General features: G+C 42.0%; 5 protein-coding genes across 7 annotated transcripts in view; all 5 read right to left on the bottom strand.

The window, feature by feature from the left end:
* Window positions 1-1,645: 1,645 nt before the first annotated feature.
* LOC133452038 (tripartite motif-containing protein 16-like) lies at window positions 1,646-4,730 on the bottom strand. Its single transcript, XM_061731224.1, has 2 exons — window positions 4,641-4,730; window positions 1,646-3,977 (listed from the first exon to the last, which is right to left on the bottom strand). The coding sequence occupies exon 2, from the start codon at window positions 3,827-3,829 to the stop codon at window positions 2,156-2,158; it is 1,674 nt and encodes a 557-aa protein (XP_061587208.1). The 5' UTR covers window positions 3,830-3,977; window positions 4,641-4,730; the 3' UTR covers window positions 1,646-2,155.
* A 2,541-nt stretch (window positions 4,731-7,271) lies between these two features.
* On the bottom strand, window positions 7,272-21,073 carry adhfe1 (alcohol dehydrogenase iron containing 1). Of its 2 annotated transcripts, XM_061732736.1 has the most exons (15): window positions 20,937-21,073; window positions 16,000-16,037; window positions 15,798-15,847; window positions 15,272-15,325; window positions 14,934-15,088; window positions 13,398-13,594; window positions 13,246-13,323; window positions 12,989-13,094; window positions 10,947-11,099; window positions 9,582-9,680; window positions 9,318-9,396; window positions 8,837-8,933; window positions 7,934-8,091; window positions 7,734-7,864; window positions 7,272-7,702 (listed from the first exon to the last, which is right to left on the bottom strand). In XM_061732736.1, exons 1-14 carry the CDS (start codon window positions 20,987-20,989, stop codon window positions 7,781-7,783), a joined length of 1,401 nt encoding a protein of 466 aa, XP_061588720.1. In that variant the 5' UTR covers window positions 20,990-21,073; the 3' UTR covers window positions 7,272-7,702; window positions 7,734-7,780. The 2 variants fall into 2 exon arrangements, with proteins under 2 accessions (XP_061588720.1, XP_061588719.1); XM_061732735.1 differs by having other exon boundaries at window positions 7,272-7,864.
* A 10,461-nt stretch (window positions 21,074-31,534) lies between these two features.
* Window positions 31,535-50,429, bottom strand: LOC133452960 (E3 ubiquitin-protein ligase TRIM63-like). The gene is made up of 9 exons (XM_061732734.1): window positions 50,187-50,429; window positions 44,741-44,913; window positions 38,568-38,742; window positions 36,124-36,219; window positions 34,989-35,222; window positions 34,665-34,687; window positions 34,455-34,579; window positions 32,054-32,325; window positions 31,535-31,925 (listed from the first exon to the last, which is right to left on the bottom strand). The coding sequence occupies exons 1-9, from the start codon at window positions 50,304-50,306 to the stop codon at window positions 31,848-31,850; spliced, it is 1,296 nt and encodes a 431-aa protein (XP_061588718.1). The 5' UTR covers window positions 50,307-50,429; the 3' UTR covers window positions 31,535-31,847.
* A 4,679-nt stretch (window positions 50,430-55,108) lies between these two features.
* On the bottom strand, window positions 55,109-59,887 carry dnajc5b (DnaJ (Hsp40) homolog, subfamily C, member 5 beta). The gene is made up of 4 exons (XM_061731223.1): window positions 59,781-59,887; window positions 59,037-59,250; window positions 58,780-58,954; window positions 55,109-55,206 (listed from the first exon to the last, which is right to left on the bottom strand). The coding sequence occupies exons 1-4, from the start codon at window positions 59,885-59,887 to the stop codon at window positions 55,109-55,111; spliced, it is 594 nt and encodes a 197-aa protein (XP_061587207.1).
* A 9,039-nt stretch (window positions 59,888-68,926) lies between these two features.
* slc4a2a (solute carrier family 4 member 2a) overlaps window positions 68,927-71,299 on the bottom strand; it is a 34,130-nt gene continuing 31,757 nt past the window's right edge. For both annotated transcript variants that reach the window (XM_061732730.1, XM_061732732.1), the window contains 2 exons: window positions 70,372-70,545; window positions 68,927-69,103 (listed from right to left, as the gene is read on the bottom strand). In XM_061732730.1, the coding sequence (XP_061588714.1) occupies window positions 69,023-69,103; window positions 70,372-70,545 (255 nt within the window). In that variant the 3' untranslated portion in view covers window positions 68,927-69,022. The remainder of the gene's footprint in view (window positions 69,104-70,371; window positions 70,546-71,299) is intronic.

Genomic DNA, 71,299 nt, shown 5'->3' with positions numbered 1-71,299 from the left:
TGTGCAAGACCTTAAATAAATGAAGTAATGCTTATCATCATGTATGTCAGTTAAAGCATTTGTGTCGTTATTTTTTAATGATTTCAATAAAAAGACAGGTAGTTAGACAAAGAGGTGATTGGTCAGACGGATAGATAAATAAATGATAGTGCCTTTAATTTGACACGTCTGGATAATCGTTTTTTTCATTGACTTGTGTGACCATAATGAGCTTTATATGATGACGTAGAATATGTACGCTGCCTCATCCACAGGCATTAATGCACCCCATACCGTCAGAGATCAGTGGTCTCACGGACCACTGATAAAAACTCATGTGGCGCCGCTCTTCTTAAGTTCAACGAACACAGTGTCTATGTTTCACCCCCAAAAAAAACATTTAAATTTCCATTTCTCATCAGTTTGTCACTTTATCCCAGCTTTGGCCCTGAGCATCCACCCATCCTGCTGCATCAGGTTTCATTGTGGCTTCAAGAGTTTGAACCTGCAGCCGTGGATGGTTTACAGCAAATGTATTTACTGGTGGTTTCTGCAAGTTTTCCTGGGCCCATGTATTGCTTTCATGTTACTGGACCATGTTTGTTTTTAATACACCCGAGGACCTGGAAATCGTGACCGTCCAGAAGTGAGGGCCAGCCTTGTCCTGGGTACACAGAGATTTCTTCAGATTGTGGAACATTGATAGACTGAATATTAGCCGTATTAGCTGACAGATGTTCCTCTAGATGTTTCCTTTTATCTCTTATTTTTCCTGTCTTTTTGTTTATACAATGAAAATGGTGCAGCTAGATGTTATTTAGATGTTATTTAACTAAGCACAAACTGAGCTCGGCATGTGATGTGGTGGAGGATGGGCTGTTGTATAACTTTAACATTGTTATTTCTGGTAGGTTTGTTTTTATGGTCAGTCTACAGGGCACATTTTATAACAGAACAAAAGGCTTGTGTTGTTGGTTGTAATATATGACGACCCGAGCTGACTTTACATCCCCAGAGGTCCAGGTGAGCTTCTGTCTCCATCATAATTCATTTTTATTGCTGCTTCTGTTCACCTGCACATTGAAAGTTTACTTGACCCTTGCTCTCAGGCTTCACAGCCCAATTAAAGTCAAACATTTACTCCATCTAGTGTCACAACGTGCACTCAGTTGTTAACACGCTGATGGTAAAGTGACCCATCTTGGGAGGTTTCCTGAGCCACGTTCCCAGACCTCCACCCTGCAGAGTGAAGCTGAACTCTGGTACCGGCCAGCAGCATCTTCCAAGCAGAACATATTCCTGCAGCGGCTCCTGCACCCAAAACGGGTCCATTTAACTGAGATTCAAAAGTTCACTGTTTTAATTCACTTATTTCATCTTTATTTAACAGGAAAAGAGGATTGTGGAGATTTAAAGCCTCTTTTGAGTGAAGTCCGGCCAGAACTGGAGCAGTAAAATCAGTAAAGACACATTTAAATCCAGAAATATGATCTGTTGTGAACATGAACTCTGTACTTTGGGATGTTTGAGGAGGAAAACTGCCTCAGTTTTACTTGAATATTAGATTCATGTTTTCTCCCTCAGATCTGAGTCAAATCCTGGAATGAAGACTGAAGAAAACACTTTGTTAGAACATCAGAAGTTTTATTTCTTACTAATATCCAGATTGTTAAACATGAAACATCCTCAACAGATTTAGACAACAACATGTGATCTGCAGATCTAGTCTGGTCCTGCAGCTGCAGCGATGACTACCGGCCCCAACACACTAGTTTACACCAACTGAAGGCTTGACTGAACTGTTTGCTGTGTTGCTGCTGGTCACTAACATTTCTGAAATCATTTACTTTGTGCTCGAGTCTAGAAAATATTTTTATCTTTAGAAAAACAAGAACATTTAGTTTGCTAATCAATGAGGAAACAAGTGTGAATGCAGACATGACATCAGATATGAAGAAGGTCTGGTGGGTTGTCTGTTGGAGTCCATGAAGTGGAAGAAAAGAGTTTTGATGTGTTTCTATATTGTAACATTCTAACAGTTAACAACAATTACAATACAGGCTTATTTCTGTTTTTATACTGAAATAGAAGATGTTAATATTTCCCAGGTGAAACTACAAAAGAACGACTTTCATATCCAAAAGAAGCACGTTCATCTCTGACAAGAAGAGAAAAATCAATAAAGACATGAAGAACTACCGGGTTTAACGAACTCGGCTGTGGTTCCAGGAGTACCATAAACATAAACTCCAGCGTAGAGCGGCTGAGTGAAGGTGGTCTGGACTCTGTACATGAGGTACATGATATCTTCATAGATGTTGTAGAAGGACAGAACTCCTGCTCTGTGATCCAGGTAAACTCCCGTTCTGGGGGAATAAGGAAATGGGATGGGGGTTTCGGTGTCGTTGTGCCAAAGTTCATAAGTCTCTGCTTCACAATCTAGTGACCAAGATTTGTGACTTTCTCCAAATCCCTCCCCGGTTCTGCTGACATTCTTGTATGAAACTGCTACACCAAGTATATCTTCTGTCACCTCCACCTCACAGTAATGACGCCCAGTCAGACCCTCTCTACTCAGGACCTGAGGACGATCAGTGAATCTGTCTGGATGACTTGAATAAGACTGAAGTTGTTTCAGAATTGTCACCTTTCTCTTGTCCTCTGAAAGTAACAGCCGTCCGTTTAGTGTGTTTGGATCCAGAGTGATTTCACATGAATATTTCAAGAATTCAGCTCTGCTCTTTGGTTCTGGTTCTGAAACATCAGTGATGGTCAGTGAAAGGTTTGTCCACGTGTCTGTCAGGATGTCCTGTAGTCGACCTCTGACCTCTGACACAGCGTCTGTCACATCCTCAAAGTATCTGAGAGGATAGATGCTGATGCTGGAGGAGTGTGTGGACTCACTGACTGGTGACAGTACGGGGTAGTTGTGGAGAAACTGGTTGTTGTCCTCGTTGTCTGTGAGCTGCTTCATCTCAGAGTCTCTCCTCTTCAGGTCAGTGATCTCCTGCTGCAGCTTGTCCTCCAGTTCTCTAATGCCCCTCACTTCAGTTTCCTGCTGGGACCAGATCTGCTGCTTCACATCAGAGCTTCTCTTCTGGAGGAGAGAGATCAGCTCAGTGAAGATCTCCTCACTGTCCTTCACTGTTTTATCAGCAGACTGATAGATGGCCTCCACCTCCTGCTGAAGCAGCTTCACATCTTTCTCTCTGTCCTGGATCCCCTGCTGGATTTGTTGTCGACTCACATCCATCTCTCTCTGCCTCTCAGTCCTTTCTGCTGCAGCTGAGACTGTGTCGTGGCCTTTATGTTCATCCAGAGAGCAGAGATAACAGATACACTTCTGATCAGTACGACAGAACATCTTCATCACCTCGTCATGACGGGGGCAGACGTTGTCCTGCAGGTTCTTGGAGGGATCCACCAGCTTGTGTTTCTTGAATGGAGCCACATTATGATGAGGTTGAAGGTGATTCTCACAGTAAGAGGCCAGACAGCATAAACAGGACTTGGTGGCTTTACGTTTTCTTCCAGAGCAGAAATCACAGACCACATCTTCAGCTTCAGCATAGCAGCGATCGGTAGGAGCAGCTTGAAGTCCAATCTTCTTCAGGTCCTCCATTAAATCAGCCAACATGGTGTTTTTCACCAGCACAGGTCTCGGTGTGAAACTCTCTCTACAATGAGGACAGCTGGGTTGTTCCCTCTCCTTTTCTTCATTCCAGTAGGTTTTAATACACTTCATACAGTAACTGTGTCCACAGGGAATAGTCACCGGATCATTTAAAAGATCCAAACAGATCAGACAAGAAAAGGATTCTTTATCCAGCTGAACTCCTTTCTGCGCCATTTCTCCTCTCGATAACTGAGACTGAAGTTGTTACTTCCTCAAACGTGAAACTAGTCTCAGCTCTGATGTAAAAATCTGTGCAGAGTAGGAGGCTTTCAGCTCTCAGTGTTCAGCTCTTGTTGTTCAGACCGGTCTTCAAGCTGCAGATCTGCAGGAGAGGGAACAAGGAAACACTGGTCAGACTGGATCTGAGAGCAGAAAGAAGAGTTCATCAGGATCAGATTCCAGGAAGAACACAAACTCTGGATTTAACCCTTTTATATCAGAAATCAGTTCAGAAGTAAATGTCTTTTTACCCCAACTCGTATTTTCCCAAAAATAATTTAATAAGTGTAATTTAGGTTTCCTTTTAGAGAAATTAGTTATTTTATAATTCTAAATTTCCCATAAACTTAATTTACAGATGAAACCAGGGATGGACATACTGGATTTTAACCCTTTCAAGTTAAATTTCACATGAAAAAGAGACTTCATGCAAGAAAAGGTTTCTTTACCCAACTAAACTCCTTTCTGGGACATTTCAGACCTCCAAATATCGAGCCCATGAGATGATAAACAGCCACAGAGGATTTACAACTTGTGACTCTGAAATGTCTACTTTGCGTATTTTTGTTTGTCCTAGCACCGGATGCTAAAGCTAACAACAAACACGTGGGCGTCAGGAAACCCGGAAGCATTCGGCGTATTCTTTTAACGAAACTTAATTTAAACAAACAGACCGTAAGGTGAACCGCAAAAGAAAGTGATTCCTGCTCCCACCTATGGCGACGACATAATCTTTACGTTATAAAAAAGATTGATTCATGCTTACCTTATAAGTAAAAGTTCGGAGCTCAAAACCCCACAAGAGTCCCGTGATCCAGACCGCAAGACGGTACTACTTCTTCTCTGTTTTATTGGCGGATCGGGCGGTACTACTTTCTTCTGAGCGCAGTAATATTTTCGTCCGCGGGTCGAGGCGCGGTCGTCACGTGATCCCGCTGCACCAATAGGATGCGCGTTCCTAGTAAACACAACGGCATGATGATGTTGCAGTCAATGAACTGCAATATGTCTTCCTACTTACTCTTTGGCTTCAACCTGGAAATTAGTTAGATGGGCTTCTCCTTTTTTTTACACAGTACACTGATTACAAAGCTTCACATTATGCTATTTCAAGTTGAATTATAACATATATAGAGTATAAATGAAATAAAAAACAAAACAAAAAGCAAAACACATTATAACCAGCCAGGGGGGATGATATTATAACAGAAAGCCAAAACATTTACATACATGGTTTTGATTGCTTTTGAATTTGTAGAAAACTTAATAGAGTCCAGATACTGATTAAATTCACAATGAAAAGTAAAAAAAGAGGGTTTTTTGTGTAAGAATTTGGATTTGTGGATGTGGAATTTTGCAAGGATAGTCAACAAATTAATAATAAATGTTTATTTTGGCTTTGTTCTAATCGTTACATGGTCAAAAACACCAAACAACATCCTTCCAAAATAATTTGAAATCAGTTTCAATGCTTTCAGACACAAAATTACACATATCACTCCAAAAAGTATGAACAATGGGGCACAGCCAGAATAAGTGAGTCATTGTTTCCGAATTTGCAGAATAAAAAGTACATTTTGAATCGATATTTCTTTTGAATCTTTTTACAATGTGATCATTTGTAGGATAGAATTCATGAATTAACTTAAATTAAATTTCTTTAACTTTGTTTGTCACCAGGTATTGTTTGGGTGAGAGCCAGACCTTCTTCCAGTTAATATTTTCTACATATTTATTCCAATATGGGATCACGTATGGAACTGAAGAGATATCCCTTTTAAATAAAGTTCTAATTGTTTTATTATTCTTATTAGACGGGTCTGTAGTCATTGAGTCCTGTGGTCCTTGGTTTTTTGGGGACAGGTATGATGGTGGAGGTTTTGAAGCAGGCAGGCACATGGCATGTCTCCAGGGAGGTGTTGAAGATGTCCGTGAACACCAGAGACAGCTGATCGACACAGTGCTGCATGGTGGATGGGGACACAGAGTCCGGTCCTGCTGCTTTGCGGGGGTTTAGTCTTTTAAATATCTTGTTAACGTCCCTCTCCAGGATAGAGAGGGGCGTCGCTGTGGTGTGGAGGGATGAGGATCGGGCCTCTGGGGTGTGAAGTGGTGGAAAAGCTCCAGCCCCTGCTGCAATTGGAGGGATGGAATTGGTGAATGTGAATGCAATCCCGGGGGATGGTATCAGGACTGTCCCTTTGTCTGTCAAAGCGACATTAGAACTCGTTCAGGTCGTTGGCTAGACATCGGTCGTTGATGGAGGGGGGGGCTCTGGGTTTGTAATTGGTTATCTGTCTCAGTCCCTTCCAAACTGAGCTGGCATTGTTTTCTGAGAACTGTTGTTGTAGTTTCTCAGAGTACAGTCGTTTAGCTACTCTCACCTCCTTGCTAAACGTGTACTTTACCTTTTTGAGCCTGTCCTTGTCGCCACTCCTGAACGCTTCTTCCTTCTGCAGCCGCAGCCTTCTGAGCTTTGATGTGAACCAGAATTTGTCATGTTGTAACTAACCCTGGTACGTGATGGTACACAACTGTCCTCACAGAAGCTGATGTAAGATGTCACAGCCTCTGTGCGCTCGTCCAGACTGTTGGTAGAAGTCCTGAAAACATGCCAGTCAGTACAGTCCAAGCATGCCTGAAGATCCTCCATAGCTTTCCTGGTCCACTGCTTTGATGTCTTCACAACAGGTCTGCAGAGCTTTAATTTCTGCTTGTATGCAGGAATCAGGTGTCAATTATGTACACAATAAACGTCAGAAGCATCGCAGCACTGACTAAAGCAGAACAAATTCTGGACCACAAATCACTCCAGTTTTCACCGTTGATTCGTTTAACCATATTTAAGCTACGGTGCAGAGGTTTGAGGCGAAGCAATAAAATCTACACAATCAAAACTAATTACACTGCAGAAAAGCGTGATATGGATAATTCATAAGACAAATTCACTTTTCTTGAAATCAAGATTTTTGGAATTCATTGATCTGGTTGATTTTCAAATAGCACAATTGATGTATAGGGTAGCAACCAACCTACAACAATATTAAAAACAGTTTTTTAGTAGAGATAGAGGACATAAATTGAGAGGAGAGGTAATATTCAAGCATCCTCAAGTGTGTACAACTTTTTAAAGTTTTTGTCTTTGTCTGTGGCGTGAGGCTGTGGAACAGATTAAATGTAGAAATTAAGCAATGTCCAAGTATGAACAGGTTCGAAAAGTGGTACAAACGTATCATTTTCACTGGATATGAGGCTAAAGAAAGCTGTTAACTCCATATAGACGTAAATAAGTACGCAGGTAAAAGGTAATTATACGTGTATTTATGTCTTGTGTGAATGTAAAGTAATGACGAAGTATGAAAGTAATGACGACAAAATAATGACAGAAATGGAGATGCACATGCATGATTTTTTTAATCAAACTTTGTAAAATCATTTTATGACATGAAACAAAGTTCCACACTTTATACTAACAAAAAAACATTGACATTTTGACAGAAACAGAATCAGAATTGATTAAAAACTCAAAGTTAAGGCAACTTGGTTCTGTTAGTGTTTCACAAAACTCTGTCCTTGTTTTCATTATGTTTTTCAGAGATTTAATTTAACGTTTAAACCTTCTAACAATCAGTCAGCTTGAGGACGGATATTCATGTCATTTAAAATGCAAAACCTTTTAGAGCTGCTGAATCAATGCAGCGGGTTGCTTTAATATTTATTAAAAGCTTTTAACCAAAAAGAAATATTTGATTTGAGTCACATAATTGAAGACTGAGGTTTTCATCATGACTTGGCTGAACACAGGAAACACCTGACGACAGACTGATGGATTTAGCTGCCGAGGAGTCTTACTGCAGACAACAGCGGCCTCTGGTGGACGCTGGAGGAAGCGCAGCTGCAGGGGCCTCAGTACAGCTTCATGGAGGCTTCAAAGAGGTGGCTCAGGTCCTCCTCTGTGTGAGCTCTGGGAGACAGTTTGGTGACGCGCTCCTGCAGGGCAGAAGAAGATGTTACTTGAGTACTCGTGCAAGGGAAACATGCCCAGCTGCAGATACTCACCTGAGGAAGAGTTCCCTTCACCAGCGCTGGGATGTCATCCGGGCTGTATCCAACAGCTCCCAGTCCGTCCTCCACGTGCAGATCGTAGAGGAACTCACGCAGCGTGTCGGCAAGAACGGCACCAGCGTCCGCCAGCTTCACCTGTCGAACATCGGCACCTGAACGCACCACAGAGAATCAGTTACTGCAACTGAACGTACAGCATCAGTGACATCAAGTCTCTTAATGCACCTGAATGTGCCACAAAGTCTCTTACTACATCTGAACTCATCATAGAGAACAACTATACAATTTCTTAGTGTACTCGAAGGCATAACAGTCTGTTAATGCACCTGAACACACCACAGTGATTTACTGCACATGAAGGCATCAAAGAACATTGTAGCTTCCGATTGCGCCACAGAGTTACTGCACCTGAATGCAGCCCAGTCCATTTCTGTATCAGGGGGTGACTACTACACCCATATACACTACAGAGTTGCAGCACCTGAACACACCACGGAGTAACTGCACCTGAATGCACCACGAAGAGTCTCTCACTGAACATGAACACATCACAGAGTCTCTTAGTGCACCTGAATGCACCACAGACAGAAACTAATCCTGAACGCAGCAACATACCACAGACTTTGTAACTACACTTAAACGGATCATGAAAAGAAAGACTGCGTCACATGAATGCACCAGAGTAAATACACCTGAATGCTTCAAAAACAGTTTCTGCACAACCATCAGAGATGCTGCATCCAAATGCACCACTGAGAGTTTGCAACAGCACCTGAAATTAAAGTTTTTAAATTGTATGTCAAGTTAATGAAGTTTCTCACTAACATTCAGACCTTCATTTGCATCATTTCATTTATTTGTCATCATATCTGACTCAGAGCGTCTCTTAACTCTTACCGAGGATCTCTGCAGCCTCAAGGTGGCGCTCCGGACACATCGGCGCAGTGAAGTTAAAGACGGCTGGAGACGTGAGCACCACCGAGAGTCCATGAGGCTGAAGACACAGTTCATCATAACCATCATTTCCCTTTGACATTTAAAACTAATGTGAGGAATCTTGAAGTGATCTTGGATTTGTTTCTAGAACGGTTTCCATTCAATCTTTCAATCCTTTAATGTTAACTTTTCATATTCAGTACAGTTTATGCAGCCTGTTGGAGTCCTGTGTTTGTTAATACAAAAATGTTAATACAACCTCTCATTGTTCATCTGGTTTTATATTTGTCTGACACTATGACAAGACCCACTATGATCAGATGATTTTATAATCACTGGATTAAAATAACGGGTGCAGACTTTTGTCAGTGATGGCTTGTTGAACAGATCCCTGAAACTCTGAAGGGTGTTTTCCTGGTCACTGTGTTGCGTCATCTCTCACCACCAGGGGGTGCTCCACACTGTAGCCCTTGGCTGCGTGAGTCTTCACATTTCCTGCGATTGGATATGACATCCCATGACTGCAGTGAGGGAGAGAGAGACAGCAGGAAACTAGTTAAACCAAGTTGTTTCCAGTCCGGGTCTAAAGAAGACATCCTGCAGATAACGAGCTAAAGCAGCTCAGACCCGTTCCTACGCATCAAAGACACAGGTTCATGCTGAAGGAGCTGGCTGAAAGAGAGCCATAGAAATACTAGCTTCTCACCACAGATGAACTCCAGCATTTCCAAAGCCGATTCCAGCAAACACGCTGGCCAGGTGCATGCTGGACCGGGCCTCCAGGTCCTCCTGATCCCGCACGGCTCTGCAATCAATCAATAAATCAATTGATCAGTTGGTTCATACGTTACCTAGAACGGATCCCCGTCAGAACCACCAGAAGAGTTGTTTTCCTTTACAAAATTCTGTCAACAGACAGGCCTAGACTGCTGGGGAACCTCCCATGATGCACTTCTCCTCTACACCAACTCTATTAGTGACATCATTCTCTCCTCTTTCCTGTCCTCTCAACCTCCAACTGGTCCGGGTGGATGGTCGTTCTTCCTGAGTCTGGTTCTGTCTAAAGCTTGAGTTATGGTTCTGCGTCAAAACGACACCGTGCCTACGGCGTGTGGTACGCGTCGACGCAGACCACACGCCGTCACTGACGTCAACTCCCGAAAATTGTAACTACCACACGCAGACCGAGAGGGCTGTGATTGATTCGCTTGGAAGCAACGCATTTCCGGTTTCCGGTTTGAAGCAGTCGTGAACTTTCAGGGCTCTTTTCTTTGTGTATGTGTGATTTTTTTTGTTTTGTTTTTTTGCACAATAGTTGTCCTTATCTCTTTGATTCACTGTGACCAGAAAAAGTCGAATTAGCGCGAATTAGCGGTCAAGGGGGGTACTGCACCGCAACGAAATGGAGTGACGGAGAAGTCCGAAGGGTTCACAACGGCGTCACGGTGACGGCGTGTGCTCTGCGTTGGTTTGACGCAGAACCATAATTCAGCCTTTAGGTTGGTTTTTTTCCGCTAAAAGGTGGTTTTTCATTTCCACAATCGCCTGGTGCTTCAGGATTGTGTGTAAGAAGAGTTTTGATGCAATGTGGTGGGTTTTCTTAGCAAAGCTCAATTGAATAGTTTATCTGTGGCATTAATGTCCACATAACAAATATAAACTCACCTGCTTTAATATCTAATAACAACAAACATGTTGGACTTTTGTATACCGGTATTCATATACTGCAGAACCATTTCTGTTTATACAGAGAGTATACAGCTGAATAACGCCCACATCCCCACGAGCCCCCGGGCAACAAACTCTGTGAGTTTATGAAGTCAGAAGTTCATTACATTTTTTATTATCTCTATTATTCTCTTTTTTTTCACTCAAAAAGTCAAAATATGTCATTAGGTTAGCTCGACTGGCACTAGCTACATGTATGCCAACTAGTTAGCAGGACTTATAATATTTGCAAATTAGCAAACATTATTATCTAAATAACTGGTTCTGGATCAGAAACTGGTTCTAAAAAAACGGTTTTGGTAAAGCAGCTGGTTCTAGATGGGCAGAGGAAGTGTGTGTTTACCTCTTCATGTACTTGGCGACCACATTGAGGGCGTGGCGGGACCAGACGTCACTGATGGGGTTGCTGCCCTGGTAGGCGGGGCGGTTGATGGGGTTGGTGGGGCAGGGGCTCCTCTGCTCGTAGGGCAGGGCGGTGTACGACTCCAGAGCGTGACTGATGGGGGCAGAGAAGACGTCAGCTGTCCTGCCACCAAGAGGCACCAACCACAGACCCCCACCCCTCCCCTGCCCCAATAAAAACAGATGTTTTGGTAGTTTGCTGGTCTGAAACATTAACACAATGCCAAGAGGAAAAGACAACAGCAATGTGGTACAATGTCTTCTAGGGACAAATGTGAGGACATCTGTCTGACAGATAAAGGTTGGCTGAAAACTGAGTCATGTGACAGGAAATGATCCCAAACACAGCAGCAAATCTACATCACGTTTGATAGACAGGTCAGAGCAGCAGCCCGGTCTAGTTTTGATCAGTTCAGGCTCATTAGTAAAGTCCAGCCCCGTCTTCCGCATGATGCCCTTGAGAGGGTTATTCTTGCATTTATCTTTTCTAGACTGGACCACTGCAACTCCCTTCATTTTACTGCTGACTTTTAAGGCCCTAAATAACCTAACCCCTAGTTATTTTAAAGAATGTTTAACCCCCTATCTGCCAGGGCGCTCCCTCAGATCAGCAAGTAGTGGCCGTTCTGATCATTCCCAGGGCCCGGCTTGTGACCAAAGGTGATGGAGCTTTTGCAGTCCGGGCCCCCAAACTTCTGAACTCTTTACCTGCTGAGATCAGGTCCGCTAAACCCCCCACTGCTTTTAAATCTTTACTAAAAACATTCCTTTCTAGAAAAGCTTTTATTGTGGTGTGAATATTGTTATTAATTTTAGACTTGGTTATTGCTGTCTTATGTTTTTGTCCACTATGCACTGTATTTTATCTTGATGTATTTTATTGTTCTTGGGAAGCACTTTGTAACTTTTTTAGGAAAGGTGCTATATAAATAAAGTTTATTATTGTATTATAGTTGGATGGACCAGTCTCTCCTTCGCCGTCTGCAGCTGGTCCAAAATTCAGCTGCCCGGTGCACAACGGTGTGAGCGTATTACTCCAATATTACATTCACTGGTTATCTGTTTCTTTCAGAATAACATTTAAAACGGCTTTCTTGGTTTTTAATGCTTGCATGGTTGGGCACCTCCGTATCTTTCTGAGCTCGTACATTAGCATCGTCCTAGTAGAGCTATGAGACCTGAAGATCAGACGGTCCCAGGACTCGCTCCGTGACCAGGGGAGACGGGGCCTTTTCAGTTGTAGCTGCTGAGCTCAGAATGCTCTCCCCTTTCCCTGAGATATAGACCATAACTGATGAGCCATTTGCAGTTTCACTGTACCTTAATGATTTTTAATTATTTTTTTACACAGGCTTTTAACTCCAGGAAGTGTACATAGTAGACTAGTCCCTGTATTGTCTTTTGCTTTTTACTTTCTATTTCTGGTCTTGTTGTTTTCTGTCTATCTTACCTTATGACTTTGCTTTGTTGTATTTTATTCATCTGTACAGCACTTTGGTCGCCTTACGGTATGTTAAGCACTTTTTAAATAAAGTTTGATTGATTGAAAGTCCAGACCTGAACCTAATGGAAATGTTGTGGTGGAATCAAAATGTTTTTTATTTTTATTAATGTTACATAAAAATATGACCCAGTAAAAAAGTTTTATATTGTTGTTCATTTCAGGTTGAAGGTTATTTGTCTAACAATGACTACAATGAATTAAATAATTATATTATGCTTGTACACAAACAGATTAAGGGACTACAGCTCTACTTTTGTATGAAACAAAGATGGATGGATGGATGGATGGATGGATGATGGATGGATGGATGGATGGATGATGGATGGATGATGGATGGATGGATGGATGGATGGATGGATGGATGGATGGATGATGGATGGATGGATGGATGGATGGATGATGGATGGATGATGGATGATGGATGGATGGATGGATGGATGAGGTGATGGATGGATGGATGGATGGATGGATGGACAGACCAGAGGACGTCAAAGCCACTGTTGGCCGCCACTCTCTCGGGCATGGAGAGAGTGTGCAGCGGGTCCACGATGCCCAGCATGGGTCTGATGGCTCTGCTGGCGATACCTGAGCACACACAACCAATCAGAGCTCAGTCTCATCCTGATGATGTCGTCAGAGCTCCTCCCAGCTGCACATTACACCTAAAAAGCCCTGATGTCCACAGTTTTAACACCAGAACAATCTCTTCATAGCACTAAATGTTCTCTCTGGTCACCTGTTTTGGCCTTCAGAGGCTCGTAGTCAAAGATGGCGACTCCGGTGGTCTCGCTGCCGGTCCCTGCAGTCGTCGGAACTGGAAACAGACGCCCAACAGTCACGACTAAGCTCGCCGAGCCAGTCTGCTGAACAGGTGAACATTTGACATACCTGCAATGAGCGGCTTCACCGCTCCCGTCACCGGCTTCCCTTTGCCGATCGGAGCGTTGACGAAGTCCAGGAAGTCGGCGTCAGGGTGGCTCGCGTACAAGTTGGCGGCTTTACAGGTGTCAATCACTGATCCACCGCCCACCGCCACGTACACATCAAACGAGCCGTTTTTAGCAAAAGAGATGGCTTCTTTGAAGCTAGAGAGACGGAATAGAGTTCAACTGCAAACATCCATCTGGACGCACACGGAGGAGTGGAAACGGAGTCTGGTGATCAGTTTTTACATCAACTTGACAGGATAACGTCTGCTTCCAAGATGCTGACTTGGTATTGGTTGCTTTCGTACTTTCCAACATCTACTGTACATAATACTATTTGTAAGTCCATGAATCCAGAGCAGGTTTCCACTGGGATCTGACTTCAGATGGAGAAACGACAAAGATCAGACTTGTGTTTTTACGATGTGTTCACTTAGCTGCTTGTTGTTGAGAATGTGCTTTACTTAAGCCCTTTAGTTGTTTCATTAGTGTGCTGAATGTGTATATTGTATCATGATGTCATTAAAAACTTGGTTTAACTGAACTCTGCCTCGCCTCCCGCAGATGCTGGAATGAGTTTGTTAGCGTCAGCCTACCAGAAACATTTGAATTTCAGTTTTATTGTTCTTGTTGTTGAGAAAGCTCCACCCGTGTCTTCTTACAGCAACGTCAGATCTGAGTTTGAACACTGAAGTCGTTTTGATTCATGGGGACCATGAAGTCCCGACATTACATCATCAGAGTTCCCACAAAGTCTGAACACACCTGAATACCCTGAGGTCTCCTGATGGAACCAGAATAGGGATGGGTGATATTTTACCGTTCACGATAAATTTGTCATCTCGCGGTAAAAACGATTCCCGTTGATGACGTTTTTGTGTAAAGTTGATTTATGATTCTGCGTTAAGTCCACGCACAACGTACATGAAGGAAGGAAGGCAGGAAGGAAGGAAGGAAGGAAGGAAGGAAGGAAGGAAGGAAGGAAGGAAGGAAGGAAATGAGCCAAAAAGAAAGAAAGAAAGAAAGAAATGAGCCTGAAAGAAAAAAGGAAAGAAAGAAGGAAAGAAAGAAATGAGCCTGAAAGAAAAAAGGAAAGAAAGAAGGAAAGAAAGAAATGAGCCTGAAAGAAAAAAGGAAAGAAAGAAGGAAAGAAAGAAATGAGCCTGAAAGAAAAAAGGAAAGAAAGAAAGAAAGAAAGAAAGAAAGAAAGAAAGAAAGAAAGAAAGAAAGAAAGAAAGAAAGAAAGAAAGAAAGAAAGAAAGAAAGAAAGATAAATTCCTGTTGATGACGTTTTTGTATTGGTATTTTTTTTATCGTTATCGGGATAAATGCCAGAAATGATCGTGATACATTTTTTAGTCCATACCGCCCATCCCTAAACCAGAATGGGTAAGTTACTGTCACTCTGGTCACCTGTTTTGTTCAACTGTGAGTATGTCCTGTCCACACCTGCCAGCCAATCAGAGAGCAGGGCATCACCTGCGAGTCCCCCCCTCACCTGGTGTCGGTGGGCTCCACCCGGACGTTGTCGAACACTTGGTAATTGACTCCGTTCCTAACCAGAGACTCCAGCACGGCCTTCATAGGAGGGAGGTGAGACAAGTTCTTGTCCGTCATCAGACAAACGTTCTGAGCCCCGAGGTTCTGAAGGTCCTGCAGGAGGATCCGGGTCCACAACGACAGAACCACAATCAGTGACTGGAATCAGATCTGTTCATACTGGTTTTATAATCTGGAATCTTCACTCGTTTAACAGGAAGGAGCTCCATATCTGGACCTCAGGTTGAGAGCTAGTTAACAGTGATGATGAGGAGGATGAAGGTGATGTGTGATTACCATGCCGATCTCTCTGCTGACTCCAGGTCCGTACCGGATGTTGGAACTCGCCATCTGACAGGAAATAACAGAATGGTTTGGACCAAGACTATGAAAATGAGCCTTTTTGCACCGCTGAACTGAAGCTGGAAATAACAGGGCCGTCCCCAGCTTTTTGGGGGCCCCTAGTTAGTAATACTCTAAACCCTTTAAGGTGATCTGTGGTGATGCATTCATCTGTTACATGATGACAAGAAAATTTAAGTTCTAATTCAAGCTGAGCCAACTTAATAAACCCACCTTGTTGATGCTAGCATGTGTATTAGCACCGTTTGAGGGAAATAACTTATGTGGACATAGGGAACATTTCCACAAATAAAAGAACAAATTCCCCAAAATTTGAGAGAAAATATGCAAAAAGAAACTGCCAGGGGATGACTGTTTTAGTTATTCTGTGAAAACAAGGTCGTCCTGACCAAAGACCAGCTAGCTTTGATCTGCGAAGCTGCTAAAAAAACTGTCATTTTCTGAGTCGGGTGTGCATCACCTCGAAGGCGTACTCCGTTTTCCTGACGATGCAGTTTGCAGTTCCGACATCTGCAGAAAAAAAATAATTACAACAATTACTCATTTATAACTGACTGATCTGTACTGGTCACTGTTATTAATCAATATTCTTCAGAGCTGCTGATTAATCAATCAATTACTGCATGCACGTGCAGCATTGATGAATGTGAGACGGAGCATACCTCGCTGGAAGGTGTTGGAGTGAGCAGGACACCTGCACCTGTTTGTTCACACACACACACACACACACACACACACACACACACACACACACACACACACACACACACACACACACACACACACACACACACACACACACACACACACACACACACACACACACACACACACACACACACACACACACACACACACACACAGGTTACATCACATGATCACCTCCACCTAAACTTCCACCATTATACCAGTCCCCAAAAGACCAGACACGTCCACCCTCAATGACTTCAGGCCAGTGGCCCTCACATCAGTCACCATGACATGCCTAGAAAAAGGTTCTAACACACTTCAACCACTCAGTCCCAGACGCTGTCAACCCGCTCAGGTTGGCTTATCGACCCCACTGATCAGTGGACTACAAACTGCAACACCTGGAGAAGAGCAGACCGTATGCCAGGATGCTCTTTCTGGACTAGTTGTGCCTTCAACCAGGGTTATAATAGTTTTGAATTTTTCATTTTAGTTTAGTTTTATTTCGTTTTGACTTTTTCTCCTTCAATTCAGTTAGTTTTAATTCGTTTTTAGTGTGGGTTTGCTAGTTTTTATATTTTCAAAAATGCTTAGTTTTAGTTTAGTTTTTATTCGTTTTAGTTGTAGTTCTAGTTTTGACGTCACAGAACGTGAGGCGTTACGGTGCCGTAGCTGCCAGTTGGAGATAAACGGCCAGAGCGGAATAAATTGATCATCCCAAGAGGCTTATATTGACAGGGACGAAAACGGAGGAAATTATATCTATAATTTCAGTTAGTTTTAGTTAGTTTTCTAAACACGCAATATAGTTTCAGTTAGTTATCGTTTTTGTCTTTTAATTTTTGTTTTTATTTAGTTCAGTTAACGAAATTGTTTTTTCAATTTTAGTTTTCGTTATTTTGTTCGTTTTCGTGAACGATAATAACTCTGCCTTCAACACCATCCAGCCCCAAACTCTTCACCCTGTATACCCATGACTGTCTATTCACCCAGAACAACACCATCATCATCAAATACGCTGATGACACCACCATCCTGGGCCTCATCAAAGGGGGCGGGCAGGGTACAGGATCCTGGTGAACAGCATTCTTGTCGCTGAAGAGGAGAATGACCTCATTCTCAACACAGACAAGACCAAAGAAATAATAATGGGCCGAGGTGGAGACAGCTTTATTTCATCAGGCTGCTCTGGAAAGTTGGTCTTAATCACCACCCTCTCATCCAGGCCTACAGCATCACTGTCTGGTGCGGTGACGACACAGGCAGGAAGGAAGGCTCTGCAGAGTCATAAAGACTGCAGAGAGGATCATAGGAACAAACCTTCCTTCCATGGACTCCATGTTTGTCAGAAAAGGGCAGGAATCATCAGAGACTCACTCCAGCCAGCTCAGACACAAACTCTGCAGATACAGCCTGAGACTATTTTAATATCTTCTTCTTTGTCAGATTAATGTCAGAAAACATTACTGATGTGTGTCAATGTGCCATTTTTTTTTTTATTTCGGAAAAATTAGCAATATCCCGACTTAAGGCCCCCACCCAAAAAAAGTGCAATACCCCCATACAGCTCTACTCTCTTTTCACAACACAGAACCGGTCTATTTTTGTACTTGTTATTTAACATTTGCCATCACCTGTTGTTAGTACTTGTATTTAAATTTCCATTTACATAATGAAACCTTTTTTTATATTTCTATTATAGTGTATTTTCTTCTAAACTGATGACTCTGAGAGAGTTCAGCACTAGAAGTCCAATGTGTCTGGATTGTTGGTTTATGCACAAATGGCAAACAAAAAGCCTTGTACTTTGAACCATGAAGGTGTTTTTATTGGTGCTGGGTGAAGAAAATGTGTCACGGGTCAAGGCCGCAGTTTCTCGGTTTCCCTTGAACTCATCACAATTCACGCTCTGTGATTACTGATTGATTTCACCTGAACTCATCAGCTTTTAAACTGCAGCTTCACATCTCTCGGTTGCCAGATCATCACCATTCTAGCCTTTTCGTATCCAGCTGTAGTTTCCCAGTGATTTTTTTTGTCTCTGGTTCTTGGATCTTCTGGTTTCTGGACGTGGACTGGTTAGGATCACCGGATTCTGTTTCCCGGTGGTAGTTCCTGCCATACCCCCTTGGGGGTGTCTCCACGAACCCAACAAAAGCTGACACGTTTTAAAACCATGACCTATTACTAAATGTTCTCAGCACCCTGAGACACAGACCTCTTCAAAGCACTGAAGATAACTGAAGGGAGGAGAGACGTCACTCATGTTGATAAGCAAACCCAGGTCAGAGAAGTCAAATGCTCAAATTTCCATGGATATAAAAAAAACTGCAGTTCCTCTACTGACCAGAGGTGGGTAGTAACGAGTTACATTTACTCCGTTACATTTACTTGAGTGAATTTTGTGAAATTTTGTACTTTTAGGAGTAGTTTTGAATCACTATACTTTTTACTTTTACTTGAGTAGATTTGTGAAAGAAGAAACTGTTACTCTTACTCCGCTACTTTAGGCTACGTTGAGCTTGTTACTTTTCTTTTATCTCTTTCGCGTACGCGTCAATCTCATGACATCACTTAGTGATTCTTTGGGAAAAATGTTTGTTTTTGCATGTTTTGTCACATTTACACAGACTAAAACACACACAGAGTTTCTATGAGTTCATGGGCTTGTTCTAGTTCTGCCTGGTTAAAAAAGAAAAGTACAAAGGCTTGAAATTTTGTGCTACTTGTGTTTAATTAATTTTTTTATTTATTAAAGTACTTGAATTTATTTTAAGCTTATTTTAATTTAAGCTATTTTTTATTTTAATTTTATTATTTTATTGATTTAATTTTCCTGAAGATGATTATTTTGTACTTTTGTCTGTTTGAATGGTTGTGTTAAAAAAAATAAATCAGACGTTACTCAGTACTTGAGTAGTTTTTTCACCAAGTACTTTTTTACTTTTACTCAAGTAATTATTTGGATGACTACTTTTTACTTCTACTTGAGTCATATTATTCTGAAGTAACAGTACTTTTACTTGAGTACAATTTTTGGCTACTCTACCCAGCTCTGCTACTGACCACTAGATCTGAATCCAATAGTGAGTTGGTGTCTGTTGCCCTCCATGTTAACATGTCCAACTTTACAGCAGAGATAAGCACTTGCAACACAACACCACACCTTACAAGGGGAAAGATACTGCAAAAGCACCTTCAACCTGTGGATGACATTGCAGTCCAGTGCTCCTTCTGCATTCTGCAGGGAGATATTTGAGGAACAGCTGGCTGGGGGCTGAAAGAGTGTGCGAACCAGAAGGCCTCAATTCTGACAGACATTTTAAACACCTCACTAAACCAGGCCATTGTACTAGAGGTGTGTGCAATTCATCAATGTGTCGATGCATCGCGATGCGTCACGTGACGATTTGGAATCGATTAATTAAAAAAAAAAATAATATATATTTTTTTTTAAGTTATCCTATCCAGATTCCAGACTGAATAAGCTGCTGAATCATTTCATTTTCAAGAATGCACATTTCTTATTGTTCACTTGAAATATGGCAGATATGTTTACACTAAATAAATTTGATGGAAGTACATATCTTGTTTACTTGAATTAATGAACTCATTAAATCCAGGGCTTGGCCGTTTTCAGTGTTTTCCGCCAATAGAGGGGGCTCTCATGCAAGTGCAGCTTTCCCTGGTCAAAGTTAAGTAAGTCAAAGAGCAAATGTTTACATAGTCATACAATACATTATTTTGTGTCTTTGAAAAATACATGTCAAATGTTCAAAAAACCTTGTCATTTACTTAATGAGTGTTGTTAGAGGAACTGAGTTAATTGATTGGCTATTTATTTACAAATGTAGCCACAGATGAAAAGAAAATCAATCTTGTATGGAAAAAAGCATTAAAAATCACAATAATCGAAGAATCGTGGCACCAATAATCGAATCGAATCGACAATCGTTATAATCGAAGAATCGAAGCTCCAATAATCGAAATCGAATCGAATCGTGAGGTACCCTTGTTTGCACACCCCTACATTGTAGTATCAATCATGTGAACCCCACCAAATAAAACAATATCCTGTGTCATAGCCTTCACTCAGTCTTTGAGAGGCTTATAAAGTTGTCTCTAGATTTGATCTGTACGTTTGCTTACCACAGATGATGCAGCACTTGGAGTGGAAGAACGACCACAGATCTTGATTAAATTTCTTGTGGTCAGTTTAAGAACAGATGTTTTAGAACTTACTGGCATTCATTGTGAAAACCATGTGGCCCCTGGGTTTGGGGTCATGTGGTGTGGAAGCTATTGAACATATCTTCCAAAGACATTGATCCTGAATTCATGTTGGATGAATATCCAAGGTTAAACTAACTTTGGCTACATTAAACTTCAAACATCTGAGAAGGGGTGGAACAGACAGAAAAGTGTGCGACTGAAGGACACCAAGTGTAGAACCTGGTTACAGGTGATTCAGGAGGGAGACTTCAGATGATCTGCTTTACAACAGATCTTAAGAAGGTTTTGATCATCTTGCACATTTTTCTGCATTTTTCTTGCACTTGCATTTTCTCTGTTAATTTATGCTTTCAAAACCACGGAGATCCAGTTTTGGATCTAAATCTGGACTCTGTCAAGTTGTCTCAGATTGGAGTCAACAGGTGACATTTAGAAGAAATGCACCTTTAACTTAATAATAAAACACGTTTCCGTGTGCCAAATATGCGCCGAATTGTTAAACATCCTCCGCTGATGCAGAATCTGCAGAGCTCTCGAGCTCTGGGCCTTCTCAGACCGAGCCTTCGCCTGAATACATTAAAAGGGTCAGTTTTCCCAGCGGAGTTCGGGGGTCCCGCTGCTGCACTCTCGCAGGTGTACCGCGGCTCCGGGGTGAGTGTTGGCGGGTCAGACTTACGCGGCGCGCTCCAGCAGCCGGAGCAGATGCACGACTCGGTCTCGTCCTGCCATGTCCGATTTGACCCACTGAGGAATGAAGACCACCCGAGCAAAAGTACCCGGTTATGGTCCTCTTTTACTGCGCTTCACAATAAAACCGAGACGGAAGTGAGAATTGTCCAAATAAAAGCTCGAAACAGAGGACTTCACGTGTGAAGCCTGAATTATGGTTCCGCGTTAAATCGACGGCGGAGACTACGGCGTAGGGTACGCAGCGACGCGCTCCATACGGTGCGCGTCGTCGCGTACCCCTACGCCGTAAGCTCTGCGTTGCGGTAACGCGGAACCATAAATCAGCCTTGACCTGAATCTGTAATATTAAATGATACGACATAACACTGTGTCTGCTGATAAACTAAACTGGAACCTCAACTAATATAACTTTGGCACACCGAGTTATAAAAACAGCTTGCAGTGATTTATAGATCTCTTAAACCCATATTTTATTTGCAAAACAATACACAAAAATTGAAATGTTTAAACTGCAGAAATCTGCTGTTTTAAAAAGAAAAGGGTTGATTTCTTTTTTAATTTGTTTGCTGAAATGGTCAACAAAAGGCCTCGAAAGTAAGAGTTACTAAAAATAAAAACGTGAGGAACTAAGTAGATTAAATATCCTCATCAGTGACATGGTTGGGTAGAAAAAAGAGCATCTCACTCCATTGTCACCGACTATTGGACCGACTAATCCACTAATCAGATTATGAATCACATAATTATCAAATTACTCCTATTTTGCTATTAACTCTAAATTTAGCACAATATTCCTTTAATTTTGTGCAAATTAATGATAAACACCAGAAAGAAAGATACTTTCTTTATTTTAATCAACTTTTCTGCTGATATTTAGCTGCTACTGATACAAAAAGTGAATAAAAATTAAAAAAATCTGTTCAGATTTTGGTCTATAAAATGAAATTATTGAAATAGTTGGGGGTTAATCAATTAGTCATCGATTATTCAATTACTCATTGCAGCTCTAGTTTGCAGTTGCATCACTCCCACCTATTTTGTCAGGTGGAAGCATTCATTTTAATATTTCAGCCGCATCAGGGTTTCAACTCTATTTTGATGTTATGAATCAAATTCAAAAAAATGAATTCAGGGGAATATAATAAACCTTCAATTCCATTGAAAAACATGACCCAGGATACATACAAAAAACAAGCTACTTAATGAATAAAATAGTTTGGAATCACTAGGTTACATATCGTAACTAACCATGAATATTTCTGCTTGGCTTTTGAGTTTTAGAGGAACAACAGTTTGTTGTACTGTTGACACAAGTTGGACATCATCACATGAACATTCTGCTGGTCAGCGCCTGCCTATTTTTTAAGCTGGGTTATTTTTATTATCACCATTATAAAGCTATATTTTTAAATATGATTAGCTGGACATGCACCATTTGATAGATTATACATACATATATACATAAAACTATTTAGCAGTTGGGTCGGGTTGGAAAGTTGTACATCTTATGTGGTGTGTGTACATTTAGACCCAGGATTCCTGACTTCAGTTTCACCAGTTTATTTTTACATGCTGGCTGAAATGGATAGCCTGGTGGATGCTTTTATCTGAAAACAACAACAAGTACAACAGAACAACAAAGTAAATAACAAATCACGTTAAACCTCTGTATTAACGAATGAACTGAAATCAATACAACAATTATTACTAATGCCTCCACTAAACTGGGTATGGATCATCTTCACAAGAATAGCATTCAACGGAGAGCCTCTTTTGTTCAGCTGGGAGAGGTTTTGGAGGGACAAAGACCTGAAGGGTTGAGCTAAATAACTTAAGTATTGTGGGGTGAGTGAGTTTAAGAACTTTGCTTCAAGGGAGCAAAGTTTCAAAGTTGCAGAAGCACAATAATATATGACATCTCAAATTATGAAATGCATGTTATTTGCTCCCCTTTTTGTTATCCGTAATAATCCGTACTAGTGAAACATGATGAAAGGAAACACACAAGTCCAAAAATTTTATTCAGTAACATTGTATCACTCTTCAATAATATGTAACACTAAATTAAAAGATTTACAAATATACAAAATATTTCTGAACTCAAACAGTGGAATGTTTACACTTTAAAAATTATAAACTACTACTTACTTTCCTCATAAACTAATTTATAAATATTCCATTTTCTTTTTTCAAGAGGCATCCTCTTGCTAATGGGCATGAAGCTTAAGAAATATACTAAATATGTACTGTTTTCGTGTTATTGGTATATGGGTCAAAGACGAGAAAAGACGTGTAAATTTGGTGTCCGAGGGCCATTCATTTAACATAAAAAGATAAATATATATATACATGTAATATTAAATCACTCAACTCTTATCCTTCTTTTGACCCAGAAATATTTGTGTTGCTAACTATTAAATAAAGGAAGTTATTGAGCTCTAAAGTCTCAAAATGTCCTTCAGTGTAACTGTCCGGGTTTAAATTCTAATGACAAAAGTGTTTTTAAAATGTAGAAATTCATCCTAAAAATATAAAAGAACACTCATGGCATAATTGTGTTAGTGTTTGCAACAATATATAGAATAATGGCCATCATACTGTATCTAAAAAATATTTAAAAACTTGAATAACTTTTGTCCGGACTTTTGCCTTTCATCAATGTCATTCAGTATAACAATGGTAAAAAGGCATTTTAAGGCATATCACATGATGGTAATCATGTGACAGTGTGTGACATCACAAAGAAGACCCCTTGAAGACCCTCTGTCAATGTGATGAGGTGAGTAAATCTCTCTGAAATATTTGATGATTTCACCTTTTCTCCCTCTTGTAACCTTTGGAACAAAAAAGTATGTCCTTCAGTACAACACAGAAAACATACTTTTAATGTTATTGTTTTATAAATACCTACATTAAACATGAAAAGTAAGGATAATCTTTACAGGTTAAGAGCATTACATTATATAGGTGGCCAAGGAACTGCCTGTTAAATATGTTTATGTATGAAATCTGTCCTTCAGTGTCGCGCTTTTTGTCCTTCAGCACAACAAAAGTTTCATGTTATACCACAATGTCACCCGTTATGCTGAATGACAGTAGCTTTATTATCCCATGTTTTCACAACATATTATCATGCAATTCATATTTTATTGTTGTATTGATACTGAATAGTATTGTTTTAAACTATTTTTTATGACATTTTAAGGTATTTCAAGACATTATCTTTATACTGTAGATGCCATTGTCTAATCAGGAGAGGGCTGCACGGCACAGACAAAAGATCACTGCAGATCCAGTTGCTAGGGAGGAAAGACTAGCCAGAAGAAGAGCAAGGTATTGTTTTCGTGGTTTTATGGTGTCAGCAACAGAATAGGATATACAGTACTGGGATATAAAGCTGGGTGGATAACACTTAAAATTAAGATTCAGGCACTATTACACTGTAGTTAATATTTTATTGCACTGCAGTTAAGGTATGACTGATGGATTATATCAGTTAATATAATATTACACACACACACACACACACACACACACACACACACACACACACACACACACAATGCTTTGGGTTAGGTTAATTATGAATTATAGATTGCATTTGTGAACTTGCATTGGATAGAAATTTACCAGTACCATTCTACGTTAATTACAACGTTAACTATCGTGCAATAATTGTGTAATAATGCAACTTAATGCAACATAAAGTGTTGCCATAGACCAAATCCTAGTAACGTGATTATTATTGACATTAGCAATGAAATAGTAACAAAAAATGTTTAAGAGAGAATGGAAGAAGGAGTTGATTTAACTTTTAAACTTTTTATCATTTTATAGCCACAACATGAACCTGCACCTTCAGAGCTGGAGCAACCATCTGAGTCTTTGATTCCAGAAGTAGAGCAATCCCTTGAGCCTCAATCTCAAACACTGGAGCAACCACTTTCTTCCTCCACTCCAGAAATTAATTAATTAATGCTTTGTCCTATGAAATCCTGTGAATGAAATTGTTCCTCATGTGTCTGTTAAAATATATTGCATAGTAAAACCCATATCCTTTATGTGTGTGGCGTATGGGTCATTTCTCTCTCTCTCTCTTTCTCTCTCTCTCTGCCTGCACATTTTAAACATCTCATCCTATGTTTTACAAAATGTTATGAAACCAAAAGTAGCTAAAAGAAAAAATAATAATGCTGCTACTAATAATAGTTCATAGGATAATTATTGTTATTGCTGAAGAAATCACATTTAATCAATATTTGTGGGCCGGAGTGAGATGTGTCATTCAGGGTAACAAAATATTGTCATTCACTATCACACCAGTATTTTATATTAAAATACAATAACTTTGTTTTGTTGACTCAGAAAAACAAAAACAAATCTCAAAGGATGAAGTGAAAGATATTTTCATAGATTTTTACATTATTTTCAGTGCAAGGCAGGACGTTTTTGTAGAAAACCTTCAACAAATTTTGAGTTGTACCCATGATGTACCCAAATATTTGTTATTAAAAATGAAATAGTGTCATTTTTTCTGGCTAGTTATATTTCTGCCAGTCTAAGCATGGATATAAAACCTTGTGATTATGAAAAAATGGGCATAAAATGTAATTGTTTGAAAAAACACTTCGCGTTATACTGAATTACATTTTACCAGGGTACATTCATGTGAATCACAATAAAAATGAATTATTGATTTATTCTTGAAAATAACTAATATAGGGACATAGGTGACACTCCAATGAACATAAAAAAGTATTTTAGGGAATTTTAATTGCTGTTTCATTTTTTTCCTACTTTGAAAACCTTATACGTCTTTGACGTATAATTATATCGACATATATGTCGATATAATTGCTTGGTGTTTGAGTTGTGTTTTGTTTGGATGACAATGCAGAGTATTGGTGCTTCGAGTGGAGCTACATCTGCACCAACAACCTCTGCCACCTCCCTTCAAGCTTCATTCCTATGGTCACCGTTTTGATAGGCAGGAAGCGAGGGATCATATAACACTGAAAACCTGCAACCCCAACAATGAACTTTTCCTCCATGCCGTTTTGGCATTCACGTTGATGTGCAGTTGACCTGAGTAGAGCCTTCCCATTCACAATAACGCAGAAAACAAAGTCAACTTTGATTGGATAACTGCCTAATGCTGGACAAGACTCAGCAAATAGAATATGACTGGGTTGCGTGTGATCCAAGCGATTGTGTCATGGAATGGATATCTGCCGTTGGAGAGAGGTGGACGAGCACAGTCATACCGGAGGAGCTCAGAATAGAGCTGCTGCACCTCTGCACAGAGAGGAGCTAGATGAGGGGGCCATTGAGGATGCCTCCTGGACGCCTCCCTAGTAAGGTTTTCCTTTTAAATTAAATTCAAAATACCTTTTTAATCCATGAAGGGAAATTAATCGTTCCAGTATTCATTTCAGTCTCCTCGAAGAGTCATTGTAGAGGTTGTGTGTAGTAGGAACCAAAGTATGTTGGTTATAAGTAGGACACATTCAGGGCTTGGACAGAATGTGTATTGTGTGGTGTGTAGGGATAAAAAGACACAAGAGCTTCTCATGTCCTGTAAATGATTTATATACAGTCCTATCTCATCTGCTGTCATTTTCTGCTTCTTACAATAAAAGATACCAAGAGCCAGGAGAATCAGCAAAGCCTTTACTGCTGCAGTTTACCAACTATCAGAGCACTGCCAATATGGCCCATTTGGACTAAATGATCCAAGAAATATTAGTGGTTGGTATTAAGTATCACGGCCTGTCAGAAAAGCTACAGATGGACAGTGATTTGACGCTGGAAAAAACAGTGAGACAACAAGGAAATTAAAGGGCAAATTTATTTGTATAGCACAATTTAACAACAAGGTGAAGCTTTCCAGAGACATTAAAACATCACATAACAGAAATAAACGGCATGATTTAAGTTTAACCTATGGTGCGAGAGGCAAATACCACAGAACAGACAGAAGCAAGTGGACTTCCTAAAATTCAAAAATGAGGGTGCTTTCACACCTGTGGCCCGTTTGTTTTGTTCCGATTCAGGGGCTAAATCGATACAGTTGTTTCGTTTTTCGTTTGTGGCGTTTGTGTTCACAAGGCAACCGTCTGTAGCGGTTCAAAGCTGTTAACAAATGCCATGTGCGAACCAACTGTTCTCTCATTGGTCAGAAATGAACGCGGAAGGAGTTTCCTCTTCTGTACCCCGGGAAAAACCAAGACAACATAACAGTTATGAGTGAGTTGTGTCAGTTACTGTGTGGATTATGTTCTCACAGCAAACTCCAGGTCTAGAATGGAAGCGAGCCGAGACCACCTCTCCTAGGCGATCTCGGCTCGCTTGTTTTGTCCCGCGAGTTTGCTGTGTTCAGATATACCAAACTAACCGATCTTTAGGGGGAAACACTCCCTGTGCCGGAACAATTGCTCCAAACGGGACCGTTGTGAAAGCACCCTTAGTTTCAGAGAGAACACCAGACAGGGAAGTTGGCATATATAAATGATCTGCCTATGAGGACAGAAAACCTGCAGAAGATATGGAAAAGCACCAGCTCACTCCCTGAATAATTGTGCAACACGAGAAGCAGTACACTTTGTAGCTGTTTGTGAATCAAGTAGAGTGGGTACAGTACTTGAAGAGGAGAGTGACAACACTTTTCCTGGGGACAGTATCTGCAGGGAACAAACCCAAAACATGGAAAAAGACAATTAAAGTGAATGGTCAAGACAGCTCCTTCAAGTTGGATACTGGTGCTGCGGTTACAGTCATTCCAGCATTTGCCTACTCACAAGAACAGCACGGCGCACTTGCTAAAGCAACAGTACTGTTGTGTGGGCCCAGCAACAAACCCCTAAAATTGAGAGGTCTGTTTGAGGGGATCATGGAACATAAAGGCAGGACTACAACACAACCAGACTACGTGGTACAGAAACTTGTTACTCCAGTGCTCGGGTTTCCAGTAATCACAGACCTGCAGGGAATGCATCTTGTCGACACTGTCAGCAGAGACCTGCAAGCTGACATGAAAAAAAAATGTACCACTATGTCTTTACAGGGCTGGGCTGCCTAAAAGGGGAATACAATAATCAAACTGAAGAAGAACACCAAGCCCTAGACATTGAAGCTGCCAAGATGGGTACCTCTCCCATTATATGACCAAGTAAAAGCAGAGCTTGACTAGAATAGTGGACATGGGGGTAATTATGCCAGTAGAGGAGCGGTGGCACCAAAGCCAAGTGGGAAAGAAATCAGAATATGCTCTGTTATGACGCATCTGAATGAGATCATCTCCTTTGAAAGACACTACCGGCCAACAATAGATGAAAAGCTTGATGCCACAGTTGAATTCTGGCATATACCCCAACACCCAGATTCAGTCCCACTGATTACATTTATCACTCCTTTTGGGAGATGTTACAAAAGGCTCCCATGCAGGATTTCCTCCTCACCAGAACATTTCCAAGGCTAACGCAGATGCTGAGAGGACTGGAAGGAACTGTGTGTCATGCAGACGACATCCTTGTCTTGGGAGCGAGCAGACATGACCACAGGCTGCATAAAGTGTTACAGCAACTCCAGGCAGAGGGTTTAACACTCAATGATACATGTCAGTTTGCACTCAAAGTCAAGTGGCCTGGGCATTGAGGAAGACCTGGAACAAAATCAGGTCAATCAAAGTGATGCCTGTGCAAATGTCAAAAGATTTGTGGGTATTATGAACTATGTAGCTCACACAACGAGTTTGGGTCTACTAAAGACGGACTGATTGAGCTTGGGACAGCGCACAGCAGAGCCCTTTTGATGATCTTCACAAAGATCTGAGCTCACCCACAATCCTGGGGTAATATAGTATTAACAGAGATACAAAAGTTGTTGCAGATGCCTACTTTGGGTAAGGGGGAGATTTGTCTTAGAAGCAGCCATCAGGAGAATTTGCGTCCAGTTGCTTTCATATCGTGCAGCATGTCAGACACAGAGCGCAGATACGCCCAAACAGAAAAACAGGTTCTTGTACTAACATGGGCATGTGAACATTTTCAGTTGTATGTAGTTATCACAGACTTTCAGATAAATAGAACAGGATGTAGAGGTATCCATCTGCCTCATAATGGAGTATGTGCCAACATCACAGGAGAGTCTGGAGCAGATCAGGAATGCACAAGATACTGATGATGTCTGCAGCAGGTCGAGGCACAAGAGGTTGGCCCATAAACAGGAAAGCTCTTCCATCTCAACTCCAACCCTACTGGCAATACCACCAGGACCTGCTGGTTGCAGGGGGACTGCTAACGAAAGGCAATCAGCTTGTCATGCCTGTCACCATGCAAGAAGAGATATTGAACAAATTACATGAAGGTCACCCAGGCCTGATAAAGTGTGCCACCAGAGCACAAGAGGTCTGTATTGTGGCCATGATTGACTAAACCAAAGTAATAAATTCAAATAATAAAATAAAATGTAAAGAGGACAACTGCGCAATTCGTGCAAAAGAAGCTTACAACTTCACCAGAGCCACTGATGGCAACACCGCTGCCTGAGGGGCGATGGCAGCAGATCTGTTTCAGTGGACTGATACTGTGTATCTGGAGGTCATTGATTACATCGAAGTGGCTTAGCTCACCTCCACACCACAGCTCAACTTTTAATACAGTACAGTACTTTAATACAGTAATCACTACATGGCACAAGGTCCCAGACACTATTGGGACAGATAATGGTCCCCAGCTGCCTCTGCAGAATTTGTAGCTTTTGCCAAGATTATGACTTTATTCACACTACCAGCAGTCCCCAGTACCCACAAAGCAATGGTTAGGCTGAGAGGGCAGTTAGAACTGTGAAATCTCTCCTGAAGAAGGCGCTTGTGGTTTACAGGGCCACTCCCTTATCACATGGATCGTTCCCTGTGCAGCTATTGATGAGGCGCAAAATCAGGACATCTCTGTCTGTCAGTCAGGAGAAGCTCAAGCCTCAATGGCCTGATTCTCAAGCCTTCCGAAAAAAGATCAGGAGATAAAAAAGAAATAAGCTCCCTGGTTCAATAAAAGTCACAACACAAAGACAAGACAAGAACTCCTCCCAGGCCAAGAGTCTGGGTGAGGAGCATTAAAAGGTCCTGGGACAGTCAGTGGACCTGCTCGGACACCAAGATCTTACAACATAGCCCTACCCTCTGGAAGCCTTAGAAGAAATCGATCTCACATTAGGGTCCTTCCAAAAGACTCCCAGAGTGTGACACGATTTTGGACATTGTATCAGGACCCAAATGTAGGAGAGGAGGTGTCAGGTGAAGTTGAAAAAGTGATTTATTCAAAACAAAACCCACTGTAAGGTACGGATACCAAAAGTTTAACCAATAGGAAGAAAAAATCAGAATGCTACCTGTAGATAAACCAAATAAAACCTGGAAACCCACACAGAGGAACAAACATGGCAAACCCAAGGAAACAGAACGGTGTACAACAGAATGAACAAAACAGTACGGACCAGCACGGAAGAAGAGAAAGACAAGACAAGATGTACTCGGAGGACTGACGAGACACACAGGTGCAAACAATCAGGGCAGATGGGAACAAGGGAAGTCAAATGTATAACTAAACACAAGGACACAGGCTTTCAAAGGAAAACAGGAACAAAAATAAACCAGAAACCATGACAGTGACCAGATTGCACCAGGTCACTCAACCACCAAACAGACTGGATGTGTAAATAGAACGCTGTTGTTTGTTTCACAGGGCAAAATAAACCCTGCACATCTCTGAGGGCTCAGATATCTACTTTGATCTCTAGCATAGGAAAAAAAAGGCAATATGGGTTAAGTGAATCCTATGTACTTATGCTGGCCCATTCATATTCACTGTTAAGTAACAGACACAGAGAAAATGAAATGAAAAAAGATGAATAGTGAGCTAAAGGAGAGGGGTGTAAATGCAGGAGTAAATGTGTAGTAGGAACCAAGGTGGGTTGGTTTCAGGTAGGACACATAAAGAGGATGCTCAATATGTGAATTGTGTAGAATGGGGGAATAACTTATTGCTTGCTTGTGTTGTTCTCTCAGATGTAAGTTGCTTTGGATAAAGCGACTTATATCTCGCTTAGCGTCTGCTAAGCGACAGTAGTAGTAGTAATAAAAATACAAAAGAGCGTCACTCCACTCCTGTGCGGATGATTTATCTACAACGCCACATAGGCCATAACAGTCTGTAGATGATCTGCAGGTCTGGATATGTCTCCCAGTGGTCAGTAGAGGAACTGTAGGTCTTTGGCAATTGACATTTAATTAGCCTTGTATAATAACTGTCCCATTCGATAATAACAAGGATGCTGATGTGGTCCAAAAAGAAACCTGTGATCCAGCTGCTTCCATGTGACACTAATGCTCTACGCTGATGATGTGTGAATGTTCTGCATGTTGGCCTTTCACTGACACAGTCTCAGAAGCAGTCACAAAACCCTCTAAAAGTACATTTACAGGTGAATTTGACTGATGGGATTTTGATTGTTGTTATTTTAGAATGTTGTGTTGTTATACCAGCGCAGCTGAGCGGTGACAGCGTTCATTAGATCAGAGAAACATCCTTCATAATAAAACCATAATTTATTTGACACTTTCACAGAAAACATGTGAGGCGTGATCTATGCCACTCCCTCTATAGAGTCTTAACGTCAATTGAACATCATCCACACTTCTGAATGAGTCCAATCAGAGGAGGAAAAGATGAAAATAAAAAATCTTTCCATCAATCTGCATTTGGAAAGAGCAGAACCAACAGTGTCAGGATATCAGCGCAGCTTTTATCACACAAGGATAACAAAAATGTCATAAAGTCCCGCAGAGCAAAGACCGGGTTAGACTGATCCAGGTCCTGGAGCTGGACTGGTTCTACAGGTTCTATTTCTGGTTGAGCCAGCTGAAGGAGAAGACATGTTTGGGTCCATCTTTGTCATCTGAGTCGCCCTGCTGATCCGACTGAAAAGAAGAAGACAAAGAAAAAGATCAAGACCAAGAAGAAGAACAAGCACCAACTACCAGAACAATAAGACATGAGGTCCACAAAGACTGACTTTCCTACACACCTGAGTGCAGCATTTTCATACCTGAGGGGCAGGGCTGGTGGTGGGGAGGGGCAAAGGATTGGGTGTCTGGCTGGAAGGTGATGGGACAGGGCTCTTCGTCAGTGGGGTTGGGGTGGGCGGGGCCTCTGATGTCCTCTGGGGGGTGGGTGAGAGGACGGGTGAGAGTGGAGGTGGCTGATTGGCCGGCGGTCGTGCAGCTGCTACAGGTGCAGCCTGCTGCGGCTCAGTGTTACTTCCCCCTGTCAGGCCTCTGAGCTCCACATCTTCCTCATCTTCGTCGTCGTCTTCATCAACTGAGATAGACAGTGACCAGTGTTAGCTCAGTGCTAACCTGTTAGCTGCCATGTAGCATGTTTGTGTATTTGTGTTCCCAATTACATGCTAATTCAGTATCATTTTAGCCACTACATTATTGATCTGTCTTCATATTGATCCGTACTACAACAGAGCTGTTTAACTTTGTGACTCAGACTCTCTGACTGTGTAAGATCCTGCAGCCAAAAGCCTTGTTTATAATCAATTTCCATACGTTTGTAAATCTGCCCCATCCAAATGTTTCCACCACTACATCACACACCTCTATGCATTTGTATGGTTGCCAAGCAACACATCCACCAGGGGGACTGCCATCAATAAACAAGACAACTGTGGAGAATGTTGTTTTATTTGCTCTAATTCTGAGTTGGAGGAAACAACAGCAGAAAACAGACTGAATGAAAGTCAATATATAAACATAGACTTCTTTAAATTCACTCATGTGAAACAAACTTAATTTTCAGTGTTTTAGGATGTCTCCTAATTTCCCCCCCATCATTTTGTGGTGTTGAGTTGAACTAGTGACTCGTGACTCAGTACTGCCCCCCCCCCCCCCCCTATCACTTTCTGTGGTAATTCCTAGTTTTGCTCCCAGCTGACTTTTCAGCAGCGCCGAGTCAAACAAACAAAAAAAAAGTTGCGCCGCTTGAAGCTTCTTTCACTCTCATTTTTTAACTTGATATCGAACACAAGTCATAGACCCAGCAATGTACAGCTGGTCATTGACTTCTGTAAAGACACTCCCGTCAAGGCTCCCATCATCATCAACAACCTGTTGATACGTGTCTGATATGTGCTGTTGTCTGCCTTGTCCAGTTTTGTCTGCATTGTTATTACTCTGTCTTTTCCTCTGGAAAATATTCTGTCTTTTGTACTGGTGTGGTGTATTGTTGCAGCTACCACCTGCATCGCAAAACTAATTCCACGAAGAATTCCGCCTAGCCGTAAAACCGAGGCAAGGTGAGTTGAGTCGGTCTGAGTAGGTACTAGTGTAAAAGCGCCATTAGTGGTACTAGTCTACAGTCTTTCTGGTACTAGTCTACAGTCTTACTGGTACTGGGCCATTAGTTTGACCTAACAGTGTGCCTGGGATTTGCAGGGATTTGATGTTGGGTGTCTTGAGGCCATGTTTGAACCCTCACAGGTGACAGCAGCATCACAAACATGTTGTTCCACTCAACAATGGTTTCACGAGTACAGTTTGTTTCCAAAGCCGTTCTTTCAATCAGTCTTTTCAACGTGGCAGAAATCTCTCTTTGTGCCTGTCACCCCATAAGAGTTATTCCTCCCCAAACCAAGATGTCCAACACCCACTTATAAAGTTAAAATCATCGAAGGACTCCACTGTTCTGATTTAGTTCTTTAAATCATTGGTGACAGTCCAGGCCTAGGCAGCCTTTTCTTTAAATAATTTAGTCAGGTAGAGACACTGGAACTTCAGTCCCTGTGTGTTCACCCGACCCATCTAGGTCCAGACAAATCACTATAGGTATCCATAAAAAGCCTTTTGTTTATACATAGAAAATATCTGTGATGAGACTGAACTAAAGAGATGAAAAGCCATCATTTTGGCATTTATCAGCCTGATGATTGAAACAGCCATATTCTGTTATCATGTTGACAGGAAGAAAAGTTTTTAGAGTCAGAGAAAACCGAAAGATATGAACAAAACACCTGAACAAACCAGCAGACGTCTGGAACAAGATGGGAGCAAAGTGGAGTTGTTTGGTCTTAATGTCCAGAACCATGTTTGGAGAAAACCAAACATTTCAGCACTAACACCTCATACCCACTGTCAAGCACAAGGGTGGAGAGATGGAGCAAATCTACATCAGAATGATGAAAAAAACTCAATCAAGGTTCTGGAATGGCCTGGTCAAAGTCCAGACCTGAACCTGAGTGAAATGCTGGGACCATCAGAGAGCTGTATAGAAGTAAACATCTAAAAACCTCAATGAACTGAAGCAACATCGGAAAGAAGATTAGACCAGAATTCCTCCTCATTAATAGTTTTACTTTTTGGCTGATCTTTTATTAAAAAAATAATTGCACAGTGCAAAGAGTTAAACGTGATCAAACTTTCTGATTTGTGGTTTGTTTGGTTTACGTTTGATGAAGTCGACCTCTGCCAGCGCTTTTCTCTGCTGCTCAAAGTTAGCTGTGAAGTGGTCCATCTTCTCATAGCCTCTTTGGACTGTATCCAGGTGGGAATGGTTGGTGCCCTCCAAGAGTCTGAGCAGGAAACACAGCGCCAAGGTCAGCGAACGACAACCAGTCACAACAAAGAATGACAAACAGAAGAGACAGAAAGACTCACTTCTGCAGCAGAGGTTTTGCCGTCTGTGGAAGAAATTCAAAGAGAAACTTTATAAACAACATGAGCACCAACATCTCTGCTGACACTTTTAACTTTCATACATGTGTCTTCTTGTCTCCTATCTTCTCACCTCCTTCATCTGTCTGCCTGTTACTCAGAAATGTATGAATGGGAGGGTAGTAAGTGGAAAAGTTCTGACTGAAAAATCAAAGTGGCTTAAAACTAAAGATGGTTCCTCAATTTTACTCTCAGACAATGACAGTAATATTTATGTGTTCAAAGATCTAAGAACATTTGTACATGCCATGGTGGTGTTGCCTTCACCTGGAGGTACACGGCCATCTCCGGCTCCTCCATGATCTGGAAGGCCGTTTCCAGCAGCTTGGCGGCGCCTTCCAGGTGCTCGCTGTACTTATTCCTCAGACCTCGGATGTAGTCGAGCTTCTCCACCTGCTCAGCATTGATCTTCACCGTCATCTCACCTTTCTTCTCCTCCAGCAGCGCGAACAAGCGATCGAATGTCTCACACACCTTTGATTTCTGCCTACGGCCGTTTTCCTGCAAACACACTCACGTGTGAACCAGGTGGAAAGTCACAGGGTCTTGATTGAACCTCCGGGTACATGTGATCTCCTCCCTACAGAGGAACAGGATTCCAACCTCTACAGCTTCTGATAGATTCTGGTTTGTACATGTGAACAAAGAGCTCGTGCACCAGAGTTGGTCCTGGTGTTCGGGGTTCTGGACCTGCACTGTGGCTTTTCTCTCTATACATCCATTAGCTGCCTTGTTCTCTGCCATTGGAGCTCCAGGCAGCAAACCTGCTACAACCCTTTTATTTTTGTACGAATGGGTTCCTGCTTAACTCTGATCATTGTACAACAACCAAACTTTGTTTCTAGGTTCCAACCAGAAACCAGACCAATAACTGACTAAATGTATTTTAAATTTCTTTTTTTAAAGGTTTTTTTGGGCTCTAGTGGCCCTTTATTGGAGATGCAGACTGGAAAGGGGTAGAGAGAGAACGGGGAAGACACGCAGCAAAGGTGCGCGGGCTGGATTCGAACCCGCGACCGCTGCAGGAGGAGGACTGTAGCCTCAGTATATGGCCCGCTGCTTAACCCACTGCGCTACCGAGCGGCCCATGTATTTTAAATTTCTAATATTTTCAAATATCAGACTTTTGTTTCAGTTGCTTCAGGAGTTTTGTAAAGTCCGGATGGTTGAAACTTTGTAGCTACAACTCATCTACAGTTTTGCTGATAAAATGTTAATAATCTGTTTCAAGGCTACTTGAAAATCAGATTTGTGGGAGTGGCCCAATGTTTTCTTTAGTCTGTGTCTTATGATGTCATAAAAAAAAGAATGATTGTGATAATAATTATTACGTTTCTTTCCTCCATGCGGTGTGTCAAAATTCCCACAGGTCTACATGTAACACACCGACTAACACACTCACATCAATGGTTCTGCAGGTTTCATCCAGCTGATTCATGATGGCCTGAATCCTCTCATTGTTCCCCACCAGCATGGAAATGCAGTCCGTCAGCTCCGTCTGCACGCATACACAAGATAACACACACATAACACATTATAACACACATATACACATGATAACGCATGCATAACCAGGATTATAGTTATAGTTATAAATATAATTAGGTACGCTATTGACGGTCCTTTCTTCCTGCAGCTGACTTCACAATCAGCAGAGCTCCCAGACCACACACTTGCTAAGACTTAAACAGTTTAACCCACTTATGGGAAATAACAATATTCATGTTCAATAATATCATAAAAATTTCCAAATGTGCAATGGTGTAAATTATAACAATGTATGTATGTATGTATACAGTATATGTTGTTGGGCCACAGTCCTGTGAACACGGAAAGACTTGATTTCAATTCTGAGGCCTAGTTCTGAGGCCAGCCTTAATTTCTTACAGCTGACCGCATGGTTCGAAAAAAAGGAACCTCCATAATGACTCAAAGCCCTAGCAGGCTTTGCATTTACGCCATTTAGGTAGGATAGGAAGTAGCACCCTCATTGGTCATAGACTCCAAAACGCAAGCCAGGCCGTCTTCGATTTATGGCAGCTATAAAGAGCAGGCTCCCTCTTTCCTCCTCTCTTTCTCCCAAGATCTCTTCTACCTCGGACCTCTCCACGGTCCCATGGAGTTCTCTGTGAGCTATGAAGAAGGCCACTGCTCCTATTTTAGCATGAAGAGCTACTAGCTATGGGCCGGCCTTCTCCATTATCGGGGCTGAAGAAGCGTCTAGTTACTTTGAAATTGCAACCAGAGTCTGCAATGTTGAAATGAGTGTCCCGCAAACGTTCTGAGCCTCAGATGAGCCGAACGAGGGACCCTTCTATGCCCCGATGACTTGAATGCCTTCAGATCGACCTGGAGCTGAAGGAGGCCCAGGTGCTGTGCCCATGCTGCATCCCCTCATCCACACGGAGACAAGGAGAGCGGGAGAGAGAGAGCCGCTCTTCATCAGGTTTTCTGGTAGTGAGAAGTTATTCTAGTGTCTTGGGTTTTACTTTATTCTCTATTCCTCTCATCCTCTCCTACATATCCACACACACACTCTTATTTTGGCCATAAAGCCTCCATGTTTGTTTTTCACTGGATGAGACTAAATTTTGTCCGCCATTTTGAATCACGTGGGACCACGTGACTTTTTCAGCCATTTTTCTTTTCACGTGAATAAACAGCAATCGTGACACACACACACACACACACAGTCACACACGTATATAATCTGAAGTTTGTGTTTAATGTTTAGTAAATTGTTGTTTATGTGTAGTTTAGGCATCAGAATTTATAATAGTTTATAAGTGTTGTCTCACTATCTTTTAACTTGTGTAAATACATTCTGATTCATTTGAATGAGAGAAGTTGTTTGTGTATATTTTATACATATTTGTCACAGCTGCTGGTTGCAAAGGTCTGTGTTCGGGCTGCTTCCTTCACTGTTATTCTGTAACGCCACCCCTGGCAACAGGTTGGCACGTATGGAATAACAGTTACCTTGAGACTGATTTTTCTGTTCAGCTATTATTTTTCCTGATAAAGTCAGGTGGTGCCCCGTTTTGATTGATTCATTTTGAAAATGTATTTTGATAAGTAATCTTCTTTATTAATTATTAATAACTATCATAAGACTATTATTAATAACTTTCTAATAACTGAACCAGCACCCCCTTTCTGGCACAACAATGTTGTACATTATTCAAGTGTTTATATTTATGTTGCCACTGTTTTTCTTTTTACTATTTGAGAAACACAAAACATTTTCCTCCATTAGCAAATGCTCCGATAGCAAAACATTTTTGCTATTTTAGGTCAGTTGTGATTCTAAAAACGCAGATGTTCTAGACCAGTGGTTCTCAAATGGGGGTACGCGTACCCCTGGGGTACGTGAGATTTTAAAATATACATATATTTAAAAAGTAGTATCCATGCAAAAATCCTTTAAAAATAAATATTTCATAAATAATTGAGGAAAATATACATTTTATTCATAATAATATTCATAAAATGAATTTTATCTTCAGGGGTAGGCTATTCAACTTATTATCCTAAAACCGCAGAGTATCCCCCACACCAGGATGGTTCCACCTAACCTGTCAATCACCTGGCTTCACCTGTCAATCACTTGGACCAACGATGGAGTCGTGGTTGAAGCATAGCAGCAATATTTTTACATTTAATAAATCAGTTACTGATGGCACAGTGCTCTGTTTTAGGTCTTTTTTTTTTTACAACCAAAAGTGCTTTGCACTGGTTAGGGGGTACTTGGCTGAAAAAATATTTCACAGGGGGTACATCACTGAAAAAAGGTTGAGGACCACTGGTCTAGACCCCTGGTGTACGTGCGTGTGTGCGTGCGTTGACCTTCTGCCGGCTGAAGACATCATTGAGGGGCGCCACCTCACAGTCTTTGTGAGCGCCGAACACCTTACAGAGAGAACAGGTGGGGGTGGAACAAGTCAGACAGTAGATGTTGAGCTTCTCGTCCTCATGGGTCTCACACATGGGCTGCTCCTGCTTCACCTCCTGGACGGGTTTACTAACGGGCAGATGGACAGACAGACACAGACAGATGAGCTCACTGATGGACAGATATGTTTACTAATAAATAGATGGGACCAAAGGGTTTTCTAACTGACAGATGGATGCACTGACAGACACAGACAGATGGGCTGACTCATGGACAGATGGACATATCTTTAGCTGGGGACACTAAGGACACCACCTTTTTTTTGTGGTCAAAGCATTTGAGTGAGAAGTGTAGTAATACCTAGAGAACACTGAAGGGATGGGGCGGTACGGCCTGAATACCTTCAGACCAGGAGGAAACAGAACATATTCAAATGGAAACTACAATAGATGTGTCTGTTTCAGGGAGGAGGTGGGTATTGATCGTTGGCTGCTGCTGCCGACTCATGTTGGACATCATCAAGCCCCGCCCCCTCATGCTGAACTTTAGAGGAGAAACCTGATAGTGGCACATGTTTGATTCTGCTGCTGTCTGACCCACATTTAAATATAGTCTGAATGTCATAAACAGCTCACACGTGGAGCCCGGCATTTCCATCTGCTGGTCACCAGAACAACAACACCAATGTTCTTTTTTCCAAATTCTTTTCAGTAACATGACTGGTTATGACTCTGATTTTCAGAGAGGCATGTGTGAATGCCGATGAAGAAATTCTTGAAGTTGAACAACTTCCCCTTCTGGCCTGGCAGGTAGAGCTGGGGGAACTTGAGGCTTAGTCTGACTCCTTTTACCAATCTGAGACAAACTGCATCAACACATTTGATTTAATTACATCTAATTTTAGTCATATAGCATCTGTTGCAATATAAATTGTCTCTCGGTGCTTTCCAGAAACCCAGAACACGACCTCTGAGCAAATGTGAAGAAACAATGGTGTGGCAGGGTGGAGGTGCAGCCACTCAGGTGATTGGGAACAGGTGTTCCCAATCAACCTCTCCACCCTGCCTGCCTTGATAAGAAGTGGCTGCAGAGCAGCAAGAGGGTCGGCTGGCTGAAGGTGCTTGTGCACGTGTGTGGGTGAATTGAGAATAAAACAGTTTGTGCACTAAAACCCTGAGTCCTCTCTGTCCTGTCGGTCGGGCCCCGTAGCACTCGCCCTGCTACAAATGGCAAGAAAAAACTTCCTCTACCAGCTGGGTAGAGGAAGAAAAAAGGAGGAGGGAGATAGGACAGAGAGGATGAGAACAGAGAGATGCATGAATATACTGTCAACATCACATAAGACAAATTATATTAGCAGTAATTATCCATTAGCTGGAGACCTAGGAGTTGTATGTACATATGACTGATACCTGGTTAGTTGGTGGACGACAGAGTGTAGACTGTATATACAGACTGTATAAACAGATGAGACAGCAGACACTGAGGTGGTCAGAGGGGGGGACTGTTTCATCTGTGTGTATAAATGTCCAACAGATACATCTATACGGACAGATGGAGGTAAACAACACTGATGTGAGAGGGGGGGGGGACTGCAGGTCACCATGCAGCTCTAGAAGCTCTGACTTGTAAACATGTACAGAAGAGAAAAGGAGGGGGCAGCACAACAACCTACAAGAACAATGGAGAAAAATTATGCTTACGAGAAAACTTTTAATTAATAACTGAAGATTGAGCTGGAGGAAGAAAAGAGAAGAAGAGGACAAAAGGAGGGATGATGGGCACCGCTCAGTGGATCATGTTGGTGTCCCCCTGCAGCGTAGCTCTATAGCAGCATATCTAGGATGAAGCTGTTTCAGACCAGCTGCTCTAGTCTGGTCCTGCAGCTGCAGCCACGACTACTGGCTCTAACACACTAGGGTTTACACTAACTAGAGGTTTGCTGAACAGAAAGGTTTTAAGTTTGGTTTTATAGGTGGAGGTGGTGTCAGCCTCCTTAACTCAGATTGGAAGTTGGTTCCATAGTAATGGTGCCTGATAGCAGAAGACCCGTCCTCCAAATCTACATTTGGATACTATAGGAACTACGAATAAACCTGCACTCTGAGAACAGAGAGCTCTGTTAGGAACATACGGTACTATCAGGTCTTACAAACCAGGTTATTATGATACTTAAACAACAAATCCTGGTCATGAATAACTGCAAGGTTTCGCTCAGTTGTACTAGAGACCAGCTCAAAATCAGCTAATTGTTTTATGTTGGGACCAAAAACAATAACTTCTTTAAATATAATTGTGGAACGGTTTCAGGAAAATATTCTTCAAAGCAAAATTGTGAAGACTTTAAAAGATCTTACCATGTACAGTTTTTTAATATCATCAAAAGATTGAGAGAATCAAGAGAAATCTCTATATTCCAGGGACAAAGCTAAAGGTCTAAACTGGGTCTGGTGCTCTTCAGGTCTTCAGGCAGCCCTGCATTAAAAATAGACACTTCTCTACTGGAACCCGAGCTCACTTAAAATGGTCTGAGGAAAAATGGAAAACTGTTCTGTGGTCAGAGGAGCCAACACTGGAAATTCATCTTGAAACCACATAGGCTGTGTCCTGCTGACTACAGAGGAGACGAATGGGTTGCATTAGTGTCTATGGTGTAGGCAGCTTCCACATCTGGAAAGGCTCCATCAATTCTGAAAACTGCATAGAGGTTTAGGAACAACGTCTGTTCCCATCCAAACAACCTCTCTTCCAAAGAAGGCATTGCAGATTTGAGCAAGACGAAGCAGAACCACACACTGCATCCATCACAACAGAACTGGTCTACCTGCAGTCCAGACCTTTCACCAGGAAAACACACCTGGAGCATCATGAAACCAAAAATCCAGCAACGAAGCTCCAGGGCTGTTGAGCAGCTAGAATCTTGCATCAGACAAGAACAGGACAACGTTCCTCTCCTTAAACTCCAGCAACTGGTCTCCTCACTTCCAAGAGGTTTACAGACAGTTGTTAAAAGAAGAGGAGCTGCCACACAGTGATAAACATCACTCTGTTCCAACTTTTTACAGATGTGCTGCTGCCATCAGATTCAACATCTGGTATGTTGATGATGCTCTATTGGGAATAGCCTCATGAGATTTGGAAAACGTGCTTTTTTTTAACATTATGTTAAAATTAATGGATTCGATTATTATTGTACTTTTCTCTAGGACACTCAAAGCGCTCACAATGGTTCCATTATTCATTCACTCCTAATTCATACTAGGTGATAGTAAACTACACTGTGGTTTATGTCCTGTAGTTACTACAGGTTAAGTTATGGCTGCCCCGGGGCAGACTGACGGAAATGTGGCAGCCAATCAGCGCCAAAAGCCTCTCCGACCACCACCAGGACATTCATACACATTCACACAATAACCTCATTGGAGGCAAGGAGGGAGAAGTGTCTTGCCCAAGGACACAACAACACATGACTGGGGGAGCGGGGTTCCAAGCGCCAATCCTTCGATCATTGGACGACCCGCTCTACCACCTGAACCACTGCTGCCTCCGAATAAATAATTCTTAGAATTGAGGTTGTATATTACCTTAATGTTTATGTGTGAGTATTAAAATGTCTTGATTAAAAAACATCAAAAGAAACCAAAAGTAAAAAGACAGAATTGTCTCTGAAGTACTTTAATGAATCACTGCAAGCTTTATGAACAATAAAAAGATTACTCAGACGAGATTCATATATGCAACCATGACAACTGGTCATCTGGTCACTCCTCCTCCGCCATCATTAAACGTCATCAGCTATCACCAACCATCATTGCAGTTATTCTGAAGCCATTTATGACATGATTTGTTTGTTGTTGGGGTGTTTTTTTTGTCTTCTTTTTCGTGTTTTATTGGTAAGTACATGATTATTTTGATAATATTGTTTTAGTGTTTGGTTTGCGATTGTAATTCAATTTAAAAAATCAATTCAAAATACTTTCTTGATTCCCAAAGGGAAATGAATCATCGCAGTCTTGTTCATGATTTCAGTCTCTTCAAATATTCATCGTAGAGTTTTATAGCTGTGGTGTGAAGGATTTCCTGTAGCGGTCGATGTGGAACCGGCTCTGACAAAGCCTTCACTGTTGCTGAATCACTGTGTTGGGAAGAGGATCCTCAGTTTTGGCGTTGATCTTCCTTATTTTCTGTTGTGAAGAACATCTGAACTAAACTTATCATCTGTCTGAACTGTCATGTTTATGCAAAACATTGAAATGTTTAAGTTCAGTAATGTTTAGTAAATTTCCTGCTGAAGTCAGATCAAACATCTGGAAACATAATTGTTCTAACCAACCTGGTTTAAACTTGGAGAGAACAATAGTTTTTATGAGAAACAGACTTCAGATGTTCAATAGTTGAATATAACCTCCGTTGTACAAGAAAACATCCCAGAGCTGGCCACGGAGGTGTCTCACGAGAAAACATTTTCTCTTTAAAAAAGAATACGTTCTGTGTTGGGGCTTTATTCACAGCTCAGAAGTCAATATAAGACAGAGTTATAGAAGCTAGACATGGACTACAGCCGGCTGTCAATCATGAAGCCACATAAATGAACAAACATACATAATTTGTAGTTTTATATAATTTTACCTGATGATGTACATAAAATGTCCCCCACACTGTTATACTGGATGTGAACTCTATGGGCCTGATTTACTAAAGGTTTGCATGTGTAAAAACGTGTGCAAACTTGACATCACCCGCAAACCAATGTGCCAGCTGATCTACTAACAGCGTGCAAAGAGGACTGCGCCTCTCAAATGAGCAAAATAGCACACGCTATTCATTTAGTACTTTTGCCCTGATGAATAATCAATATGGGGCGTACCCGCCAGAAATCTCTAAATACTGGGAGGGGAAAATGCAAATAGGTTCATTTACCACACGCAATGAGATTTACCAAGCCTGAAAGTTATTGCGGGGATTGTGATTGCATCTGTATTTAATACGTTCGAAAGGAAGGTGCTAATCTGCCCAGCATTACGCACCGATGGCTGCTGTTATTGTGGCAAGGAGGTGACATCGCCAAAATCAAAGAATACGCAGAGAGAGATTCTTTATTCTGCTGCATGCTATTTTAAAAATGGTTGCACAAGTTTTATTAAAGGCCACTTTTTCTTTAGTTCTTCGCCTTATATCTTGCCACCTTCTTTTAACCTCATCTGCCGTTCTTTTTGTCTTACCAACTGCATTTATTCTATCACAGATTTTCTCCCATATTGCGTTTCTTTTGGTAATGTTTAAATTTCTTTGTTGTAGTTCATGAATGTGTTTATTTGCCTCTTCCACTAATATCTCTAACTCCAACTCGTCAAATTTCATTTTGCGCTTGCGACTATCCTGCTTTCCATCCAGACTCTCCATGGCGCAAACCGTAAGACACGCAACACCTCATTTAAATACTGCTGTTTGCACCTGTTATCAATTGCGCAAGCATTCTTAGTTGATCACCCGCAAAACACACAACAACAGCACGTGCAAACTTTTTCAGTGCACACGCAATTTAGTACTCTTTATTTAGGATCTTAGTAAATCGGGCCCTAAGTCTGCTATAAATGTGTGTATTTTCTGCTCTAAAGTTGGACACTTCAACATGGAGGTCAATGGAGATTGACTCACTTTTGGCTCAAGAACCAAGTAGTCAATAGAGGAACTGGATCCAGACCATACTTCCAGCCTACTTCTTGATCCATCTACGATTTGATCCATCCTACTTCTTGGACTGAGTCAGACCAGTATGCTGATTGAAGACCTTTTTACGTTTTATCACAAATTTGTTTTCTTTGTGACCATTTTGACCAAATTATTCATCCAAATTCAGCAATAAGAAAAAACCTTCATAGAATTGTTTCTGACAGTAAGACCATTTTGTAAAGCAAAAAATGAGGCCACTCCATAAAAGTAGGTGTCTAACAACCGGTTCAACTGCATCAGAACACAGGAAAAAGCATCTACTTCAAACTTTCTTTGGGAAGAACCATCCAGACCCCAACCAGTCCCCCCAATCCAACCCCACCCCCCAAAAAATGACCAACCACCTTTCAAATGCTTCTGACACCCTGGTGTCTGTTCAGGTGTGTTTATGTACCTGGAGCTCCCCTGCTTGTACATGTCGATGATGTTCTCCACCAGCAGGTTCCTCTGCAGTCCATAGACTCCATGTCGGTCCAGAACCACCTCATGTCGGCAGGATGGGCAGCGGAAACGCCCGCCGGATGTCACAGTGGAGCCACTTCTTGTGGACAGGTAGGGATTGGATGCCTGTCAAGGGCAAAGCATCATACAGGTAGAGGTTTACAGCAGGAACCGCGCCTAACAGTCACTGATCACTTCAGTTAAGCAGAGATCAGTCAAAACATCTCTTTTTCTCTTTTTCCTTTTGGCTCTTCCCTTCAGAAGTCACCACAGTATATCACCTATCTCCATCTAACTCTCTGCATCATCTTCTCTCAGACCAATTAACTTATGTCCTCTTTCACTACATCTATAAATCTCTTTGGTCTTCCTCTAGAACTCCCTCCCGGCGATTCCAGCCTTAGCACCCTTCTCCCTATATGTTCAGTATCCCTCTAGTCTGTACATGTAGAAACCATTTCAGTCTGGCTTTTATCACTTTATCTCCAAAACATCTAACACATGCTCTCCCTCTGATGTACTCATTACTGATCCAGTCCATCCTCGTCAGTCCCACAAAGAACCTCAACATTATAACCTCTCCTACTTCCAACTGTGTCTTCTGTTTTCCTCAGTGTCAGTGTCTTTAAACCAAACAACATCGCTTGTCTCACCACCATCTTGTACACATTTCCTTTAATTCTTGCTGTTACTCTTTTATCACACATCACCCCTGACACTTTTCTCCACCCATTCCAACCTGCTTGTACCCTCTTTTTCACCTCTTTTCTGTTGATTCTAGGTACTTAAAACCCTCCACCTTCTTCATCTCTGATCCATGTAACCTCACCGTTCCTCCTGGGTTCCTCACATTCACACACACATGTATTATTTCTTGCTGTGGTTAACCTTCATTCCTCTCCCTGTCACTGCATACCTCCACCTCTCTATATTTTCCTCCACCTGCTCCCTGATCTCACTACAGATCACAATGTCATCTGCAAACACCACGATGCATCTGACCTCATCTGTTAGTCTGTTCATCACCAAAGCAAACAAGAAGGGGCTAATGGCCGATCCCCGATGCAGTCCCACCTCCACTTTGAACTCCTCTATCATACCTACAGCACACCTAACCCATGTTCCATACATGTCTAGCACCACTCTAACATATGTTTGTGCTACTCCGGACTTCCTCATACAATACCATAGCTCCTCTCTCAGCACCCTGTCATCTGTTTTCCCAAGGTCTACAAAGACACAATCCAGCTCCCTCTGACCTTCTCTCCCTCTTTGCTTCTCTGTACTCTGTACTGAATCAACTTCATTGTATGGCTCGTCAACTTTATTCCCCAGTAGTTGCCACAATCTCTGCACTTCTCCCTTGTTCTTAAAAATCACCACCATCACGCTTGTCCTGCGTTCCTCAGGTATCATCTCCATCTTTAATCCATCACTCTTCCACACTTGTTGAGTGTCCTCGTCAAAAACTCTTTTGCGACCTCTCCTAGACACATCCATACCTCTACAGGTACATCATGAGGACCAATTGTCTTTTTACTCTTCATCCTCTTCAACACTCCTCACTCCAGCTGTTGCTACCTCCATGTCCACAACGGTCACCTCTTCTACTCTTCATTCTCTTTCATATTCCTCATTCATCATTTCTTTCCTAACAAACTCCTACTGTACATCAAGATAACTCCTACTCCATTCCTCTTCCCATCAAACCATGATAGAACGGCTTAAATCCTGCTCCTAGGCTCCTTGCCTTGCTACCTTTCCACCTGGTCTCCTGAACCCACAGAATATCTACCTTCCTCCTCTGCATCAAGTCAACTCACTCCCTAGCTTTTCTTGTCATAATCCAAACATTCATACTCTCATACTCTTTCTTGTGATTCACATATTTAGTTTGGCATAGATTTTAATCGGATGTCCTTCCTGACGCAACTATTTGCATTTATCTGGGCTTGGGATCGGCTCAAAAGACACTGTCTTATGACCCCCCGAGGCTGCATTCAGTTAATGGATTGTTTATGAGTTGATTTGTATGAAAAGCTGGATGTGCTGAAGAAGACCAGGTGGAATCGCAGGGGAGTGGCTGGGGCTTGTTGTGTCATGTTCATTTAATATTTCTGTGTCAAATCTGATTTAAAAACGAAAAACATTCTCCATGTAGCCTTTGTTAGCTGGTGTTATCGAGCAAGTTTATTTGAAAAATGTGCAGAGGGATAATCCAGGTGGCTCTCCTGGACCACAGCTGTTTCCTGAAGACGCCAACCCTGACAGACTGATGATCAGCCTGACCAGCCATGCTAAAGCCTGAATTATGGTTCTAGAGCCTACGCCCTAGCCTGACATGCACCTCCCAAAAATTGTGACTACGCGTCAAGGCAATGCGGACCCAACGCGGATCGAGAGGGCTGTGATTGGTTTGCTTGTAGCAACGCATTTCCGGTTCCGGTTCGTGAAGCAGTAGTGAACTTTCTGCGGTCTTTTCTTTGTGTGTGTGTGATTTTTTTTGTACAATAGTTGTCCTTATCCTTTTGATTCACTGTGACCGGAAAAGCCGGAAGCTAAACAAAGTATCAACTAGCGCTCTGGGGGGTACTGCACCACGGCGAAATGGAGTGACGGAGAAGTCCGAAGGATTCACGACGGCGCCACGGCAACGGCGTATGCTCTGTGTTGGTTTAACGCAGAACCATAATTCAGGCTTAACTGTTTTCCTCTTCAAGCCAGTCAGTCTGGTTCTCAGACTGAACTTTGACTTCCAGGAGAAACAGCCTCAGGATGCCAATACATATTTGTATTGGCATTTATTTTTATGATTTGGTATCCTCATAAGTATTTTGTTAAATGTTATTAGGTGGGGGCTCCTCATAAGCCTACTGGCTTGCTCGCTCCTCCCTGCACAGTTTCTTTTAACTGAACTTATTTGTGTAATGTTATTTTTTTATGTTATGTGCTAAATAAAAAAAAATAAATAAAAAAAAAAACATAGACCAACAACCATTCAAAGAAAAGAATCATGTGATGTAGGCAGACCTACAACCAGACGAGAATCAACAAAGACAACTAGAATTTCTGCAACGGAGCAGGGACACTAGTCGATGCCTGTTTGTCGTTTTTACAGTCAAAACGTATTGATCCGAGGTGTTATTAGCAGTACTGCAGACTCTTGGTTTGAATAGTGGCTCTTAAACACTCCTGTATGAGTCTTCATAAAGCCCCGCCCCGCCCCATTGGGTTCGGTTTAGTACTTTCTGTACCGGGAGAATTGTGAATGGACCCAGACCTATTTCACAAGAGAGAGTTTTCATGAAATGATTGACCAGGTAACATTATTGTGGGTCATTACTATGGCAATCGCATAAACTACAACAATCCTTGAATGATTTCTTTTGTTTACTTTTCCTAATGATTCTGGCTATTTTTGATAACATTTTAATAATGATTCCATTCAGTTCAAACTTAATTTTTTGGATGCACAAATCTGAGCTGGATCCTGAAATAATACAACAGGAAGGGAAAAGAAAGGGCATTTCTGATGACTACCTTCGTCTAGTCCTTCAGTCATACTGTCTATGACCAAAGCTGTCTTTGTTTTTGTTGAAGGCCAGTGATGGCTGGTTTTGGACAACATTTGAGTTGCAGATGATTAACATTATTCCTTCTATTCTGGAGCCCAACAACACCGCAATGATATGATATTGTAATGCTTATATCCATGCAGCCAGTCTGTGTCATGGATTCACGTCTCCATCCAATTCCCTTTGTTTTGCTTCCAGCTTGTAGTGTGATGTCGACCATATGAAAGAAGATATTTGGCTAGTCTGGAGTATTCAGGTGTGTCTCAGCATAATGCCAAGATGAAAGGATGTCAGCAACGGTCTAAGAGAAGCAACTGTTGCTGCATAAAATGAAACTATATAATGTTTTTTAAGTGGAAAACATTTAAGACAGTTGTCAATCTTCCCAGGATTGTATGTCTTCAATAAATGTACTCCCCAAGGTCAGGTTGTGCAATGCTCATAGAAATAGAAAGGGCTACATCTCAAAGTCTTCCGGCCTGACTCTGCACATTGAATGTCCCATATTCTGTTTTTCTGACTTTCAAAAGCTAAAAAATTGACTTGAACTCTCTTATAACTAGTTTTCAGTCATAATCAAGGAAAGTCATCTTGGAGATTATGATGGACTTCAAAAAGAGAGACAGTATATTTTCTTCTGTTATCATCAATGGCAAAGAGGTGGAAAAGGTAGATACTTGTAAATACCTGGGCGTGAACTTACAAAAGACCTGACTTGAGCAATGTCCTGTGGACAGATGAGACCACAATGAAGTTGTTTGGTCTTAATCTCCAGTTTCCTGTTTGGAGAACACCAAACAGCATTTCAGCAGAAACACCTCATACACACTGTCAAGCATGGTGGTGAAGGGATGATGGTCTGGGACAAGGGCACATGTCAGTCATTGAGTGGACCATGAACCCCTTTGGAAGACCAGTCTTCAAGAGACAAGTGTGAGGACATCTACCTGACAGATAAAGATGAGCTGTGTAGAAGAATGGATGTCCAATAACCCCAATTCTGTTCGGGTCCCTTAAGATGATTAAAAGATCCTGTCTGGGCTTTAGATGACCCTGTTTGGATTCTACAACATCCCATTTGGGTTCCAGAAGATTCTGTTGGGTTTTTAGAGAACTCTGGCTCTGTCAGGAACCATCTCCGCGTCTCTATCTAGTCCTCTTCCTCCATGAGTGGGGTCTGAACATAGAGTGAACATTTTTAATCCCTATATAGACCACTCAATATATCCACAGTGCATCATGACAATTAGCCTACACCCGATAGTCGCTGGACAGGCATCTGTACCACCATATATTGTGCTCAAGCAGAGGAAAAAAAAAAAAGAAAGACTGGTGGCCATGTACTGGGATGTACAAGAAATGACCTCTAAATGTAAGTACCCAGCCGCTTGACTTAAGTTAACTTCACAGGATCCTGTCCATGATTAGGAGGATCTTATTTGTATCTCAAAGCCACGTGGGGAACAATAATAGACCAGAATTCCCCCACAACCAATTAGAGACCCTGATGAAGACAGACAGGAAACGTCTACTGTACTTCACATGCTTCTGAATCACAAAGGGACTTTTGATTAAAATATATAAGTAATGTAATAACGGTACAATTAATACCAACATTGTGCACATGGCTGTACTTTCGAACATTTCAGTAAAAACTAAGCTTTGATTCGTCCTCAGTTTGTCCAGAACTGAACAGCTGACGTGTGAGTGTTCAGAAATCAGAGCCACCTTGAACGCAGCATGCAGAGGTCTCTTGAAGCCGGCCTTGTGTGTGTGTGTGTGTGTGTGAGTGTGTGTGTGTGTGTGTGTGTGTGAGTGTATCACCTGGAAGATGTCGTTGGCACACTTGCGACACAGATTGTGTTGACATGGCAGGATGACCACCGGCTTGGTGAACATCTCCAGACAGATGGGACAAATGAGCTGCTTCTCCAGACTGTCCATGACGACGGGACGGACGCTACAACACCCAGACAGGAGGACAGGGACAGAAGACCAGGACAGCTGAGGAAGAAGACGTTTTCCCTGAGAAGAAGTGAAACAAAGTGCAGCAGTAGCTCTCTGAGCTCCCCAGGCTGTTTTTAGACTGATGAACGTCAGCCGTTGCCGTGCCGACATGCCCTTATATGTCAAAGGTCAACAGGGGACATTAAAGCTGAGGGGGGTTGGGGGAGGGCTGAGATAACAGGGTCTTGGTTGTTAAAGGGACAGTGTGGGGGCCCCAGACCACCAGCAGCACCCCCCACTGGTCCGACAGACCTCCCCATCCAGACCTGGAGTTCTTCTGCTGACCACTAGCGTCTGGATCCAACAGTGATCTCCATTGACCTCTATGTTAAAATGCCCAACTTTACAGCAGAAATAAACATATTTACAGTCTGGTACAAAAAACTGTTTTGGTCTGTATAGTTACATTTCACATCCATGACAACTGTAAGGGGGAGTTTTACGTAATAAAATTCCTAAAACCACCAATCTCTAGATACGTATGTATGTATCTAACCAGATGTCCAGATTTAAATGATGGCTGCAGCTGGAACTACACATCTGTAAAGTCTGACTAGTATTTTTCTTTTTTTATTCTCATTAAATTATGGAATCATTTTTCAAAATGTTTCAAAATATGCTTATTTGTGGAAAAAATATGTAGTATTTGAGTTACATAAAAGCTTGTTATTTGTTTTCTTCCTAATTGTCCTTGTGGTCAAGAACCCCCAACACAAAAATGGTTTGGCTGCTGATCAAAATTTGATGTTATCATTTAATTCAACAATTAGAATGGTCAACAGAGGTGGAAAAAGTACAAAAATATTGTACTTAAGTAAAAGTACACATTTTCTGCTTGAAAATTACTTAAGTAAAAGTAAAAAGTACCCATTAAGAAAATTACTTAAGTAAAAGTATAAAAGTACCTCAAATTAAATATAATAAAGTATCAAAAGTACATGGTGTAAAATGTACTTAAGTACAAAAGTAAAAAGTAAGAAGTAAAAAGTACAAAGTACAAAGTACAAAATTATTTTCAAAAGGATTGCAAAGAAATGAAGAATCCAAGAATTTGCTTACAACTCTAAATAATGGTGATATTATTCTGACCCCTTTAGCGTTTGTTTCCATTAACCCATTTTAATTTCGTCGGCTTGAGCGTCGGCTGCCGCTCAAGGCTGATTTATGGTTCCGCGTTACACCAACGCAGAGCCTACGGCATAGGGTACGTGGCAACACGCACCGTACGGTGCGCTTCGCCGCGTACCCTACGGCGTAGGCTCTGCGTCGATTTAACGCGGACCGATAATTCAGGCTTCAGTCTTCATCGGTACTCGACGCGACGGCGGTTCCTCCGGCCTTTCCGGCCCGCCTCTGCGGCGCAACTCTCCCGGGGGCTGCGGCTCCTTCTCGGGGAGGCCGAGTCTCCCCGTCTGCCCCAGGTGTCTCGCATGGATCTATAATATTAACGGTATTAAAGGTGTCTCGTCACGGACCCGCCGCCGGGCAATCACGGGCAATTCACTCGCCGTAGGCTACGCCGTAGGGTATGCGTCGCAGCGTACCCTACGCCGTGGCTCTGCGCCGGTGTAACGCGCCGGTGTAACGCGGAACCATAATCGAGTCGTTACTCGCTTTAATTTGTAGCGAGTAATGACGTGTCCAATTTTAAATGTAGCGGATTAGAAGTACGATTTTTTCCTTGAAAATGTAACGAAGTAAAAGTAAAAGTACAGAAAAATGAAAGTATCAATAAAAGTACAAATTCTCAAAAATCTTACTTAAGTACAATAACGAAGTACTTGTACTTCGTTACTTTACACCACTGATGGTCAAAATGTCCGGTCAGCACAAGTCCAGTGCTCAGAAAAGAAGAGAAAAGAGAAGAAGAGAAGAAGGAAATAGAGGCTTCAGAGATTCTCTACACAAATATTTTAAAAAGGGTGGTGACGGTGAAGCTGGAATTAATAAAGTCAGCATAGAGCAGTGCTTCTCAAAGTGTGGGGCGCGCCTCACTGGTGGGGAACGGAGACATGTCAGGTGGGGCACGACAAAAGGGAGGACATTTTCAATTTCATGCCTATTTTACTATAAATGCTATATACAATAAAATTTCACTAAACAAAACACACACACAAACATAGCAATAATTAATAGCTAAACCGTATTTTCGCGAACATTCGGCACGCCGTGTGGAAACCCTCAGTTTTGTGTGTCATTTCTGGATTTAAAACACACACATGGGCTTGAACAAAAAAGCGCCACCTACACACACGGAGCGCGGCCTTACAACCACACACACATACACACACACACACACACACACACACACACACACACACACACACACACACACACACACACACACACACACACACAAGCATACAAGTGTCGTATTTAAAAATAGAGCAGGAGCAAAACTTAGTTTGATTGTGCTTTATTTAAGTTATTACATTAATCAAACCCATCGAAATCTTCATCCTCCCAGGGGAACTGATCAGCTGCGACGGGCAGAACCCGCAGCTCTGTGGCCGCGCTGATAGCCGAGTCATTTTCCTGCCGTACGGCCCCTCGGAAATGATGCCGGCTTTTGCAAAAGCCCGAACAACAGTCTAACCCAGCAGACACGTCAGCCCACGCATCTATTCTTTAACAATCCTTCAACAGTAAACGACGGAGCCCGCCGCCCGAGCGGCAGCCGACGCATCGGCTCCCGCTCGGGCGGTGGTTTCTCCGGTCTTTGGGCCCGTCTCTGCGGCGCAGCCTCGCGTCTCCTTCTCGGTAGTCGCTCCGTCCGCTCCAGGCACCCCGCCACGGAGCCTACACCGTAGGCTCTGCGTCGGTGTAACGCGGAACCATAAATCAGCCTTTACAATAATACTATGGGTGCATTGCGTCATTGGGCGTGCGGTACATTTAAAATTAAAAAAAGATGTTTATATGCGCCTAATAGTCCTAAAAATATGGTAAAAACCATTAGGGGACCGGAGAAAAATGTACCCTGGAACTAAAGTGCAAAAACAACGATTGACGTTGGACTGTTAATTTCTTCCCTTTGCCACTTCATATCTCTGCGAGAAGCTTTTCAGCTGTTGCTTCTCTAAAAACTAAGTACAGATCCCAGCTCAACATTGAGCATGATTTGAGAGTGGCAGTTTCCAGCCTGCAACCTGGTTTTGAAAAGGATGTTCAGTGCAAAACAGGCAACACTGCAGCCACTAGTAATGCAGGGAAAGTTCACTTGTTTATGTTTTTGCAAATTAAGTTATGATAGCACAACTGCACTTTTATTTTCTCTTTTTGAACTTTGTGTTATTTGTTGTTTTTGATTTTGATTCAGTATCAAATATGACTGATATACTTGGTGCTAGCAATTTCAATACATTTAAAATCATTTGAAGTAATTCGTCAAGATCTTTTTTGGGGCGACGGGGGCAAGTGGGGCTTGAAAATCCCCACTTGTTCAAAGTGGGGAATGACGAAAAAAGTTTGAGAACTACTGGCATAGAGCAAGGTAAGAAACAGCCAGCCAACGTTTACCAACCTTGTAACTTAACCTAACTGGCTAGCTCTAATGTTAACGTCCATTAGCTTGTATAAAAACCTGAAGAGCAGAGGGAGAGGAGAGGAAGAGGAGAAGGAGAGATCCGGGCACAGGGGGGCCCATCTTAGATTATTTTGTCCGAGGCCCAGGCAAGACTGTCAGCTGGCCTGGTCACATCCGCAGGACAGCGCGGGAAATTTGGTTGATGAGGCAAAAATGTTCATCATTAACGCAGTTCACAAACATCTGGAACACCCCAACTCTACAGCCAGACTCCCGTTTGCACTTTTCATCCATAATCAACACCTTATAACCACAGATTCTGGCAGAGAAACTTTCCACCCACTTCCACCTGGATGACCAGCTCACTGTGGCTTATCAACTTCCTGACCAACAAGACGCAGGGGATAACCCTTTCTCTGACCTGTCCTTCACCTCCATGGGCGCCCCACAGGGCTGTGAACTGCCACCTCTGCTGTTCATCCTGAATACAGCTGATCTATCTATCTATCTATCTATCTATCTATCTATCTATCTATCTATCTATCTATCTATCTATCTATCTATCTATCTATCTATCTATCTATCTATCTATCTATCTATCTATCTATCTATCTATCTATCTATCTATCTATCTATATCCCGGTGGCTGTGGGGCCCCCTTACATCTGTATTGTTCACACAACAACAAAGAAAAACAATGCAAGACGATGCAGTACAATCACACTTCCACAGTTTATTAACTTGAAACTCCTGACAAAAGCAGCAGGGTGGAGCCTCAAGGTGAGGTCAAGTGACCACAGGTTTCCTCACACATGAAATAAACAAAAGAAGACAAAAGGTTTCAGCCCATGTTGGTTCAAAGTTTCAGTGTGTAAACAGCCTGTAGCTTTAGTTTCTCTGTCTGAAGCTCCTCCCACCACACAGCAGCCAACCAGAGACAGATAATCAAAATTAACCAAGGTCAAGATAAAGTCTGACATTTAAAGGAATTCTGAAACAACGTCACATATAATGTCACAGGACATACAAACAAACCAACAAAAAACTGGAGGCAGCATTACAGGAACATGACGCCTGACATCTCTGGATTTCTGGAAATAAGTCATCCAGAAATAAGTCAGTATACTGCTTTAAGAACTCAAGAGACGTGAAACATGTAGATCATCTGGTTTCATGTGTGCTGCAGAGAAACAGGGTGAACTTCTTGTCGGCTTCAGGTGAACGTGTCTCCGTATTTGCGCTGGCCGTCTCCGATTAGCTGCGTCTTCTCACTGGCATTGGCGGGCTGGTGGACGATCGGTGTTTCAACATCTGCAGACAAACAAACGCAAAAACTAATGAAGCTTGTGTTCAACCTCTGGACAGGTGGACAACCCCCTGCCATGTCTCACAGGTTTCTGAATGCTGGTTTCTTTCTTAATCCGAATGTATGGCTCCATGTTGGTAGGAACTGACCGATCCCAACGCTGCCAAGAATACGAACTAGCAGGCCAAGTAGCTGCCTGAACTGCTGAATTAGTTTAGTTACTGTAAGTCAGTTATTTCAGCTTGGCTGGCGTAGCTCATGCTAACCTATGATGCTAACTAAGGTCACATGACATTTATTCTGATCAAAGAACCCTTCCAGAACAACCCAGAACCAGCTGCAGCTGTTTCTGAGTACAGCCAACAACACAGCCAGACATGTTGTTTGGTTTTTATTTACAGCTTTGAAGTCAAGTTCACCAGAGATGCTAAGTAGCTAATGTGATCGCTAGCTATTTGACCCAAAGACTTATACTGGCAATTAAACGAATACGTCGTTATTATGAAAAACAGGTGGGATGTTAAAATGTCCAACTTTAGAGCAGAAATGAACATATAACTCTGAGGGGTGAATTATTTTGGACCAGGTGAGTTTAAATCAAGCAAAAAGTGTATATATGATTTACAGTTGTCTCAGCCAATAGCTGGCATTATTACTACTTAATCCACAATCATCATGCTTCCGTGTTTTAGTGAAGCAACCAGTCATTCGTATTAGCCCAGTATTGGCTAAACGCAACGGCCATTTTTGATTTTGCCCTTGTACAGGGCACAGCCATGTTGCTCTAGAAGCTGACGGGAACACGCCCACTGCACAAGTTAGCTTTGCTCCTTCAGATGAACCGCACTAAAATATCTGCAGAGCTGCCAGCAAACATTTACAGGGTATTATACCGTTTAACATGTTGATTCAATGGCAAAATCAAACATGACAGTGGCATTAAATCATGACAATTATGGATGAGGAAGTGATAATTGCTAGCCATTGGCTGAAGCTACTGTCAATCATGCATATTAGAAATACATTTATTGATTGACATAAACTCTCCTGTCAAGGTGCCAAAGAATTCACCCCCCCAGAGTTGTCATAGGTGTGAAATCAAACGACTCAGAGCAAAACACTCTTTTGAACCAGACAGTAATTATATTTATTTCTTCCCTAAAGTTGGACATTTTAACATGGAAGTCAATGGATATTGACTCGCTTTAGTAGCCTGCCTCTAGCGGTCAGTTGAGGAACTGCAACAAAACTTAGTTCCACATAACTCCTAACCTGGAAGTTAGATGGTTGTCGCTTGGTGGTCAGTAGAGGTTTTTTACATCCTGGGTAGAATCAACCCAGAGGTTAGAATGTTGGTGCTTGGATATGACATCAGTTTAGATTTCATGCAGCTCTACTGACTCTCAGGCTATAGAGGGTATACACGAATCCAGCAAAAACCGGAAGTCGAGCGGCCGCCATTACTGCGGTGGCGGCTCATGGATCTTTTATAAAACTGGATGGGAAATTGAAAATGGCCGCCCATTCATTTCAATGCATTCTGCTCAGCCAGCGCATACGCCGAAAAAATCTCTGACTTCCGGGTTTATTTCCGCATACACGGGCCCATAGAGCATGCGCAGTTGAGTCACCTCCCATGATGCTCTGGGGCCTCCCATCATGCCCCGGGGCAATGACGCGAGTATTAATATAATATGTATTAATATAATATATAAATTAATGTATATTATTATATACATTAATATATATATGTATATTATTATTATATTATTACATGTATAGTATTACATATATTATTAATGTATTAATATAATATAATTACATAATAAATATTAATATAAACATCCGTGGAATGCACGGACACGGCTGTGACGTCAGCCGTGACGTCACGCCCAGAAAGAGACTTTTCTTTGACTTTTCTGGCCGTTATAAAACATTTTTGACGGATATAAAGTCCATGACTTAAAAATATAGAATACAAAGATTAGTAATTAACGGTGATTACAGCTGGAGGTGTCCTGTGAACAGTTTTAGAGGCTTCTCTTTTACTATTGCAGTCTATGGGAAAAATGCTTTCTGGGCACCATGGGATTTTTTGTTGCAGTACCGCGGCTGGCCACTGGAAAAAATCGGCGTGCCTTCTGAGCGCCAGACCCGGGGGCTGTGGCGGCTCCCTGCCAGGCTCTCTTAATGTATTTGTATTTCAGCGCTTTTGAATGAAAGGGTCCCCAAAAGTGGAGTGCTTTAAGTTTAAAATGTCTCGGAATTCGGGGAGGACTTGTGCCGTTCTTGGCTGTTCAAACAGCAGTGGAAAATGACAAATCTGGAAAAAAACGTTATGCAAAACACACAGTCCATTACCAAACGAAGACTGTCCTTGTGCCAGACCGTACGGATTACACCGATTTCCTGGGCGTGCCGAAGACCAAGGTGTTCACCAGAGGTGGATACAAAACATCCACAGAAAGGACTTTGTCCCAAATAAAAACAGTACGGTAAGTATTTACAAATTGTGTATTTACAATACACATCATGGTGACAGTGGATGGACAGTGGAGTGAGACTGCGTCTCACTGATCCCCTCAAAATGACACAATTCTCATCTAAATGGCGGTGCAGAATTTGCCCGACCCATCCGGAGCTGAGATAGTTCTGCCCTTCAATTAGAGACCTGTAATTGCGTTTTTTTTGGTCATTGGACGCCAGGCGATCAATAAAATATTCTTGGATACCTAAAATAAAACAAAACATAAACAGGTGTTGTTGGTGTTGTTTTTTTTAATCACGTAGCCTTTCCATAATGATTAAATGTTGCGCTGCTAGCTTGCTAACGTCAGCACACGTAACGTATGCTATATAACAGTGTTTAATCATACACTCCCTCATCTCCCTATTCCTCTATTCTTTCCTGCTTATCGCTCAAACAAATCATTATTTATAAATTAACATCAGCATTAATTTAAGTTACCTTCATTAGTTATGGGAGGCCACTGTCTAACATAATCAATCCAGCTATTCATGATGCTGTGTAGAGCGTCAGGTTACAATAACAGCATCATGAATTGATTGACACCTGTCACCGCAGCAATGGCACCGCAGCAAGATGGCGGCACACACAAACCGGTCGCCGGATTCGTGTATACATTGACGTCACTTCCCCATTGGACCAGTCCCCTTACTCGCACTGAGTGGCAAAAATGGCTGCAACTAGTGGAGAAGACGGGATAACAACCGATTATCGTCTTAAAGGCAGTTGGACTTGACAGTGACCCGTACAGTTACCCCAGGAACCAGTGTAACCCGCTGTGAAGTCGCATCTGTGATTTCATGCGCATTCCCTCTATTGTTGACATTGTAGCATTATTCCTGTTACAAGATGATTAAGCTGGGAATCAGCTGAACCTGTCCTCGTTGAGATGCTGATCTCACATGCAGGTAAAATAGCCACATACCGACCACGGCCACATGCTAGCAGCAGCTACGTTAGCCACATGCTAATTACAGGTAAGTTGGCATCCTGTTAAAAAAAGCCATAGTTTTTATTTCGAGTGTTGGAGGAAGACCTGTCGCCATCTTACCATTGTCAGCATTGTTGCGTATCTCGTCCTCTAGGTCATCGGGGGAGACGTAGCCTGGCTCCGTCTCCTCGCCAGCGGGCGGGGGCTTGAGTTTTCCACAGCAGCAGTTGCAGCAGCAGCAGAGACAGCAGCCACAGTAACAACCTGTCAGGATCCCGCAGACCACGAACAGACCCTAGAACACAAACAAGCTGTCACTTAGCACCACCGCTCCACTCCGCCCCGGTACTCAGATCAGGCATAAGCCCTGGCCCCACCTTGGCCCACCAGGTGGACAGCATGAAGTAGGTGTTGACATTGTCCTCTCCAAACTGCTGAGCCACATAGAGTCCCAGGGAGCCATACGAGTCGTAGATGTTCCTCTTGCTGAGGTCCGACAGAGTGGCGTGGGCGCTGTTCAGCTCCTTGAACTTCTCTGCTGCCTCTGGGTTATCCGGGTTCTTATCCGGGTGGTACCGCAGCGCCAGCTTCCTGAACCAGACACAGATGTCAGTGTTTGTCCATGAGTTCACTCACTGCAGCAGGAGAATGTTTTATTGATAAAAACTAATGTTGTCCTGGAGTCTTGGAGTAAAACCCCAGCGCTAACAACCATGTGGCAAGGTTTCACCATGATGCACATCACATCCACATCCTAACAGGTGCATTAAGCAGCTGGAACTACACTCTTGCCTTCACCTGGCCGAGATGCAGAGGGGTGAAACAAGCTCTTTTCAATGGCCAGCATTTGTGGAGCCCAGTTAGCTCAGCAAGCCTCAGCTAGACTTATGTGAGCTTGTTATGTTTATTTAACTAAATTAACCTGAATTTGAAGTTCAGATCCAGAAATTCAACCAGTCGTGATGTAACAGACTGATGCCATCACATTAACCCATCACTCTGGAGGTTTAAAGAACATAATCAAGCCCCAAAACAGTTAGAAAAGTTCAGCAAAGTTGAATCAGCTTACTATCCACCTGCAGCAGGTGAGTGTATGTGTGGAGGGGGGCAACTCAGCTCACCTGTAGGACTTCTTGATTTCGTCATGGTTGCAGCCTTTCTCCAGGCCGAGGATCTGATACAGAGACTCTCCAGAGGTGGAGAGAGTTCGCTGCTTCCCTTCAGACATCCTGACACCATCACCTGTTGCAGGTATACAGATGTCACACAGACCTGTACAGGTGGACACAGGGAGGGGCGAAATCCTTTCAACTTTCAACTTATTAATGTGGAATTATCTCAGTTACACAAATGCTTAAAACAATAATAAGCAATTAATAATCTGTTCGGCTACAACTAATAAATGAGGTGACTCCCAGCAGCTTGATCAGGCAGACAAGACGAGTCATGTTTTAAACTGGCTCTCACTCATCTACATGGTTCAGGTCTTCTTAATGAACAGAGGCACTTGTCGGTCACAGGCCTGCTGATGTCTATCACCTGCCGAGCTTTTTAAATCCCACATCCTCCTCACTCCCCCTGTCAGCTCCACCTGTAGGAGTTTTTGATATTGTCATGGCTTCAGCCTTTCTAGAGTCCAGAGATAAGTCCAGAGATTTATCAAGGTAGTTTTAAGTGTTATTAGTAAATATATCTGTATTCTCAGTTGCCAAAGTAATCCCTTTTCCATGCATCATCAACAGGCTAATAAAGCCACCACCTCAAATAACCGTAGCTCCTGTGGAGTACTGTGGAGTACCACAAGGCTCTGTATGAGGACCAGGGGACTCAGCGCCATCTGGGGTTAATCAACAGAAATGTCAGTTTACATGCAGATTAAATTCAGATTTAAATTGCCAATTAGTATTCCAGATGTTTTTTAGGAAGAAATGTGCACCATGTACTCTGGAGGCAAAGGATCATCCATACTGTTATCATCAACCAGTCCAGAATTCAGACTCTGTGATGGTCTGGGCTTATAACCAACACCAGCCCACCCCCTCATATGGTTTGGTGCAGGTGAGCATACAAATAAATAACAAAGTTAGTGTATAATCCAGTATATCTTGCATCAGAGGTATATATGGGCCGTAACTACATGTTCACTAACCCTCAACTTAAGCCATAGTTCTGTGCTTGTCCAGCCGAAACAGGGCCATATACAGTATAGGATAATTCCTGGGTTCTATGTTGGTTCCATGTAAACTGCTCATAGTGGTTCTACTCAGGTACATGGTTTATGGGTCAGCCCAAAATAAGGGTTTTATCTGGATCCCACTTGGACCAACCACATAAGTGAACCCAAGAGGGTAGTTCCCATGGAACCAACGCAGAACCAGAGGACAATCTCATCCAGGGCCCCATGTTTCAGATCTGAGATCACCCCACCTGAGATGCATGCTTTTTGTGGTATAGGGATTAAGTTGGCTCTGACAACCCTGATTTAAAAGTACATTCTGGACACACTGTAAAGACATGGCTGAGGGAAAAGAGGGTATGATACTGGACTTGTCTGTCTGCAGTCCTTACCAGTCCTCAGTAGAAACTGAGGTTTTAGAAACCAGAAATGTTACAATGACACCTTAAGACAAGTTCAAAGGAAAAATTGGGAAAAAAAATAACTTCCAGAGACAGCATTAACATCTTTGGGCCTCTGAAAGCATACAGAAGAGCATCTTTTCAGTGCTGTGAGAAGCAATAGTACAATAAAAGTGGTAAAAGCTTTAAAGCAGCACCTAGTTTTCATGTTAAAATGTCAGTTTCAATTTCATTTGAAGGACTATTTAAAATTTAACATGTGTGCTTTTTTTTAGGAAGTATCATCTTGTTCTTGTAGTATCCCATCCCTGCTGTCAGAAAATCTAGCAACGGTCACTTTTGATTCTTGACCTGGTTGTCTTGTTTTATGAAACTACGCCAAACATCAACAACAATGAAGCTAGCTCACAGAGCTCCATTATGACAGAGGCAACTAAAAGAGTATAGACATTGATGATGGAGGAGAAAACCAAGCAGGAAACCAAATGAATAGCTTTCTGTGAAAGTGTCAAAAAGAACACATCAGCTCCATTCCAACAGGGATTCGAAGTGTACAAAAATAAGGTAAAGTCAAGATCAGAGACATTGAGGGGGTGTACAGGAAAAAGCTGGAGAACAAGCTCGAGCAGAACAACAAAAGAGATATGCGGTCAGGGCTGAACAAGCTCATGCAGAAGATCTCATCCATCTTCTCCGAAAGATAGACCTGAAGCCCTAACATTTCCCATCATCAATGTCCTGGAGACACTTATATTGTCCCACCTGAGCACACAAGCACCTTCTAGGACCGGCTGCAGTTTGCTTATTATCATGGGGTTGGAGTTGAAGATGCCATCATGCACCTGCTTCAACGAACCTACAGTCATCTGGACAAAACTGTGAGGATCACGTTCCTCAATTTCTCCGGTGGATTTAACTCCATCCTGCCTGCATTACAAGCTTGAAAGAGATAGCTGAATGCCTCAACAATCCCCTGGATTACTGAATACCTGACAAACAGACCGCAGATTGTGAGAGTGAATGGTTGTGAGTCTGACAGCAGCACAGGAGCACCACAGGGAACTGTACTCTCACCACTCCTCTTCACGCTGTACACCTCAGACTTTCAGTGCGAGTCCTGTCACCTGCAGAAATACTCAGATTACTCTTTAATTGTGGTGTGAATCAGTGATGGACAAGAAACTGAATACAGGGAACTGGTGGACCGTTTTTTGGCATGGTGTGGGAACAATCATCTCATCTTGAATGTGGACAAGACAAAGGAGATGATTGTGGATTTTAGGAGAGCCAGGATTAAGTCGAACACCAACAAACACGATGAAACTGATAAAACACGACCAGATGTTGTTTTGGTAGTGGCATATGAAATGAGGCTGTTTGGACAGATTTGTCTGTAATGTAACTTCAGGTAGCACTGACATGAGGTGACAGTACTAACTTGTGGAAACAGAGCTAAGGTGGTTCCAGCTGGTTTCCAGACCTGCTCATTCCACCCAGTTCTCCATTTTACTAGAGACATAAGAAGACTTGGACAAGCCCTCTATGACGTCACCCACCGGTTTCTGAAGAGTACATTCACAGCTTCTCCTTCACCTTACTGCACAGCGCCGTGATGGTACGACTGACTCCGCCCAACCCTCGTTAGTAGGTAGTACTTGGTCATCAGTAAAGTACATTCACTAACACCAGCTGTTGTTTACCAAAACCTTCAAAACTAAACATTACCACCGCTCACCCGGCTGTCCAGGTGAGACACCTGACTGTAGTTGGTGATGTCCCACAGGTGGTCTTGATTCAAGCAATCACAGGTGAGTGTGGGGGTCTGACAGCCGCTACCTACCTGCTGTAGCTGTGCAGTGTCTTGTAGTGTCTTGACGGAGCGTCCAACAGCGCAGGTGAGTCCCAGGTGAGTCTCGGGTGAGTCTCAGGTGTGATTCAGGTGTTCCAGGATCTCTGACAGCCTCCATCAATCATTCAGCAGCAGATTAGGTGACTGCGAGCTGCCATGGCTGCTCAGGTTTCACCCAGATGCTCCACCAGACCTCTGGGCTAAGAAGTTACCATAGCAACCAGGTGAGTCAGAATGACAGGCAGGCACCCAGGGACGTAGATACATACAGATAAAGGACAGAGAAAGGGCCAATCCCAATACACCCCCCTACTTTCTACCACTAGCCCTCCTTCACTACCACTACCCCTTAAAAAGAAGCCACAGATTTTAGGGCACTTGAAATCTTCCCAGGTTCCTGTCCCAATACTCCCACTACCCCTACTTTCAGCACCACCCCTAAAATCAGGAAGCTGAGAGCCAAAAGCTGTTTTAATTTCAGCTGTAGCGCTGTTAATATGCCACTTTATTATGTTTTAATATTTTTTCAGGTGTAAAAGTAACTGTTAAGATCCCCAACCTGGGCCCAGTTTATCCAAATAACGCCTGTTAAGAAATTTGATCCGATGTTTTCGGAGAAGAGCCGCCGGCTCGGAGCAGCAGCAGCCGGAGTACAGACGTGATCGCCAGGTCAACCTGCGCCGTCGTCCCGGGGAGAAACCTGCAGCTCTGTGGAGAATTACTGCTGGCTGAAAAAAATCATTTAGGAAGATGAATGTTGATTTAATAGATGAAATCTAACAGTTGTAGCTACGCCTGTTAAGAAATTTGCTCCGAAAATTTCGGGATTTCTGCCTGCCGGCTCGGGAGCTGATTTATGGTTCCGCGTTAAATCGACGCAGAGCCTACGGCGTAGGGTACGGCGTAGGGCACGCGTCGCCACGTAACCTACGCCGTAGGCTCTGCGTTGGTGTAACGCAGAACCATAAATCAGCCTTTATTCTGGCGAGGTTTGAAAAAGACTTCGCAACAACGGGCAAACGAGTGATTATGTACATTCACTGAGTGAATATTATGAAAGTAAAATATATATTTCTCGATAGAAATAGAAACTGCATTCTTTTCCAAAAAATGTGAGCTCAGCATCATCTAAGTCCCAAATAAGACAAATAACGTTATTAAGGTGAAATGGTAAAATACATAATTTCTGAGTCTTTATTAAACATTCACAGTGCTGGGGGAAAGTAAGTGAACCCATAGAGGGATCATGAATGAGACCCCTGCCCTGAAGGTCTTCACTGCCATACCGCCACGGATGAACATTTACTCAAGTCCTTACTAGGGGCTTCAAAGGCAGATCTTCATCATCAGTCTGTTACACTGTAGGACATCCTCTTCATCAGTCAGCTCCCAGTCACAGTCTGAGGTCTCAGAAGAGATAAAAAGTCATCATGCCACTGAAAACCTCAAGTGAGGTCTCAGTTATCTGGTAAAACCATACCTCAGAAACTTTAAGGTGTCTATTAGCAACATACAATGTCAAGAAAACACCCCTCTCTAATCCCGGGAGGCTCGTTGGAGTTTGTTAATGCGCCTTTATGTCCAATCAGTGAACCTCTGCTATGACATGTGCGTAAATGCGCGCAGAGGGTTTCTCCATGAGGACACGATTCAGCTGCTTTGAGGACTGCAGGTCTGTACCCAAAGCTATTGAAATACAAAACTACAATATTCTCATAGCACGAATACAACATGTGATCACGGATTATGTTTATGTAAAAACACGTTTAAAGATACCTCAAAGACGTGCGCGTGAACAAATGAAGTGCTGATTGCTTTTCCGCACTGTGATGTTATTAACTTCTGTACAAACAAGAAAAAAAGTTATAGCCTACATATCCTCATTTACTCTGCTGTAAACAAAAACCAATATTGTAATATTTAAATCTGCGATCTTAGGGTTTATTGATCAAATATCTGCTTAGACACGAGCGTAAATGTGCGCAGCCTGTCTTTCCATTTGGAAACAAAACATTTCTGCGGGTGTCAGGACTGCAAATCAAAGTCAAAGTACAAAAAAAACGACATAGAAAGTGACAGAGTACAAGGCACCATGTATGTCTACGGTGGCTGACAAGGTTGCAGTGACCAAACGCACTGCAACGGCCTACGTCTGAGTTAAGGAAAACGGCTTCAAGTACAGAAACGATTCAAATTCACAAACTCAAAACGAGGTACAAAAAGAGGAACGTGGTGCAAATGAAAAAACGTGCTACAAAAAACAAAGACAAATGCAGCATCATCAAATGCGCTGCAAATAGAGAAACGATGCAAAGCACAAAACGATATAAAACAAGAAACCATCTTCAAAAGAAAAACGCTTCATAACCGGTCACTGCAACCGGAAGTGCTCCAAACCTGCAGGGGGCGCAGCTGACTGAACCGCAGTGTTTACATCCATGGTTTAAACATACAGCGGGAACGGTAATGTGATTTTTATCTGACTATATTTATATACGATGTTTATATCACTGTACAACGCTGTACATTGTATCGTCTGGTGTAAAATATAATAAAGAAACGTCTCGTAATCACATGATGACCATGTTTGGCTTGAATGTATTTATTTGTATAAAGTCTGCTCACTAAGCTGTATATGTTGACATTAACTTGTCTGCCAGGCTTCTTCAGGTGATACATTTACATCAGTGCTCATGTAATTCAATCCTCTCCTTTTAAGGGCTGTTAAGGCTGCAACTGTTCACCCAGCTGTGCTCAGACGGGATTGGTCCAGGTCCACACACCTTCATCTCTGCCTTCCCTATTGGTTTCAGCCCATCCAATCACCGCACCAGATCCAGGAAATAAAAGACACTCATCCCTCATTCAGAGGCAGCTGTTTGCTCAGCTACAGCCCCAACCTTGTGACCTGATGATTGTTGATGATTTGGCTTTTGGGTAATTGTTTAGATAGTTAGATCTATTAGATATCTCTTTATTTATAGCTCTGTAGCTCTGCTACCTTCTGATTTACTTCTGTGGTTTTGAATTGAGTGTTTAGGTTAAACTAACTGCCTTTTTGGCATCACTTTTTGTTTGGTTAGTTTTGATAGCTTTTAGCCCGGAGTTGGGATAGGTAGGATTTTGATTTAGTAAATGCCTTTTGTGTAGAAACAGCTGTTTGGATGATCCATTTGTACTTAGTTTACGGTGCTGCTCCCCTTTTGTATCCAGAAGATCAGTGTTCAGTCACGTCGGGATCATTGAGTAACTGGCTTATTTATTTTCAGATGGGGCCTTTTTGATGTGTTTTTGTGTTGAGCAGCATCCCGACCCCCAACTCTGTTCATATACATCACCCACTGTGTGCCCGTTTCTTTTCTTCTTTGGCTTTACAATAAACTCCTGGGATTCACATTTTACAACTTGTCACAATTCCCTTTGTTGCGACTCCCTGACCCTGGCAGAGCCGGGTCATAACGGTCTGCTGAAAGACGTACTGATGAAGCTTCCTCTCCTGATGTTTACAATCTGCTCTCAAGTCCTCCATCTTCTCTCCTACCTTGATTACATTCACCCAGGTTCCAGATTTTCACTGTACAAAGACAGTTTTCTGAAAGTTCACAATGACTCGGGAGAAGTGTAAAAGTGGATTTTCACTAGTGGGAGGTACAGAGAAATCCACCTGAGGAGAGAGAAAGACACCTTAATGATTAAGATCTCTACATCTCCAGCAGATGTTCCTCATCAACTGAAAAAAATATCTAAATTTAACCAAATTGTTCACATTTTAATCACAATTACTTTTTATATCGGTATTCTAACGTGACATGGTAAATATCCCAATTATCAGTCTGCAATTCACAAATGTACCACTAGATGTTAGCCATCTGCCCTGTATCAGGAGACTGCAGATCTGCATCTGCAGAGACTGATAAGCGTTTTAGGTTAAAACCCCAGTTCACTGCTGGTTACAGAGGTTTCCTTTTTTTATTATATATTTCTTATTATTACAATTATATACAATTAAATATATTTACAAACATAAGTCAGGTGTCATATGAAAATAACCTATTTTCGGTAGAAAACAATAGTTTTGTCTGAAGGTATTTGAACCTCAAACTTTCAAACTGAGTGCTTTGCTGTTTAATGGGTGAAAAGTTATTTGTATCTTTCTCTTTTTTTTATATTTTTCCATGTACAAAAACATTTAAATGCCAGGTAAATATTTACAGCCAAGATTATTGAACAGACAAGTCTTTCAGAATTATCTTCCCACTATCAATTTATGCTGCTTTTTTTCCTGTCATGACTCCACAGTTGACACTTTCTCGATGATCACAAACTCTCTTTATGAAACAGAACCCCTTTAAAGTCTGTTGTTATAGTGATACCTGCTTGTTTTTCTGAGTTTCCTGGATAGTACACTCAGATTATTTTTTTCCTCTTCTTCTTCTTCTTCTAAATTATTTGGTTAAGGGGAAAGCTTTTCCGGTGTCTGAAAACCTACACCAAAAGTACATTTATTGTGAAACTATCTTGTTTTAAAGTGTAAAAAAAAATACGATCTACATGTTGTAATTAAAAACTTAACAAATGAAGACAAGAAGCTGCCTGTTTCAGGCAGCGACGTGCAGAGACCTTTGGAGGGGCAGGTGCTGAAATTTAAAAAGGGACACATGATAATAACTTTGTTACATGTGTTACTTTGTTACATTACAATACAACACACTGTTGTGTGTTGTATTGTAATTCCTGCTCTGAACTTCTTAAACCTTACCCACGAACCACGTATTATAATAACAAACTAAAACTAATACTAAAACTAATGGAAAAATACAAAACTATAATAACTCTGGATACCCACTAATCAAAACTAAGCCACGTGATGAGGGTGCCACGTACATGTCAGGGAGGGGGATGTTCATCACATCATTTTATTTAGCTCAATTATTGTATACTGTATACTGTATACCATACCCAGTAACTAAAATGTTACTTTATTTCAGTGGTGGTTTCTTTTGTTGTTGTTTTTACTGCATTCAGATGAACATTTTCAGGTATAAAATATTTGTCAGAATGATTTAAAGGAGCATGAGGCTCCTTTTAAGAAATGAGACTCTCTAGCGCCACCCTTCGCCACGACGGCCGTTGGGGGTACTGCAGCCAACAGTGAAGCCGGCACGGGAGAACGGGGAGAACGTGCATGCAGCGTCATGTGACGTAGCATCCGCAGGACAGCGCGGGAAATTCGGCCTCCGAATTGCAGCACATTTTGAAGCACACAGCCTGTTCAAGGCAATGGAGAGATACACTAGAGGACTCATTCTTTTGGGTTTGGAACGCTTCATCTGACATTATTACTAGAAAACTTAAAACGTAGACACATTTTTTCATAAATCCTGCCTCAATCCTGCCTCAAGCTCCTTAAAATAAAGTGCAGCTTTACTCTGGAGAGAACACATCATCAGGAACATCTCATCAGGCCAAACATCTTATTATGTAAACATCTTGTTAAGTCAAATATCTCATGACCTTTAACACCATGTGAAAAACACCTCATAATGTCAAATATCTTGTCAGGTTGAACATTTTGTCGGATTGAACACCTACAGGTTGTCGTGAATTGATCAGCTAAATGAATACAGAATGAGGCTCCTTTACAGAGGGCTTTGTTTGGACAACAGGAGTGATGGGGAATAGTGGGACTACTGGGAGGTCTGGATAATGTGCTGTGAGAACAATGAGAAGTCCTGGAAACTTCTGTCCATGAATGAAACTGCTCAGCAGGATTAAGCAGGAGAACAGGAGGTGTAGAAATAAACAACAAGACCAGGGTAAAGGAAAACTTGAGCGTTTACTGACAGACAGCAGGAGTCCAATCATCTTTCAGCAGCGTCAACACAAAACACAAACTCAGGTGAACAGACAGGCGACTGATGGCCACGCGGCGGCGGGTCACACGGGCATCTGCAGCTGCGAGTACTCGTCCTGACCCTCCTTCTCCTCCAGGGGGGGCTCTGCATCATCAGCATCCAGCTGCAGGACCAGAGACCAGAGACACATGTCAGGACTGTCCACCAGATGGCAGAGTCCAAGCAGCTGCGGGTCAGAGGACTGAGGGGTTCAGAAATAAGAAAACCCTCCCCATAGGCCTCGCTCACAAAACTGACCAATGACAAGCCAGGGTTATTTTGTGAGGTCATAACCCATCACATTATAGCCTGCCTAAAACCACACGTCTAATCTTTAATGAGTTCATCGTGAGTTCAATCTCAGGAGAGTTTTTAGAGGTTTTTGAAGAGGAATGTTTAATAAGACTATCCATGTTTATATGATTACAATGATACATTCCTAAACTTATAAATTAATTTAAACAAGAACAGTTTTGGGTTTGTATTAGAGATGTCTTCCTTGCATTCCAGCGCCCCCATGTGGAACAGTTGCTGAGCTGTGGGTGTTTCAAGAACATATCTCAGAAACGATGATTGATCTGGATGATTGACACCTCAACTGAAATAACAAGTAGGAGAGGAAAACAGCAGGTTTGCTCAAGAAAGCTCTCCGTAGTCCTGCTTTTGTACTCTCCTACCATTAATGGAAACATTCTGACGGATCAGAGATGTTTTCGATTGGTCCCAGAGACTTGTGTTTCCACTGGAATCTGATGTCTAAAGGTGAAACACCAAATATGGGACTAAGTTCAGAGTTGGACCATAAACAATGAAGTGTTTTTTTTTGTTCTGTGACTGCTGGCTCAGTGAGATTTTAGCCAGTTTGTTCCTCTTTTAAAGCTCCGCTGTGCCATGTGAACATCGTTCCACAGCTTCAATGCCATTACAGAACTACACAAACAACAACAGACAAGTACAGGACTGTCTCAGAAAATTAGAATATTGTGATAAAGTTCTTTATTTTCTGTAATGCATTAAAAACAAAAATGTCATACATTCTGGATTCATTACAAATCAACTGAAATATTGCAAGCCTTTTATTATTTTAATATTGCTGATTATGGTTTACAGTTTAAGATTAAGATTCCCAGAATATTCTAATTTTTTGAGATAGGATATTTGAGTTTTCTTAAGCTGTAAGCCATGATCCGCAATATTAAAATAATAAAAGGCTTGCAATATTTCAGTTGATTTGTAATGAATCCAGAATGTATGACATTTTTGCATTACAGAAAATAAAGGACTTTATCACAATATTCTAATTTTCTGGGACAATCCTGTATAAAGACCATCTATAACGTAGTTCCTGTATGTAGGACATGTATAAAGAGCAGGGCAGCAGGGCAGACTCACACTCTGGAGCTCCCTGCGGCTGAAGATGCGGGGCAGCAGCAGCATCCTTATGGGGATGGTCAGTAGCAGCATGAAGGGGAATGCCAGAGCTGCCGCTGTTGCCATGACGACCCACAGCAGAGACAGACATGTCAGCTCGACAAGAGTGAACAAGTGCATCCTCAATGTCTGCACCTGTGGGACACAACAGAGGAGTTACCCGTCAATACAGTTAAGACCAAAGTATCCCAGCCCAGGTCCTGCATGACCCAAGCTGAAACAGTCCAGGTTCTGTCCAAGTCCAAGTCAAAGTCCAAGTTCAGGTCCAGGTCCAGGTCCAGGTCCAGATCAGGTTCACACTTGGAGTCCAGTTTTTGATCAAGACCATAGCATCTGATGTGAAATAAAGTTTTTTAGGGTTTTTTTTCATGCAGGCTGCGTCCATGTTGCAGTTCTTTCAGCAGAACAGGATGCGCAGCTGCCAGACCGAACTCCACTAATCTGAGCCACTATGTTGTTCTTGGTTTTTCTCCAGGAGGATCATTGGATAAAACCGGATGGTTGCAGGTGCAGTCCATCTCCCCACGACCCCCCAGCTGTGATTTGTTGTTGAGCATCAACTGTCTGTGAAGAGCTGGATGTCACACAGAGGTGTCAAAAGTATTCACATTCATTACTCAGGTAGAAGTATAGATACTAGATTTAAAAAATACTCCTGTAGAAGTTGAAGTATCAACTCAAGTTTTTTACTCAAGTAAAAGTATAAAAGTACTGGTTTCAAAACTACTTAAAGTATAAAAGTAAAAGTAACGTAAGGGGGAAAAAAGCCATTAAGGACAAAAGCCATTGAAAATGAATGCATCTTAGTATAATGCAAATATATTAAAGAACCATCTATGTGTACTATTGAGCATTAACATGTGTTTCAGAGAGCAGAAGATATGATGAC

This window comes from Cololabis saira, chromosome 10 (assembly GCF_033807715.1).
Source record: "Cololabis saira isolate AMF1-May2022 chromosome 10, fColSai1.1, whole genome shotgun sequence".
Lineage (NCBI taxonomy): Eukaryota > Metazoa > Chordata > Actinopteri > Beloniformes > Belonidae > Cololabis > Cololabis saira.
The sequence above is the reverse complement of the archived record's forward strand: the minus strand, read 5'-3'. Positions and strand labels throughout refer to the sequence as shown.

Bases quoted from the DNA above. Each gene is read 5' to 3' on its own strand.
- LOC133452038 (XM_061731224.1), bottom strand. From the start codon at position 3,829: ATGGCGCAGAAAGGAGTTCAGCTGGATAAAGAATCCTTTTCTTGTCTG.
- adhfe1 (XM_061732735.1), bottom strand. From the start codon at position 20,989: ATGGCAGGACGAGACCGAGTCGTGCATCTGCTCCGGCTGCTGGAGCGC. The intron at 11,100-12,988 runs GTCTGTCCATCC...TGCCCCCATCAG, and splicing joins AGTGGCTTTGACGTCCTCTG to TCACGCTCTGGAGTCGTACA. The intron at 8,092-8,836 runs GTAAGAGTTAAG...TGGTGCGTTCAG, and splicing joins TGAGGCTGCAGAGATCCTCG to GTGCCGATGTTCGACAGGTG.
- LOC133452960 (XM_061732734.1), bottom strand. From the start codon at position 50,306: ATGGACAGTCTGGAGAAGCAGCTCATTTGTCCCATCTGTCTGGAGATG. The intron at 36,220-38,567 runs GTCAACGCACGC...GTATGCGTGCAG, and splicing joins ATGTCTTCAGCCGGCAGAAG to ACGGAGCTGACGGACTGCAT. The intron at 35,223-36,123 runs GTGAGTGTGTTA...GTGTGTTTGCAG, and splicing joins AAACCTGCAGAACCATTGAT to GAAAACGGCCGTAGGCAGAA.
- dnajc5b (XM_061731223.1), bottom strand. From the start codon at position 59,887: ATGTCTGAAGGGAAGCAGCGAACTCTCTCCACCTCTGGAGAGTCTCTG. The intron at 59,251-59,780 runs GTGAGCTGAGTT...TGTCTGGTTCAG, and splicing joins GAAATCAAGAAGTCCTACAG to GAAGCTGGCGCTGCGGTACC. The intron at 58,955-59,036 runs GTGGGGCCAGGG...TTTGTGTTCTAG, and splicing joins TGTCCACCTGGTGGGCCAAG to GGTCTGTTCGTGGTCTGCGG.